General features: G+C 40.0%; 1 protein-coding gene across 1 annotated transcript; it reads right to left on the bottom strand.

Moving 5' to 3' along the window:
* Positions 1-14388: 14388 nt before the first annotated feature.
* On the bottom strand, positions 14389-47512 carry LOC142098702 (ectonucleotide pyrophosphatase/phosphodiesterase family member 7-like). The gene is made up of 6 exons (XM_075181519.1): positions 47437-47512; positions 47086-47231; positions 29469-30095; positions 28567-28837; positions 17297-17399; positions 14389-16176 (listed from the first exon to the last, which is right to left on the bottom strand). Coding segments are annotated over exons 2-6 (1110 nt in total). The 5' UTR covers positions 47194-47231; positions 47437-47512; the 3' UTR covers positions 14389-16175.
* Positions 47513-72089: the final 24577 nt, after the last annotated feature.

Below are 72089 nucleotides of genomic sequence, written 5' to 3'. Positions count from 1 at the left end.
TAGGAAAGAAAACACACAGCTACCTGCGCATGTTATAGCAGCAAATATTGCGCAGGAAAACAATAGTCAGCGCTAGGGGTCAGGTCATACCTGTAATCTACAGCCAGTGAGGTTAACTGAGAGTCAGAGAGAAGAACCAACAATGATAGTTGACATAGCTGGTATGAAACAAACTTTTCTTGTAGATACAGGGGCGGACAGATCTGTGATAACCTCTCCTTTTAATCTACAGGTGACCAGTAAAACTATTCCAGCTATGGGGTAACGGGAAGAGTATTACATTATCCTCTAACTAAACCCGCTGAAGTTACTATCGGGCCTCTGCATACTAAGCATTCGTTTCTTTTAGCTGCAGCGGCTCCTACTAACTTGCTAGGGAGAGACTTGTTATGTAAAATGGGATGTGTCATATACTGTATTTCAGATGGTGTCTTCTTAGATATACCAGAGAAGGTCGCTCATGAGGTACAGGGCATGTTGGACACCCCTCAAAGGTTAATGTTACACTCTACTGTTATAGAACAAAGTCCATCTCAAGTAAAGGGGATGTTGCTAGAAATACCAGGTTCACTATGGACCAGAGATGGACAGGACACTGGATTGATGGCAAACGTAGCCCCTGTCATGGTAAATCTAAAAAGTGGTAGGATAGCTCCAAAAATCCCATAGTATCCATTAAAACCGGAGGTGGAATTAGGGGTATATCCTGTTATTGAGAGACTGTTGCAACAAGGGATTTTAATTCGTACATTCAGCGCAGCAAATAGTCCCATTTTCCCTGTGAAGAAGAGTGGGGGGAGGGGCTATAGATTAGTCCAGGACTTAAGAGGAATTAATAAAGTTGTTGAGAGCCAATTCCCCGTAGTGCCCAATCCAGCTGTCATTCTCATGCAGATTCCACCGTCTGCTAGTCTGCTTTACTGTCATTGTCTTCTTCTCAGTCCCTCTTCACCCTGGCTGCCAATACCTCTTTGCATTCTCCTACAGGGGGGTGCAATACACATGGACTAGACTTTCCCAGGGGTTCATTGACAGCCCCAGTATTTTCTCCCAAGTCTTACATGACTGTTTACAATCCTTTCAACCAAGCAATGGGTCTGTTCTAATTCAATATGTGAACGATTTGTTGTTGTGCTCTGATTCTTTTATGTCATGTTTACATGATACTAAATTGTTGTTACTCCATCTCTCACAAACAGGGCACAAGGTTGCAAAGGACAAGTTACAGCCATGTCAGACTAAGGTTAAATACCTGGGACACTGTCTCACCCAGGGGCTAAGACACTTGACAACGGACAGAATTGAGGCCATACAACACATGACTCTGCCGCAGAGCCAGAAGCAAATCCGTACCTTCTTGGGGATGTGTGGATACTGTAGATCCTGGATCCCAGGTTTTTCTATTCTGGCATTACCATAGCAGGAGCTAGTCTCTTCCTCAAAACCAGAACGTGTCGTAAACAAAGAGGAGTCAGAGCAAGCGTTCTTTAATCTTAAAGATAATCTGACTAGAGCACCTGCATTGGGAATACCTGATTATGAAAAGCCCTTTGAGCTATACTGTACGGAAGCTGATGGTTGTGCAGCAGGTGTCCTCACTCAGAAACATGGTGACGCTAACAGACCGGTAGCATACTACAGTGCACAATTGGACACTGTGGCAAGATCACTCTCAACATATCTTAAGAAGTGTAGCAGCAACTGCTCTTCTGGTAAGTAAGAGCGATGACGTAGTATTAGGACATGATTCAACTGTCTATACACCCCATGCAGTATTAGCTCTGTTGAATTCAGCTCAAACCAGACATGTCTCTTCAGCTAGGTTCACAAAATGGGAAATAGCTCTGATGGCTCCCTCAAACATCACCATCAAACGATGTAGCATCTTAAATCCAGCTACATACCTCCACAGAAAGGGTGGGAGGTAAGGAGACCCTGGTTGGTGATGAGTTTTGCAAGAGTACTGATACGCATGATTGTATGGAATATCTGAACCAGACCTTTACTGCAAGGCACAACATACGTGACACCCACTTAGAAAATGTAGATTCTACGTTTTATAGAGACGGGAGTTGTCATAGACAGACAGAGATGGGAGAACTATGTACTGGTTATGCTTTTGTAGACGATCAGGACGTTGTAGAAGTTGGACCCCTTGGCCCACCTCACTCAGCTCAAGTGGCAGAACTAGTAGCATTAAGGAGAGCGTGTGAGTTGGTAAAGGGTAAGTCAACTAAAATATATACTGATTCTAGGTACGCCTTCGGGGTAGTGCACGATTTCGGGGCTCTTTGGCATCTTAGAAACGTTACGACAGCAGCAGGCATGCCAGTGGCACAGTTACCCAAGACAGTAGCGTCATAAAATGTAAAGCCCACACTTCTGAAGAAGACCCGTGTCATTGGGCAAGAACAGGGCGGACGTAGCTGCTAAATGGGCAGCACGGCAACCTATAACTGTATCGGACGAGACTGTGATGGTTTTTCAGACATTAGACACACAGAAATGAATTGAAATGTAAGATTTGTGTTCCCTACAGGAAAAGGTGGTCTGGAAGGCGAAGGGATGTGGTCAAGAATCCTCAAGACTCTGGAGAGATGGACAAGGTAAGCCTGTGGCTCCCAGAACATATTACCCAAGCCTGGCTGAGGCAGCACACGGTCTGACTCATCTGGGTAAAGAAGGTATGTGTAAACTGGTGAGAGCATACTGGTGTGCACCTGGATTTTCCTCTCAGGCTGTTAAGAAGGCAATGTCATGTCTTACTTGTTTGAGGAAAAATGTCGGGAAAACTATACCATCTGAGCCATCCCATATCCCTCCTACAGACAGACCTTTTCAGGTAATACAAATTGACTATATCCAATTTCAAATATGTGTTAGTATGTATTGATTTGTTTTCTGGTTGGGTAGAAGCATATCCGGCAGCCACTAATACTGTTGTATTCACTGCAAAAAAAATTGTTCAGGAGTTTGTGTGTAGATACGGTATCCCTAGAAACTTTGGGATATGGGAGAGTGCCACCTCCACTGAGACAAAGGCTGGACAAACCGCCCCTCTCATCGGCCAGTTATAGTCTGGGGATTGCCAACAGGTCGCATGATGTTGGCCGGCAGTTGTTGACCATTGGTGTCCATAGCATTCTGTTAGGATGCTGCCAACTTCGTCAATTGTGAAGGGAGCCTGTGGAGAAAGACAACACTACCCATTAATCCCTTCCCTACATCCCAGGTTTTTACCCAATCCTGAGGAACTACTATGGAAAACATTGCACACTCCTCACTACAAACCCTGTGTTCCCACCACATCACATTGACACCTCAGCACTTGGTCTAGTAGAGAAACCAGACAGGTTACTGAAAGGCAGGAATTCCATGTTGAGAGAGAAGGGGTGTCCGAGGTGATGGCAGGTAGTAGAGCCACTTCACTTCACCTCGATTGCCGACACTTTACTTTGTTCTGGGCCTGAGAGTGGAACTTTGGATATTTTAGACAGGGAAGAATACCGCCCGAATATCCTACTCACCGTGATATGGGTGAGTCCCCCTACCAAGACAGAAGACATTCAAAACACAGTACTCACTTGGAACTGGTCACTTCCTCTTGATAACCGTCTGCAACTCTGCAAGATGAACAAATAGGCACTGGGGCGACAAAACATCACCCACAGAGCTATCTAGCCTCTTAAATGTGCCTCTCACATTAGCATTATCTACAAAAACAACAAAGCAATGCCCTGATGCTAACAGTGAACTATGTGATCAGACACTGCACAACTTTAACGCTACTTCCACCAGGTGTGGTGCACTGTCCTAGCTCACCCTCCACAGTTCAAAGACACATATCACAATATGCAGATGGAATAATGGATACCAGAAGTGTTTCCTTTTAAAAGGGGCCTGATTCCTCGATCCTGAAAGGGAGAATTCCTTAACTAGATACTAAACCCACATATAACCAAGTGAGACCATGTCCTACTCCCTGGGGCTTAATGTGTAAGTTACCTTTCCACTGACTATGAGGTGTTCACTCTCTCCACAGAGCCAATAGCCATCACTATTTAAGAATGCAGTGATTACTCCCATTTTAAATAAGCAAAATTCTGACCCAAACTCTCTCGCAAATTACCACCCCATGTCGCAGCTCCCATGCCCCTTCAAGCTTTCTTTCACGCTTTCTTACAGCAAACAACTTATTGGATCCTCTTCAGTCAGGCTTTCGCTCTCAACACAGAGAATGCGCTGACCAAGGTTGTCAATGATTTGATCACAGCAAAAAGGAAAAACCATTACTCTCTTCTAATTCTCCTGGATCTCTCTGCTGCATTTGACACTGTTGACCACACTCTCCTCATACAAAACGCTACAATCCCTAGGTCTTGAAGGCACTGTCCTATCCTGGTTCTCATCCTACCTATCTAATCGCTCTTTCAGTGTTAATTTCTCTGTATCCACCTCTGCTCCGCTTTCTTTATCAGTCTTAGTCCTAGGTCCTCTGCTATTCTCTATCTACACCACTTCTCTTGGAAAACTAATAAGCTCCTTTGGATTTCAGTATCATCTCTATGCGGATGATACACAAATCTATCTATCCACCTGATCTTTCACCATCTGTGTTGTCTCGCATTACTGACTGTCTTTCTGCCATTTCATCTTGGATGTCTTCTCACCAACTCAAACTCAATCTTTCAAAAACTGAATTAATAATACTCCCCCGCAAAAACAGAAGCTTCCTGCCTGACATTTCTATTTCTGTTGATAACATGACCATAAATCCCACCCCGCAAGCTCATTGCCTAGATGTAATCCTTGACTCACAACTGTCGTTTATTCCCCACATCAACTCTATATCTAAATCATGTTACATACACCTAAAGAACATTTCCAGAATACGCACATATCTCACACAAGACACCGCAAAAACCTTAATTCATGCACTCATCATCTCCTGCATCGACTATTGCAATTCCCTTCTTACTGGTCTTCCCAAAGTCAGACTTGAACCTCTACAAACTATTATGCATGCAGTGGCTAGATTGATTTTCCTTGCAAACCATTCTTCCTCTGCTGAGCCACTCTGTCAGTTTCTACATTGGTTGCCTGTATTTCAACGAATCCAATATAAAATTCTTCTACAAACATACAAGGCCGTCAACAAAATTGCACCGACATACATTTCCTCACTTGTCTCAAAATATCTCCCAACTCGACACCTCTGTTCTGCACAAGATCTGCATCTCTTTTCCACTCTGATCACATTTTCCCATTCTCGGTTACAGGACTTTTTTCAGGTTGCACCCACTTTGTGGAATTCCCTCCCTCACACAGTAAGACTTTCCTCTACTCTCCAAACCTTCAAGTGTTCTCTGAAAACCCACTTCTTCAGACAAGCTTATGATATTCCTCAACCACCATCTTAATCTCCCCTATTACCACCCTCTACACAGCTAACACAAGACAACAACCCTCTGACCAACATTGGAACACACACAGCCCACTCAGTACTTTTACCTTTGCATTGTAGTGGTCCAGTGTGCAATATGATGTAGCACATGCCCCTGTGTTTCAAACTCCCATTGTCCCATAGATTGTAAGCTTGCAAGCAGGGTTCTCTTACCTCTCTGTCTGTACGTATTTCCCAGTATTGTTTTATTAATGTTTGTTCCCAATTGTAAAGCGCTACAGAATTTACTGGCGCTATATAAATAAATGTTGATGATGATGATTGCCTCCCAAACTCCATGGAGGAAACTGCCTAAATTGTAACCGTCTGATTCTTAGCTGAATCTCAAAAGTAGGCACCCCAATTGGAACCAACAGCAATAGCCACTGGAATTCAAAAGAAGATGTGCTGCACTGCCAACTGGGAGTCTGTATGACAAGGTCAGCCCACTAACTCCCTCCAGATACTTGAAACACCCTGTGACACTAGCAGGTTGCAAGGGTTTAACATCGGCTTGTGGGATAATTAGGACGGAGGCACTAACACTACTCTTACATGGACCGACACAGGGATGAAGAATCAGTTCTACTCTCTCCACTACTGTCCATCCACCAAATGTCTGCAAGGGAAATACATCCACTACACTACCGCACTATGCTATTAAATGTAATGCAATACCTTAAAGTGACCACCACACAAATGGCCACTTACTGTTCCCCCACAGAGGAACAGATCAGGCGCAGTCTCACTAAAGGAATTACCACCTATGGTTGTCTGCCTAATGCCACTTCCTACTCACAGGCCTAGAGCCTGACTTTAATTGTCTCAAAGACCTAACCTGACTTAATCAATGCAGCAAGCTAACCCTATTTCAATTATTGGGACAACAGGCCTGCAGCCTGAACTGACTTGGTCACCACAGGCCTAAAGCCTGGCTTATTTGTCACCACACTCTTAAAGCCTGAATTAACTACTTTCACAGGCCTAAATCCTAAATTATTTGACTCCACAGTCCAAACGCCTGAATGAATTGTCTCCACAGGCCTAAAGCCTGAATTTATATGTGCCCACAGACCTAAAGCCTGAATTTATATGTACCTACAGGCCTAGAGCCTGAACTAAATATGCAGCCATAAGCCTAATGCTTGATGAAAATTGTTCACTGAAATCCACTCCAGACGTAGCTTCTCTTGATTTAAGCTCTCCGGCACTGTCCTTCTTTTGACTCAAACTGAAAATGGTGCTGGGCGCAACGGCTTTTATGTAAGCTATGCGTTATGTGGCGAGCCCTGATTTGCTCACTGCGGTGTCAAAACTTAAAGCAGCTGTAGGTGAGCCCTGATTGTCTCACTTTGCTGGCTGCTGATTGGCTAACAGTAAGTCATTGCTGATTAATCATCGCTAGCACCAGAGCCTGCCAGGGAAGAACATAAGAACTTACCATGACTGGATCCTGGGACAGGTGAGTCTTCTTTGCTCCTTTCTTCTCTCTATTTTCCGTTGCCCTCTTCACGGGCTCTAGGGAACACCGCAACACTCCTGTACAACACAGAAGATTGATCTCTGCTGAATAAACACACAGTAGCAGGAATTGCATACACCACAACTGGGTTGTTCCCTATAGTGGATGTGACTCCTCATTTTACCTCAAGGAAGGGTATGGTTAGTTAGTGATGGGATCAGATGATTTAAAATGCCCTCATTCAATCCTGTGAGAGGGAGAGAGTTGTTCTCTAGAATAGAGAGAGCAAAGACAAATGTAACTAGACATTTGGTGGCCTCAAAGTACAATTTTGGGCCCACCAATGCTCAGGGATACAAAAAGCACAATGGCAATGGAGGCGCCCTCCCCAGCTGCATCCTCTACTACTATAATAGGTCTGCATTTGGGTGAAGATACAAACTGCTGCAGGGCAGAACTCTTCTGATTTGAAATCCTGCAGTGTGTAATGAAAAATTCACATGTAACACTCAAGAATTTGCAAGTCATCACAGTAAAAATTAAATATGTGGTGTACTTTGTGGTAAAAAAAAATAAAAAGTATATATTGCAGTGTAAAAGTGAGTATGGTGAGTAATGAGTGTGCACTATTGTACAAGAGTATCTCTTTATCTATCTATCTATCTATCTATCTATCTATCTATCTATCTATCTATCTCTACATCTATATAATTTTCCAAGAGGGGATGCACTCAAATCACATCATTTAAACCGTGCACATTCCATAAAAATAAAAATAAATCCATGAATGTTCAGTGTATATGAACAGAACAGCACAGGCTTAGAAAAAAATATCAAAACATTTAATGAAGTATAAAATTTATTACAGAGTAATGCCCAGCAATAGTTTCTGTGTTCCACACTTTCCTCAGGTCCCTGAGAAAGTGTGGAACACTGAACTGAACACTGAACACTGAATATATATATAGTGGTGCTTACCGAATCAGATTTCAACTAATGACAGTGGATGCTATTTATTCTCCAATTTGTAATCTCTACAGTCATGGCCAAAAGTTTTGAGAATGACACAAATATTATTTTTTTATATATATTATTTTGCATATACTCCAGAATGTGACGAAGAGTGATCAGATGAATTGCAATTCATTTCAAAGTCCCTCTTTGTCATGACAATGAACTTTATCCCAAAAACAACATTTCCACTGCATTTCAGTCCTGCCACAAAAAAACAAGCTGACAAGCTTCTCTCGTTAATACAGGTGACAGTGTTGACGAGGACAAGGCTGGAGATTACTCTTTCATACTGATTGAGTTAGAATAACAGACTGGAAGCTTGAAAAGAAGGGTGGTGCTTGAAATCAATGTTCTTTCACTGTTAACCATGGTTATCTGCAAGGAAACACGTGCAGTCATCATTGCTTTGTACAAAAAGGGCTTCACAGGCAAGGACATTGCTTCTAGTAAGATTGCACCTTAATCAACCATTTATCGGATCATCAAGAACTTCAAGGAGAGAGGTTCAATAGTTGGGAAGAAGGCTTCAGGGTGCCCAAGAACATCCAGCAAGCACCAGGACCATCTCCTAAAGTTGATTCAGCTGCAGGATAGGGCACCACCAGTGCAGAGCTTGCTCAGGAATGGCAGCAGGCAGGTGTGAGTGCCACTGAACGCACAGTGAGGTGAAGACTTTTGGAGGATAGCTTGGTGTCAAGAAGGCAATACCACTTCTCTCCAGGAAGAACATCAGGGACAGACTAATATTCTTCAAAAGGTACAGGGATTGGACTGCTGAGGACTGGAACAAAGTCATTTTCTCTGATGAATCCCCTTTCAGATTGTTTGGGGCATGTGGAAAAATGCTTGTCTGGAGAAGGAAAGGTGAGCGCCACAATCAGTCCTGTGTCACGCCAACAGTAAAGCATCCTGAGACCATTCATGTGTGGGGTTGCTTCTCATACAAGGGAGTGGGCTCACTCACAATTTTACCTAAGAACACAGCCATGTCTACCAAAACATCATCCAAGATCAACTTCTCCCAACCATTCAAGAACAGTTTGGTGATGAACAATGCATTTTACAGCACGATGGAGCACTAAGGCCAAAGTGATAACTAAGTGGCTCAGGGATCAAACATCAAAATTTTGGGTCCATGAACATGAAACTCCCCAGACATAATTCCCATTGAGAACTTGTGGTCAGTCCTCAAGAGGTGGGTGAACAAATAAAAACTCACAAGTTCTGACAAACTCTAAGCATTGATTAGGCAAGAATGGGCAGCCACCAGTCAGTATGTGGCCTAGAAGTTGATTGACAGTATGCCAGGATGAATTGCAGAAGTCTTCAAAAAGAAGGGTCAACACTGTAAATATTGACTCTGCATAAACTTAATGTATTTGTTAATACAAGCCTTTGACACTTGCTTGCAATTTTACTTCAGTTTACCATAGCAACATCTGACAAAAAGGTCTAAAAACAGTGAAGCAGAAAACTTTGCGAAAACCAATATTTGTGTCATTCTCAAAACTTTTGGCCATGACTGTAGTGCTCTATGTTACTGTTCTCTTATGTTTGTATCCACTTCTTTAATAAAATTGTTTGTTTGAATCTTGTATTCTTTACTTTCAGTAACCAAATCTAAAAATTCTAAACTACTATCATTCATATTTCACGTGAATCAGAAGTTAAAATCATTCACATCTACATATCTTAAAAAATCCTCCAAAAGCTGTGAGGAGCCATCCCAAATCAATATAATATTGTCTATGTATCTATGATAAAATACAATATATGTTAAAAATGGATTATTCTCACTAAAGAGCCAATCTCTTTCCCATTTTCCAATAAAAAGATTTGGGTGCAAATATTGTTCCCATCGCCGTCCCACATACTTACAGAAAAAACTCATCCATAAATTTAAAATAGTTACGAGAATGGATGAACAAGACCAACTTACTTGGGCCTGATTCATTAAGGAACTTAAATTAAGAAGTTTCTTATTTAAGTCTCCTGGACAAAACCATGTTACAATGCAAGGGGTGAAAATTAGTTTTCTGTTTTGCACATAAGTTAAATACTGACTGTTTTTTCATGTTGGATCTTTTATGCCCCATAGTTATATCTGAATTAGAATTCTACCTACATAAATATATATTTTGTGTAGTCAGACTGTTCTTTGTATTAGATAGTTCATTTAGATGTGCCTATATGTCCCATGATTTTTAGTGTTTATTTGTATTAGGAACTGGTGTTATTTATAGAATATTGTTCCCGCTGTAAGCTATGGATGTAACTTCTACCCATTGTTTCCTATTGTTTCTCATTGTGAATTATTTTATGTATGTTGCGGAACTTCACTCCGGAAGTGAGGTATTATGCCTCCTTAGGGTATTGCCATTGATAAGTTCCAATTGTTCTCACACCGAAAGTGAGGTATCATCTTGTCCGGAAATATGCCACTGATGCGTTCCAATGATCTTCATGAGGACGGAAGTGCCTGATCATGAATGGTTCTAGTAAGTGGACTTAACAATTTAAATCGGTAAGCTTATGGAGTTCGGATATGACTCCTTGAGAAAGTCTAATCTAGGACGAAACACGTCAGGTTTTTTCTTTGCCACACCTTCTGGAGTCTGGAGTGCTATGTGTATCATTTGGCCTGGATTGTCGCGTGCACCCTGGACATTCCATTTCATTTGTGGAGGAGGACAGATAAGCTGATTGTATTTTACCTTGATGGTGTCACGGCTAGGGATATTTATGCATCCCCAACCTCTACTTAGGTGGTAAAGCAGAGGTGGTGGAGACAGAACACGCTGGGATAAATTCAGATGGAGAATCATAATGAAGAAATACACAGACGATAAAGTAGTGTTGCAACTTTAGTATATTGTCCATTGGTGCAACAGCAGTGATGATAAACATGTACAACTCAGCTGTGCTGAATACACGATAGTTGAAATATAAAAACAGTCACATTAGTACTTCAAATGGTAACCATGAGCAACAGCATGAAATCAAGCAATACAGTTCAACGCTGAGATGATGATCCAGAACACTTGTAACCTTGTAGTACAGACAGCAAATAAAGGAGAATCACTGACACAGCTTAGAAGTCCGATGAGGATAGTAAATAGACTTGGCTGATCCAGATGGAATGTGATTCACTTTAGCGAATGATTATAGGTAATGTAACGGTTCTTGTCAGCGGAACAACAGATGTATATATATAGTCCAAGAGTTTGGAGAACTAGAAACATGCGATAGAATGTTGCTAGAAGTACAGCATGACAATAGAAATCCAAATCACAGAGAAACGTAAGTTCATCACTTTGACAGAAAGCAGCTGATATCGCACAGAACTTGATTATAGGAACTGGCTCCTAGCTCGGCAATAGTTCTTAGAAATAGTCCAGCAAATCACAAACAGCAGAATGGTAATAATAGCCGTGCCGGACCTAGAACCACAGATGACCAGAACTTGATTGTAGTTCACCAGAATTATAAACAGCCGAGCAGAGCAGTAATAGAGCCAATCAATATGAGCACAGTTTGTAACAAGCAACTCACGACAGTTCAATGTGCAGATGAAAGTTCAATGAATAGTTGCAGCTTAGAGATAACCCATGAGATGGTATTCAGCAGGGCCAAATGGAGATCAGCGATGACAGGCAATCTCGGCAACCGAATAACATCCAGGAGACACTCAGGGAGTAAGATATGCAGCCAGAACCCACAGTAGTGTGAGTAACACGAAGATCAGGCAATGAATCCCTGATCACAAGAGGTTGATATAGTCTTCAGTAACCAATAAGCTTCAGCAGGAGGTTTCCAATTAAGATAACTGAAAACAGCCATGAAAAGGTAGACACAGGAGACAAGCACCAACATAGTTCCTTAAAGGGCAAGTCACACAGCAGCACCTAGTTATGAGAGCGGTGTGTGACAGATGTACGGGCATGAATTTGCTCTAAGCTGATTTTATATCAATAAATCAATTTGAATTGTTTCAGCTTTTTTGCTCTAGTACCTATGCCAGAATGTACTATACCATTGTGGTTGTTTTTGAGTTGCAGTATCTGTGAGATGCACTATCTGGATGATAAGAAGCAAACATGATAGAATTCTATTCATCTACATCTCTGATAAGCTGTCTTAATATATTAATGTGGTATGGGCATTTCCTAGCACTTTATTTATTTTGCCTATTGGAATGAACTACACTGTGTGGCACTCCTTTTTCTTTGTGTTTTGGATATATATATATATATATATATATATATATATATATATACATATAAATCAAGATATTTTTATGGCGCTTATTCTAATATTTGGATCTCACGAAAGCCTTATTAGTAGTCTTAACTTTAAAACACCTCCACAATTATGTGTGGCAGCCAACCTTCAAAGCCCGAATAGTAGATCTGGAAAAACAATGATGGATAGTAAAGAAGGAGAAGGACGGCGCCTTCTGGTGTTAAAACATATCAACAAATATATATATAAACAGGGGAGTCTATCATGCCTATGGGTTCCCAGTGCATACATTTCAGAGACACGGTGCTCCAGAGGATAAATAATGGATGTGAACAACCCAGAGGATATGGTTCTTATTGGTGTCACCAAGGGTCACCCGACGTGTGTTCATAATATATGTGTACCAAAAGATATATAGAAATACGCCTATCTGTGCAAACAGCTATAGGTGATCTCCCTTTTAGTCAGCACAGGACCCAGCATACACCGGTGTACAAGGTAAATACAGCAAGAGGTAAAATAAACAGATGATATCCTTCACCCGGTCTTCTAGTAATAAATGCATACCAGATACAAGGAAATAAATAGCTTATCTGTGTATCTGTACCACTATATATATATATATATATATATATATATATATATATATATATATACTGTTCTGAAAACCCAATTTGTATATAGCCACTCTATCCCTTACAGAAAACATTCACTCATTCATGTAGGCAGTTTTGTGGGTAGTAAGAAATAAAATGGCTAGTGTACTCTGTGTCATTTGTTCAAGGTTTCAAATTAAGTCTCAAAAGTGTTTGTGTTGGTCAGTGCAAAGCGATACTTCTCCGCCCTCTGGTTGAGGGCAATTAATCCATACTGTCATATTTATGCAGCTGTTATAGGGCCTTCTTTCTTCTCCAGGATCAAGCAATGTAGGCTACATTTTCATCAGTTGGTATATGTAACAGTTTACTGCAATCTATCTGAGCACTTGTTGGATCAATGCAATCCCTTCAACTTCAATTTGCTGGAAAATATCTTCAGCTTCTCCGTGGCTTAACAGTTCTTGCACCAAACTTCTTAGCACTATCAGTGCTATTTTCACGATGTCTTGCATACCATCCTTTATAAACAGTTCAGTTGGTTGCACACCATTGAAGGTATAGGTGTGTATATCAGCATGTCCCATATTGTTCTTCTGGACAGCAGTCCATATAGACTTCTTGTCAGATGTTCTATTTGCAATGCAGAAATTTACAGGCCTTCAGTCTGTTCAGCAACTTGACAAACAGCCTTGGGTTCAATCAATTAGCTAGCTCCTTCTCAGACTGCCTGATGTCTGATAGTCTGTAAATATGGCTGCATTTCTGTAGCAAATGTCCACAAAAATTCTTTCAATTTAACACCTCCTGCAATTAGCTGCGGTACACCACGTATAACAAAGGGGTCTTCTCCTTTACTACGTCCCCTCTCCTGTAAGTACCATCTGCTATGTATCAAAGTCTGTGTCTGTGGCACTTTGCTGTGCACAGATTGCATTTCTTCTTTGATTTCTTCCGCAATACATATGACAGGTTGTGGGGTTGTCGTTGGTAACGGTGCATCTTTCAGCTGTTTTAAAAGCATTGACTGATTTGGTTTTATCAGAAAATACACTGGGGTGTGAGTTTCATTATTAATGACAAATTCTGCAATGTTGTTACTAAATAATCCCCCAGCTAATGTGTCTATAATTGTCTGTTGCTCTCTGTTATCAGACAATTCCCCAGTCATTGTGTGTGTTGTTGCATGTTCATTGTGCTTTGATGTGTGCGACACTCTATCCAATATCAGTGTGTTAACCCCCAACCTGCACACCATTATTAGGTAACTATTTTGTGCAGTGAATAGCTGCTCATAAGACACTTGTTTACTTGTTTCTTTGTTAAATTCAATAGTAGCGTTATGCGGTGTGTGCCATTTGAATGTAATTTCCTCATAGGGACAGTCCCCAGTCTCACAACCAAGGAATGTCAGAGTGAAGTGATCTGGGTGGGTGTTCGTAGTTACTCCTATTTCATCATCTCCAAGTACAGCCGCTTTGAAAGACTCTAATTCCCCTTCCTGATTTTAAATAGTTTCACCAAAAACAGCCCCCTGAACACTTACCCTACTCCTGGTACCAAAATGTTTCTGGTGGAAAATAATGGACTGTCAAACAAGTATATTGTTTATTATGTGAAAATTAGTAGAATAGTAGAAAGAAATTGTAGAAAGAGTAAATATAATACAAGATAGAAAGTGAAATTAGTACAAAGAATAAAAGTGATATTTAGTCAATAATCTCCAGCAATATGTAAATCGTAAATTATCCTAGGATCCCATTTTTCTCTGTGTCTCTGACGGCACGTTATCTTGAATACTAGGAAAAACAAACTGGTAACAAACAGGTGCTTTGTATCTCTTCAGTGACCCAAGCTGAGGTAGGGTTTATGTTGCAGTTACTGTAGCTTTTATTGAGTAGGAAAGAAGGGGTCTTTGAATCATTTGCATTTAAGGTATAAACATGATTTTCGGACTTTCTATTGGTATAATACTGATAAAAAGTTATACATATTCAGTAAGTACAGAGGCAACTCCATAAATATGTGGAGACATTACTGAAAGGGCCTTGATTATAAACATTGCAAAATCACTGGTTATGTAAGCTTTTAAAGCTTTTAAAGTAATACATGCACATGAAAGTTTAAAGTGTCAAAATGGGGTTTCAGCAGTCATCCTGCCAGACTTGCCACAGGTGGGAAATAAATAGGGGCCTTTATGTTATATTACAGACAATAAAGCCCCTATAATTTTCTCTGCTTCAGATGGTTTAACTTTAATATAGAAGGGAACCATGTTTTTATGTCTATCCACTCCCCCTCAGTACTATTTATTACTTACATCAATCTATAAAAAACATCATTGGTCATGCCATATTAACCTTACTCATTCAATAAATAGCATATTGCAGTCAATCCTAGGAGAGAATGGTACAATTAACATACCATGCGATAGCTCAAGCATGCCATTGTATTCTAAACAACTGTACTCAATCTATATGTGTCTACATTTGCCTGATTAAGCCTAGCATTTTACTTAAGCTGGGTACACACTACACTGTTTTCAGCCAACAATCGGGCCAATCAGACGATAAATGACTGATTGGTCCGATATCACAGTAGTGTGTACCCTGGAACGATGAGCGATCATCGTTCCAAAGCACAGACCATCGTTTGAACAGATTGGTCGTACTGCTTAAAAGATCTCGTTCAGTTAGGAACAATGTCGGTCCAATTCTGCAGTGTGTATGCAGAATTGGACAGACATTGCTTGAAACAGCACTTACCTGTCACTGAAAGTGTCCGGGGCTCCGCTGTCATCTTCCCTCTGTATCCTCCTGCAGACGCTGCTAGTGCTTCTAGCTTTTACTTTAAGAACGCAGAGGCTGCAGGGAGGGGAGGGGGAAGGTGACCTTTGTGCTGATGGTGACCTTTGAGCTGTGTGTGTGCCCAGCCAGACTTCCAGGCAGCAGCAGAGTTCCTTGCAGGCTGAGCGTGTCCAAAGTGCAGTGAAAGTGACAGCCCGATTTACATGACAGATGAACAGCAGACATTTGAAGGTAACCACTATAGTGTGTATACACATATCAGCATGCTTATCGGGTCTTTTTTTTTTTTTCTGTCATTTAGTGAATCGCTAATCGTCACCTCTTCCTGCAGTGTGTACCCAGCTTTACATAGCTGCAGTTCTCCTTTTTATCATATGGACCTATGAAAACCTTTAACAAGTAATAATTATGGAACATAACTACAGAGAGAATTTATATTACAATCCACACATCTGTTAATACATGTCTCATGCATCTGATTTGTGGTATATATGATTCAGCTTTACAAGTATAAAGGAATATCCAATTAATTAAAGTATAAAATAATGTCTTTGGTTGCTTTTCTTCTTTAATATTGTCGTCTTTTCTTCATAATTTTGTCCTTTGTTCCTTCTGCAGCAAGAAAAATTATAAGATAAAAATGGTATTAGGCTTTTGTCACACAAGCATTTCTGAATGCTGCATTTTTTTCACCCTGTGAAAATTGTGTATTAGAAATTAGTTATTACATGTGATAGTTTTGCCTTTACAAGCCATCGTCGCTTTAAATTTCCCCTGCAAATTCGCCAATTTCCGCCAACTTGCAAAAATCGGAGCTTCATACATTTACCCCCAGGTGTTATCCAAGTTCTGTAAAGACAACTGCTAATGGTAAAAATCTTCCTGCGCCATAGGCTCTGTATAGGGGTTATCAGTCGCTGATTGTGGGGTTCATAACAGTATATTCAACATGGACTGGCATTATTAAAAAATGCCAATCAGCAATCATAGATGATGCATTTGTGTGGCAGGGAAAGCTCTCTCCCTCAAAAAGGGAGGCTCATTGTTAGCAACACTTCCTATCTGTGGGGGTTATGAGGCACCTTCTGTGCGGGTGGGCCCCAGCTATTTAGCCAAATAAGGGAGAGAGGGACTTCATGGCCTAGAAACATCAGGAGCGTTTTGGCCACCCCATTTGAGCGTTAGTAATGGCTGATAGCTGGTTGGCTTATGTTTTTCTTCGCCAGCACTAAAATTGATTTAATTCAATACATTTTTGGCCTTTCTCACCAAAGTAAGGCTCCTGTGTTATTATAATTAAGAGAATAGTTTTCAAGGAGCATAATGTAAAGGGTACTTTGGATCAACCACTAGGAATCTTATAGTTTCAGTAGTGGTAATATCAGACACCATGCTGCTAGTATATTGACTGTAGGAGGAACTATAGGTGATTGGTGTTGCATTGTGTTCGCTGTAATCAATGAGAAAGATGAGCTACAGATAAGCAGAAGAATGGAATTTTAGAGTGGGCTGTGCTACAAATGCCACCTCGGTGGCAGTGAGGTAAATAACTCATAGCCTTACAGTAGGACTATCCATAATACATAAGAGTGCATAGAAATAATGCTTACATTATGTCTGAAAGGTGCTTATATGTTTGTCGATGTTACTAGTAGTCACATAAAGTACATTAAATGTTTGGTTTAACAGTTTAACAGTGTGGTGGTTTATTCATTTATCGTCCAATACTTACTATTTCTTTCTTTTCACAGCTGTGTATGGTACATAGATGAGGAAAATTAGCACCACAACTCCACCTACTGCGGACATTGCAATTACCGCCACAAATATTGCATCTGCAATAAAAAGATCATTGTTATTTAGAATATGACATTATATATCTCAGTTATTGAATGAACTATCATAAAAATGCACATCTTCAACAATACTTATAGGTGGGGATATGCTACAAGGAGTGAACTGAATACATTTCTTATTAAATAAACAAAACTACACCCACACAGTAAATATATATTTGATAGGGTTATAAAAGGCTGCTGTGTAGTACTGCTAATCCTGCCATCAGATGCAGAGATTCCTCCAAGGGCTATAGGAATTGCATTAGGAAAACGATTTTATTTTTTCACCTTTCCAAATGAAATGATATATCTAGAGATGGGCCGGTTCGGTTCCCCGAGAACCGAACCCGCCCGAACTTGAGGTATCTGAGTACCGAGCAGAGCAGGCTCGGTACTCTCCCGCCTATTTGGAATCGAGGCAAAACGTCATTGTGACGTCGTCGGTTCTCGGAGCTCGCGATGTTTAAAATGCATAAATATCGGCCTCCACAGCAATCCAGCGCCATTTGACAGAGGGAGAGAGAAGGGTTAGGTCGCAGCATTAGAGCAGGGAGAGAACAGTTATTACAGCACTTATTACAGCACTTATTACAGCAGGAAGAGAGGAGGATAGAGGAGCCATTTTTAAAAACATTACCAACTGTTTGGAGTGTCATATTTCCTCCTCAAGAAACTATTTTCTGCCTGCAGAAATAGTATTATACCAGCAGTGTATATTTTGGAATTTGCACTACAAGTGCTTGGGGTGTGACATATTGCCCTGTTTCCAAAAATCTATTTTCTGGTACTGAAATTATTAGATACCAGCATTATATTTTTCTGAATTTGCACTACAAGTGTGTTGTCAGATATTCCCCAGTTCTAAAAAAGCCATTTTCTGGTGTTGAAATTATTATATACCAGCAGTATATATTTCTGAATTTGCAGTACAAGTGTTTGGGATGTCAGGTATTCCCCAGGTCTAAAAAAGCAAATTTCTGGTGTTGAAATTACTATATACCAACAGTATATATTTCTGAATTTGCACTACAAGTGTTTGAGGGTGTCAGATATTCACTTTTTTGAAAAAAAAAACTATTTTTCTGGTATTGAAATTACTATATACAAGCAGTATATATTTCTGATTTTCCACTACAAGTGCTTAGGGTGTCAGATATTCCCCTCTTTGAAAAAATAAATTTTTCTGGTGCTGAAATTATTATCTAGCAGCACTATATATTTCTGAATTTGCACTACAAGTGCTTGGGGTGTCAGATATTCCCCTCTTTGAAAAAAACAATTTTTCTGGTGCTGAAATTATTATATAGCAGCAGTATATCTTTCTGAATTTGCACTACAAGTGCTTTGGGTGTCATTAAAATGGATTCACAGCAGTCCACATATGAGCAGGATCAGCAAGCAGGTGCTGGCACCAGTCCTGATGGCATTCTTCCCTGTACGTCATCTGGTAAAGCCTATGTAAAAGTACATAGTCTTTTTAAGTCAGGGAAAAAAACACAAAAAAAACAACATTTTACCGTGTTGAAGAGAAAAAGAGGTGTAACTGATGAAAAGTTAACTGCCGAGAAAAAAAATTGCCACCATGCCATTTTACACACTCAGTGGCAAAGAAAGAATGAGGCCTTCGGCTTTCTCTATTAGTGCGAGATCTAAAAATGTTACTGAGCCTTCTTGTAAGGTCACTCGTGACCAAGCAAGACCAAGTAATTTGGAGTCCAAAATTGGTGCACAACTACTGTTACGTGTGAAAGCCGAGCTGCAAGAAAACAGTAAGGCATTAGAGGAAAATGTATGCTCTGAATCAGAAATGACACCAATCCCTAAGGAGAGTCCATCCACGAGTGGCATGTGTAATCGTGACCATTCTGATAGTGTACCCATAAATAAGGGCCCTTTCAGCATTTCTGCTGATGTGTGCCTGAACAGCCCCAGTGTAGACGGTGATACACCAATTGAGGATGCCACTTTTGAATTAGAAGAGGATGAGGTGGAGATTTGTGTAGGTGACGAGGGAGCTAATGAGGATGTTGATGAGGTTGTTTGTGTAAGTCCTGCACCAGTGGCAGCAGTTCTGGCACGTGACAAGAAAAAGGCCATTGTCATGCCTAGGCAAAAAACAAAAGAAGCCACTTCTTATGTGTGGAATTATTTCTACCCAAATCCTGGCAACAGTTGTATAGCCATTTATAGTGTATGTCAAGTCACAGGCAGTCGAGGGAGGGACCTTAACCATCTTGGAACCTCATCCATGTTACGACATTTGACGAAAGTTCATGGCAAGGTTTTGGTAAAAGCTGAAAGTTATCGCAAAAAAATAACAAGCACTCCATCATCAGCTAGGACCCTTTGGTTACCTACATCCCGACGGCTGCAATCTACACCCACAACACCGTCCTCATCACTATCCTCAGTAGCACTCGGAGTTAGCCCTGCATCCCACTTAGTAAGGCTGGATGACTCCTGCCCTATAATTGATTCCTCTGTAGAATGTTTAAGCGTTAGTCCCACTGCTGCTGCTGTTGATGCTGCTGGGGGTGAATCGTTCTCCCATAAGAAGGGTAAAAAAAGAGCACTACTACATTACAACAATTAACTGGTAAACAATATTTTGCTAGAGGAAGCAAATATGACAGCAGTCACCCAGTCGCCAAGCGGATCACAGATTCCATGGCTACTATGCTAGTGTTAGATCTGCGTCCAATATCCACAATAAACGCAGCTGATTTTTCACAGTTAATTGATGTTTTGTGTCCCCATTACAAAATTCCATTGCGAAACCATTTTTCCCGTAAAGCTATTCCGCAGCTATAGCAAAAAGTTTGTAAAAATGTAGTAATTGGGCTCAAAAATGCCATTCTGCCCACTGTATACTTACCCACAGATATGTGGACAAGTGGAAGTGGGCAAACCAAAGACTATATGACTGTGACAGCCCACTAGGTTGGTCATTCGCCTTCATCAGCAGGAACAGCAGCAGCATGTACACCACTACGTAACATTTGTCACCGGCAGGCTACTCTTTGTATCACCGGCTTCACAAAGAGGCATACAGCTGATAATTTGTTCCGAAAACTAAGGGATGTCATTGATATATGGCTTATACCACTTGGACTCTCGCGAGGATAGGTTATTTCTGATAACGCCAACAATATAGTGCGAGCATTACGATGGGCAAATTCCATCACATTCCCTGTTTTGCTCACACAATAAACTTGGTGGTGCAGAACTTCTTGAGAAATAACTGTGAGTTGCAGGAGATGCTTTTGGTGGCCCGTAAAATTTCGGGACATTTCCTGCATTCTGCCACAGCATGTAGGAGATTGCAGCAGCTGCAAGAACAATTTAACTTGCCCTGCCACCAACTTAATCAAGAGGTGGTAACAAGGTGGAATTCCACCCTGTACATGCTTCAGAGGATGGAGGAACAGCGCAAAGCCATCCAAGCGTATTGCACAAGCCATGACATTGGGAAAGGAGGGGGAATGTATTTCACTCTTGCACAGTGGGGAATCCTTTCTGTGCTGTGCAAGGTGCTGAAACTATTTGAAGTTGTGACATGTGAAGTGAGTTCAGACTCTGCTAGCTTGAGCCAAGTAATTCCCTTAATTCGACTTTTGGAAAAGCAGCTTGACAAACTGAAGGAGGAGATGAAAGAAAGCAATTCAGCAAAGTATGTGGGCCTTGTAGATCAAGTACTTAATTCGCTTCGCAATGATCCAAGAGTAATTAAAATCTTGAACTCGGATCACTACGTTTTGACGACTGTGCTTGATCTGAGGTTTAAGATCTACGTTGATTCTTTGCTTCAAAATGAGTGAGATGTGAACCATTGCAAGGAGCTATTGCTCAGCAAGTTGTCCTCTGAACTGGGCCTTGACTTGATGACGTCTCCTTCTTCAGTTTCTCAGGCAGCTGCTGCTCGGAAAAAATTAAACTTTCCAAAGCGAAGCAGGTATGACGCAGGGGGCAGACCACAACAGTTTGACATCTGGGCTGGTTTGAAAGATTTTACCAAAAAATGTGTGACCTTGCCCATAACTCTATCCAATCCGACTATTAACATGCAAAGGATGGTGGAGGATTATTTTCAAGAGGTAATTGATATGAAAATGTCAGACAGTCCCTTTCCTTACTGGGAAGAAAAACAAGCCATTTGGAAACCCATGTACAAACCTGCTTTGCAATACCTAAGCTGTCCACCCTCCAGTGTGTACTCTAAAAGAGTATTCAGCACAGCGGGGAACCTTGTCAGTGATTGATGTAGGAGGTTACTTCCCAAAAATGTGGAAAAGATGATGTTCATCAAAATGAACTACATCTTCCACGAGGAAGGCCTTTACCATCAAAGACATCTAAGTACTGACAGTTCTCTAATGGCGGATTCAAGTGGTTATGAATTAATAGTCTGTGATGATGATGTACACACTGATGAGGGTGAGGATGATGCTGAAGATGATGACGACAACAATGTAATCTACCCCCAAACAGGAAAAGGACTTGGGGCATTTCTATTTAATGTATAGTCTTTAAAGGCTGCTGTTTTCACAATTTCACTATAAGTGTAGGGTGTCATATACAGACAGACACCAAACTGCCTTTGTCCATTCCTATTTTATTGTACAGTCTATGCAGGCTGGGTTTGTTTCTATTTAACTACAAGTGGAGGGTGTCAGATACAGACAAACACCAAACTGCCTTTGTCCATTTCTATTTTATTGTACAGTCTATGCAGGCTGTCTTTTTTCTATTTAACTATAAGTGTAGGGTGTAATATACACCCAAAGACGATGGCTACATTTGCCAATCAGGGCTCATTGACATTTATTAGCTGTAAAATTAACTCACTTACTGGTGGAGTACTAAATTAGGTTATTTTAGACCAGGGTTTCCCAAACCCAGTCCTCAGGGCTCCCCAACAGTGCAGGTTTTCCATATCTCCTTGCTGGACCACAGGTGTAATCATTACTGACTGACACATTGTAACAGATCACCAGGTGGTCCTAATTATGTCACATGTGATCCAGAAAACCTGCACTGTTGGGGAGCCCTGAGGACTGGGTTTGGGAAACCCTGTTTGGTTGTATTTTTTAACAAATTGCAAAACAAATCCAAACAAAACCAAAACACGATGGTAATCCAGATCCAAAACCAAAACATGGGGTCAGTGACCATCTCTAGATATATCTAATAAATTCATAGTGTGCATTTGATCTTTTAAAGGTGTGCCATATACAGTGTAGAGTACCACCAAAATGAATTAGCCACACAAAGCGTACTAAGCATCCTCATGTGCAAAGCATGAAATGATTCCTCAAACACAATGAATCAGAGATTATACATATACAGACTGTACATAATTGTTTGCCTGTATTCATTCTTGGGTACACTAATGATTTATTATTATTAATATTTATTTATAAGGCGCCACAAGGCATCCGCAGCGCCGTACAGAGACAAACAAAATCACAATACAATGGGAGACAGCACAGTACAGTAAACACAGCAACTCAGTACGCTCAATGCACAGCTAGAGAGGGCGGGGAAGGGGGAGGGAGGATCCGCAATCGACGGGGCCCAAGAAGGAGGGCGCGGAAGACAGGGAGACCCCCAGGGGGGAGGAGGGAGCAAGAGTGGACGTGGGGTGGAGGACCCTCGAGGAGGAGGGCTAAGTAGCTGGAGAGCAGAGTTAGAAGTGGTGGAAACAGGAGGAGAGATGGCCCTGCTCAGAGGAGCGTACAATCTAAGGGGAGGGGTGGACAGACAGAGAGACGCAGGGGAGAGAGGGAGAGTAGGGGGACAGAGGCAGAAGATAAGGTAGGAAGTTAAGTGGGAGACAGAAAGGCTTTAAGAAAAAGGTGGGTTTTTAGGGCCCGTTTGAAGCTGGACAGATTAGGGGAAGTTCTGATGGAGGGAGGGAGCTTGTTCCAGTGGAGGGGGGCAGCGCGGGCGAAGTTTTGGATACGCGCGTGGGAGGAGGTTATAAGGGGGGAAGAGAGGCGACGGTCAGAGGCAGAACGGAGAGGGCGGGATGGAGCATGAATAGAGAGGAGGGTGGAGATGTAGGGCGCAGTGGAGTTGGCGAGGGCCTTGTAGGTGAGTGTGAGGAGCTTAAAGAGGATTCTGAAGGGGAATGGGAGCCAGTGAAGGGCTAGGTAGAGGGGGGAGACAAAAGAGGAGCGGTGAGAGAGGAATATAAGCCTAGCTGCAGCGTTAAGGACGGATCGAAGGGGATCGAGATGAGAGTGGGGGAGGCCAGTGAGGAGGAGGTTGCAGTAGTCCAGGCGGGAGATGATCAGAGAGTGGATAAGGCATTTGGTGGCATCTTGGGAGAGGAAGGGCCGGATGCGAGCGATGTTGCGCAGCTGGAAGCGGCAGGATTTAGCAAGAGAGAGGATGTGGGGGCCAAAGGAGAGAGAGGAGTCGAGGATGACACCAAGGCAGCGAAGTTGGGGGACAGGGGAGATAGAGGTGTTGTCGACAGTGATGGAGAGGTCAGAAGGGGATGGGGTATGAGAGGGAGGAAAAACTATGAGCTCAGTTTTGGCAAGGTTAAGTTTGAGGAATCGAGAGGACATCCAGGAGGAGATGGCAGAGAGGCAGGCGGACACCCTAGAGAGGAGGGAGGGAGAGAGATCAGGAGAGGAGAGGTATAGTTGAGTGTCGTCAGCGTAAAGGTGGTAGCTGAAGCCGAAGGAGCTGATGAGTTCACCCAGGGAGGAGGTGTATAGAGAGAAGAGTAAGGGTCCCAGAACAGAGCCCTGAGGGACCCCGACTGGAAGGGAGGATGGGGGGGAGAGAGACCCAGAGGTGGTGACAGAGAAGGAACGGTGAGTAAGGTAAGAGGTGAACCAGGACAGGACTGGGCCGGAGAGGCCGAAAGACTGGAGGGTGTGAAGGAGGAGGGGGTGGTCAACGGTGTCAAAGGCTGCAGAGAGGTCAAGGAGGATGAGAAGGGAGAAGTGGCCCCTGGCTTTTGCAGAGAGGAGGTCATTGGTGACTTTAGCCAGGGCAGTTTCAGTGGAGTGGAGGGGGCGGAAACCAGACTGGAGAGGATCAAGGAGGGAGTATTCAGAAAGGTAGGAGGTGAGACGGCTGCAGACGAGCCTCTCGAGAATTTTGGAGGCAAAAGGGAGAAGAGATATGGGGCGATAGTTCGAGAGAGAAGTGGGGTCGAGATTAGGTTTCTTAAGAATGGGGGATACGAGAGCATGTTTGAAGGAGGAGGGGAAGATGCCAGTGGAGAGGGAGAGATTAAAGAGGTGAGCGAGGTGGGAGCAGGTGGTGGGGGAAAGGGAGCGAAGAAGGTGGGAGGGGATGGGATCCAGGGGGCAGGTAGTGGGGGGGAGGATAAAATGAGAGAGTGGACTTCCTCGCCGGTGGTGGGACGGAAGGAGTGGAGGGGAAGGTGGTTGGGGGGAGGACAGAAGAGTGGGAGGGGTGGAAGAGAGAGTGGAGGAGGAGATTTCAAGTCGGATGGCCTCGATTTTAGAGGAGAAGAAGGAGGCGAAATCAGAGGCAGTCAGGGAGGAGGGGGTGGGGGGAGGGGAGGGGGCCAAGAGAGTGCTGAAGGTGGCAAAGAGGCGGCGGGGGTTAGAGGACTGGGAAGAGATGAGGGATTTAAAGAAAGATTGTTTAGCGAGTGAGAGGGCAGAGCTGTAGGATGAAAGGATGAATTTAAAGTGGAGGAAGTCGGCCAGGGAGCGGGATTTTCTCCAGTGACGTTCAACGGAACGGGAGCATTTTTGGAGGAAGCGGGTAAATTTGGAGTGCCAGGGTTGGGGCTTGGAGCAGCGGGGGTGGACGGAGTGGGCAGGGGCGACCGCGTCCAGACCGGAGGTGAGGGTGTGATTGTAGAGGGAGACCGCCTGGTTGGGGCAGGCCTGGGAGGAAAGGGGAGAAAGGAGGGTATCGAGAGAGGAGGACAGAGAGGCAGGGTCAAGAGCATTGAGGTTGCGTATGGACAGAGTAGGTTTGGGCAGGGGGAGGGGAGCAGGAGAAGAGGAGAGAGAGAAGGAGAGAAGATGGTGGTCGGATAGAGGAAAGGGAGAGATGGAGAAGTCAGAGAGATAACATAGGTAGGAGAAGACAAGATCAAGGGAGTGACCAAGGCAGTGGGTAGAGGAGGAGGTCCATTGGGTGAGACCAAGGGAGGAAGAGAGGGTGAGCAGTTTGCTGGAAGCAGGTTAGGTGGGGTTGTTGATGGGGATATTAAAGTCACCGAGAATGATCATGGGAAGATCGGAGGAGAGGTAGTGAGGAAGTCAGCTAGCAAAGTTGTCAAGGAAGAGGGAGGTGGGGCCAGGGGGGCGGTAGATGACAGTGACGCGGAGATGGATGGGGTAGAAGAGGCGGATGGAGTGAGCTTCAAAAGAGGAGAAGGAGAGGGAGGGTTCAGGGGGAATGACATGAAAAGTACAGGTGGAGGAGAGGAGGAGGCCAACTCCACCGCCTGGGCGGGCACCAGGCCTGGCGGAGTGGGTGAAGGAGAGGCCACCATAGGAGAGGGCAGCGGGGGAAGTAGTATCAGAATCGGAGAGCCAGGTTTCAGTAACGGCAAGAAGGTTAAAGGAGTTGGATAGAAAGAGGTCGTGGATAGCAGTCAACTTGTTGCGGACGGATCTGGCATTCCAGAGGGCACAGAAGAAAGGGGGAGAGGAGAGGGGGGAAATGGGGATGAGGTTAGCAAGATGAGCAGCGCGCGGGGGATGGCAGGGAGGAACGGGAGAGGTAGGGCGGGGGGAGAGTATGGGTATGGAGTGAGAGCGGGGAGGCATAGTAGGGAAAGAGAGTAACAGAACAGTGAGATAGTGGGGACAGTGAAAAACAGGTAAGAACAAAGGCAGGAAGACAATGAAAAGGTGGAAGATAATAACGAATTAGGGCGTGGAGGGCATGGAACAACAGTACAGTGAGATAATAAGGACAATGAAGACAGGTAAGAATGATAGCAGAACAGTAAGATAGTAAGGACAGCGGATAACAGGTAAGAATAAGCAGGGAGACAATAGCAAGATGGAGGACAATAACCAATTAGGGCATGGAAGGCAAAGAATAATAGAAGGAGAGGTAATAAGGACAATGGAAATAGGCAAGAATAATAACAGGTAAAACTAGTTGCTGGTAAATATAAAATCAGGAAAAACAAGATAAAGGCATATAAATAGTAGAAGAATAATAACAGGTAAAAAGTAGAAACTTGTAAATGTACAATCAGGAAAAACAAAATAATGGCATATAAAATAATGTTTTAAATGCAGTCGATGCAGTTAAGCCAGGGATTCAGCAAGAGAAGGGCCAACTGACAAGTCGGGTCGATACACAGCAGACCAGTCAATGCAGGTAAGCCAGGGACTCAGCAGGAGAAGGGCCAACCGACAAGCCGGGTCGGTACACAGCAGATCAGCCGACGCAGACAAGCCAGAGACCCAGCAGGAGAAGGGCCAACCGACAAGCCGGGTCGGTACACAGTAGATCAGTTGATGCAGATAAGCCAGGGATTCAGCAGGAGAAGGGTTAACTGACAAGCCGGGTCGGTACACAATAGATCAGTTGGTGCAGATAAGCCAGGGATTCAGCAGGAGAAGGGTTAATTGACAAGCCGGGTCGGTACACAGTAGATCAGTTGATACAGATAAGCCAGGGACTCAGCAGGAGAAGGGTTAATTGACAAGCCGGGTCGGCACACAGTAGATCAGCCGATGCAGACAAGCCAGGGATTCAGCAGGAGAAGGGTTAACTGACAAGCCGGGTCGGTACACAATAGATCAGCTGGTGCAGACAAGCCAGGGACCCAGCAGGAGAAGGGCCAACCGACAAGCCGGGTCGGTACACAGTAGATCAGCCGATACAGACAAGCCAGGGACTCAGCAGGAGAAGGGCATATTGACAAGCCGGGTCGGTACACAGCAGATCAGCCGCTGCAGACAAGCCAGAGATACAGCAGGAGAAGGGTTAACTGACAAGCCGGGTCGGTATACAGTAGATCAGTTGGTGCAGATAAGCCAGGGATTCAGCAGGAGAAAGGTTAATTGACAAGCCGGGTCGGTACACAGTAGATCAGTTGATACAGATAAGCCAGGGACTCAGCAGGAGAAGGGTTAATTGACAAGCCGGGTCGGTACACAGTAGATCAGTTGATGTAGATAAGCCAGGGATTCAGCAGGAGAAGGGTTAACTGACAAGCCGGGTCGGTACACAATAGATCAGTTGGTGCAGATAAGCCAGGGATTCAGCAGGAGAAGGGTTAATTGACAAGCCGGGTCGGTACACAGTAGATCAGTTGATACAGATAAGCCAGGGACTCAGCAGGAGAAGGGTTAATTGACAAGCCGGGTCGGTACACAGTAGATCAGTTGATGTAGATAAGCCAGGGATTCAGCAGGAGAAGGGTTAACTGAAAAGCCGGGTCGGTACACAGTAGATCAGTTGATGTAGATAAGCCAGGGATTCAGCAGGAGAAGGGTTAACTGACAAGCCGGGTCGGTACACAGTAGATCAGTTGATGCAGATAAGCCAGTGATTCAGCAGGAGAAGGGTTAACTGACAAGCCGGGTCGGTACACAGTAGATCAGTTGATGCAGATAAGCCAGGGATTCAGCAGGAGAAGGACCAATTGACAAGCCGGGTCGGTACACAGTAGATCAGTTGATGCAGATAAACCAGGGATTCAGCAGGAGAAGGGCCAACTGACAAACCGGGGTTCGGTACACAGTAGGTCAGTAGGTCAGTTGATGCAGATAAGCCAGGGATAGATGGTATGGCCTTGACTTTGGAGTGATGATGACACTCCTTTGTACCCCCACAATAATTTCCCACTGTCTTCACAAGTTTTTAGATGTTTTATAATTGTGGACAGATAATTGTGTGGGAGGAAAGACACAGAGCTGATCTAACGTGCAGTCTTCTCAATGATGAATAATGAGCAAGTGTTTTGGAAATGCCCTTGATGAAAACTCTTAATTATTGTAGGTGTGAGGAACACATGGCACAAAAAGAAAGAGAAGATTAATTCACTACCTGAATTAATACAGACACTTAGCTTTAGTAGATGGCATGTTAATTTGTTGACTAAAGCTGATAATAAACTTAAACACAGTTAATTTGCTTGCAATAACTAATAAGTTATAAATAATACTGCTCAGAAAAAATGGAATTTGCTACTTACCCTTTTGGCTATCGGACTTGTCATTGTCTGGTTTTTCGTAGTCGCCACCAGAGCTTGCAATCATATCTTGAGTAAATGCAATAGAGCCGTTGTTGGGCTCAGGAATGACACCCAAAAGTTTACACATGAGTGGGTATATGTGTATGCTATCAAATGGTTCAGAAGTATAATTACTTCTAAAATCTGGCCCAAAGGCTCGAAATATCATCTTCATGTCCATTTCATTGTTGTCAAATCCATGATCCCCCTTATTAATGTATAAAATGAATCTCTGCAAAAAATAAAGAGTTATGTTATTACAGCAAAGTATATATTAGAAGTGGAATGCACATTGTGGCAGGGGTAAATTGTGCAAGCATGATATGGAAAACCAAATTTTCGTTATTTATCTCCTTCAAAGCAGTTTTATGCCAATTACTAAGTGCTACTTAAGATCTACTGTGTTCTTTAGATTAATCTCACTTCTTCTCCAAACACAGCAACACCTGGTGTGCAGTGTGCATTCATTGCGGCCCTGCTATGTAGAGCAGTTGTGAACAGAAGATACCCCCCAACATTCTCACTCACAGGACAAACATGTCCCTGGGTAGGACAGCGGGACAGAGCCATAAAATCAGGACTGGTCTGCCAAAATATGGACAGTTATGAGGTATGCTGGAGAGGGAGGGTTGCTATTACATTAATGAAATGCATATGTGCATCTGCCACCTACTGTCTGCATGTTATTGGAAGGAATGGGGGTTAGATGTGGTCATGAAGTGGGTAGGTGACCAGTGGACCACTCTTAAACCCTGCCTATTGTGCACAGACCTAAATCTGGGCCTGAAAGCATGCATAAAAAATGTAATTTAGTTTTAAATGTGCTACATGCACAACAATAAATGGCACTATACTATACTTACTCCATTTACACTGTAGCCAAGATCTCCATATAGCAATATTGGTAATATCCTATTGTGTGTGGAATAATGGAGACGTTCAGGAAATTCTTCTTTCTTATACACATTTAAATGAGGATGTGCATCCTTAAGCTTCTGATATAATTCTTCTTCCTTTCCTTCTTTGGGTACAATCATTCCAAAACCACCATAATCCAATATGTCAAACTTAACTAGTTCTTTAAAGTCAATGTAATTGGACAGCTTAATCTCTTCTACAGCGGGTTCTTTCTTAACTGTGGTCATTCCATGATCGGACGTAATGATTACATTTAATTTATCCTTTAGTTTGTTGTTTTCGATTGCATCCAAGAGATATCCAAAGGTTCGATCAATTTGTTTAATGATAGTTTTTCTGTTTTCAGTTTCTGGCCCTGAAAGGTGTCCTGTTTTATCAGGCTCTCCATAGTAAAGGGTTACAAAGTCCAAATTATCTTCATTGAACCATTTCATGACTATATCTATGTTGTCTCTCCACTCCATCTCATCACTATCAGGGTGATCAGGTAACTCTGCCAGAGCTTTATATACTGTTTTCCCACTGTAGTTAGCATTTCCTCCTGGAAAGTGAAGAGAACCAGCCTTCAAACCCTAGAAAGACAAAGAAGCCAATAAAATTGAGGGAGACAAATCTCTCTCTCTCTCTCTCTCTCTCTCTCTCTCTCTCTATGAGACAGAGCGACAGAAGTAAATGCAATTGATTTTGCATGTAGGGAAAATACTGCCTGCATTTGCTTCTAGCATACAGTTAAGTGACGTGTTATTATGTTTGTTGGCAGAAAGCTAAGATGCAAGGACTACTAATCCATTATGCAGATTTTTAATTATCACCATTATTGTCATAATTTAGTAAATGCATAATATCCCCAAAACAGCCCTGTTTTTCATGGTCAGCCCAGTATTGACATAACCTAATGGGCAAGGCTAAGAAAAATTGGGATCACAACTGAGTGGATCAGGAATATAGTCTCCCAACCCTGGGCACAGTCACGACTTCTTACCTTGTACGGAGCAGGGACTGGGTGGGATCTTCTTTTCATGGGAGTGTGGTGCTGGGCTGTGACCTCATATTATTATTATTATTTTCGTTTATTTGTTAGGCGCCACAAACAGTAGACTATACAGGGAGAGACAGTACAGAAAAATAAACAAAAAAATACCAATACTTCAGAAACTCTGGCAGGTTAATGCAGTAGAGGCGGAGCAAAAGAACAGGAGTGGAGACAAGAGGGAAGAGGGCCCTACTCATATGAGCTTAAATCCTAAAGGAGGGTAAACAAACAGGCACAAGGGGAGGCAGTTGACGTATGGGGAAGGAAAGTGGAGGCCGGGAGGAGAGAGGGGAGAACGAGTAGAGAAGATGAGGGGGTTAAGTGGAAGGTTGGCAGGCTTTGAGGAACAGGTGAGTTTTGAGTGCTCGTTTGAAGGAGCACAGTTTAGGAGAGAGAGACAGATGGAACGAGGGAGGTGGTTCCAGTGAAGGGCGGCCGCGCGGGAAAAGTCTTGAATTCTGGAGTGGGAAGTGGTGATGAGAGTGGAGGAGCCCAGAACCACACTCATTTCCAATTATCAACATGCAGGAATAGTAGCTGACAGCTTCACAGCAATAACCTGCAAGCTGCTGCTGCCCCTGTCAACAGCCGATGCTCACTCGTTCAGTTTTTTAGGTGCCCCCTAAACCCTGACACCAAAGGCAAATGCCTAAAATCTATACTGGTAGCATCGGCCCTGGGTAAGAGACATATCACAAACTATAAACAATTGGAAAAAAGTAAAAACAGATATATTCTGATTAGAAACCATCAGAAACAGAGAGGGCTCAACTTGTGAAAGCATACAATCATAGAGTCTTACTGTGCAGAGAGTTCAGTGATGAAGGTAATCTCTGCTGTTAACTTTGTTTTTAAGTTACATTATTTAAAAATAAGAATAAATAGAGCCAAAGGTAAAACCAGATGCCATTTATGTACCTTCAACCTCACGTGTGATTAGGCAAACAGATCTTCAGGCTATTCTTGAGGTCCTGAGGTAGTACTATTCTATTGGCACATGGGGATACTACATTTCCCAGCGACCCCAGCCAATAAAACTGATGTCAGAGATAGGCCAGGGACCACATTGGAGCAAGGCACAATGTGGGATGCAAGTCTAGCGTGTGTTGTTACAAGTGTGTCCTATAATTTAGTATAATTGGAGTTATACAATTCATTTTAGCTATTTCTACATCAGGCTAATGGGTAAGCAAAATGGACTAATCTCTTCATCCACATGTAATTATCTTTGCACCAGTTAAACCATATTTATACCAATATATTAGCCAGCAATCAGATGTGCAATTTGTATCAAATCATTAGTTATTATCTTTGCACTAGTTATACTAGCTCTTTGCCAGTACATTATCCAGTATTCAGCGGTGCAAGTTGTATTAGATCAATGATATGATGATTTTTATGTACTGTTTGTTTGTTTATAAATTTTATTGCTGGCCTTTTAGCGTGAAATTATTTTGGGATTGAATATAGACACTTTTAACATGTCTCTGCAACCTGTACAATTTCAGTGTGTGTAGTTTTCAAGCCTAGTGTAGGATGCATGCCTATTATTTTATATGTGTTTATTATAAGTGTGTGTTAGAATTTAGTATAGTTAGAGATATACAGGAGTTAAACAGCAGTTGAAAGGAGTGGTACATTCTACTTGAAAACAATTCTAATTGAAAGGAAAAGGACAGAAGTTTCTTTTAATTAGGTGCACTCAATCCTCTGAACTTAACCATTTAATTGAACAAGTATTAGTACCATCTTTAAAACATAACTTTTATTAACATGTGTTTAAAAGAGAAATAAAAGGTAAAATTGTGCTCATAGATAAAAATGTGATTAAAATGATCTGGATGCACAATAATATTATACCTATATGGTCTTAATACATAGACCATATGGTGTGGAGGTTTAAATTTGGCAAACCTGCAGATATATTCAAGGAGTAATTGTAAAAATGACCTGCAGTCACATAGATCTATTATAACGATTCTATGATATCTGTTAAATTAAACTTAAGATGGTCTAATTGCCACTTGACTCGTTGGTGATTATAACGTGCAGCAGAAAATTCACACCACTTCTGTACTCCTATATAGTTTGGAGTTCTATTTACACTCTCGCAATTCGTATCCTATATATCTAGCCTGAAATAACGGCACCCTGCTATCCTGGATACAATAGTTTATGGCGCGTTTCGCTGTCTTGCTTAATCGAGGCAAGCAGACAGGATACACTGACACTTCTTATATACTGTCAGTTCTGTATAGACTGGCTTACGTCACTGCAGTAAAATCTATTTACTATTGGATATTCATCTTGAGTGGCAGTGATATTTTCCAATGGGGGAGTATTATAGCTCCTCCCATCGATTCTCATTGGTCAGTTATCGGTCCGGGTTTGAATGGGAATGAATAAAACTTATTAACCTAAATGTTATATTGTATTTTGTTTTAAATAAAATAGTAAACATGATTTTGGATATTGCATTTCCCCACTTGCTCAATCACGATGCTATTCGGTAGTAATGTAATCTATTAAAAAATATATATTTTATCTCCGCCCAGCACTTCCTTATTGGTACAATGTTGGACCAAAATAGAATGGAAATAAATAGGACTTAATGACCTTGGTGTTGTTTTATGTTAAGTCTCTAGTATGGTGCTATTCATAACCCAAATATGACGCTTTCCACTTTACCAATTAAGCCTACCTGATCGGACCTCTTTACTCCGATTTATGATGAATTAAAATTAACTGAAGGCTTTGATATTTGAGTCCATTATCATTCAATTAGACCATACTTATTTTTTAGATTGCCTTAACTATCATGCGTCAATAATAAGTATTGTATACCTCTTTAATATTTCTCCATAATTATTAATTTGTCTCAGCTTCTTTTATACCATTCACTATTTGTAATCAGTAAAATGTATATATTTGGATCACCTGGAATATTCAAATACCTAACTTATTTTAGCTAAGTTTATAGATGGGGAAACTTCTTTTTAATCAAAAATCTCTTTTAACTGACAATGTTTTGCCCAATAAGGAGTACAGAAAATCCGCCCCAGATGACCTATCAGCTGACCATCAACCGCATACCACATCAGAGGTCTTAGCCTCTGGCCATCCCGAAGTCCCTAACTATAAGGTAATTTAATAGTGTCACTCTTGTTCAGAACTTTGGACTCGGGGCGCACTGTATATCATAAATATTTATAATTCCAAGGATACTAACCCTCCTTTCCCTAAATATATACCTGATGTGTTGTGATACTATTGCTGTAATATTGATACTATCATTATTTAAAAATGTATTTGACTAACTCAAATTCTCTTCTTTCATTATATTTATAGTGATAATTGTGATTATTGATATTATTATCAATAATATATTTTTTTATTATTAATGTGAACTTACTTTAATAATTACTTTTAATTTCTAATGTGAATTTAGGGAAGTTAATCTAAACTTCATTATTATGTGATAAATTAAAACGTGATAAAAGTGAAACCTGAAGTGTTTAATAAAATAAAAAATCATTTTTTAAAGGTATTTTAAATATTTGTGTATATATTGAAATAGTGAATATTTTGAGAATTAAATTATATTGTAAATATGCTTGATTATTAATACCCGTCTTTTACTTCCTTATTAATCTAAATGGTTTTTCTAATTATAGGTCAACTCTCTCCAGGAGCAAACTCTCATCCCAGCCTGCGCCAGTAAGTATAGTGTTTCCCAGATGGTAACCCTAATGTGCTGGTTTATAAAAAGATGGTATAATTGTTGTTTTCAAGTCCATAGGGATGTATAGTCCACATTAGGAAAATCAGACGTGCTTCTCTTTTCAGTAATTCAGTTCTAATATTATCTCCTCTGACTCCCAATTGTATTTTTTCCATTTCGAATGCTGAAAGATGTTGTGGATTACTATTGTGGAATTTCAAAAAGTGTTTTGCCACTGTTGTGATGATTTTCATTCTTGATGTGTCTTGGATCGCATTCCTGATATTTCCTACATGTTCTAATATACGTTGTTTTAATGGTCTATTGGTCATGCCAATATATTGCATGTTGCAGGTGCAGGTCAAACAATAAATCACCCCTTGTGAGTCACAATTTATAAAAGATTTGATCTTGTAAGACCTGTTGAATTTATCACTAAATTGTTTGGTTTTCCTAGTAAATTTACAGGCCTTACATTTGCCACATGGAAAAAAGCCAAATACTGAATTACCTATAGTGTTTATCTTTTGGGTATCTTGATAGTGGCTATGTACAAATGAGTCACGTAGATTTCTAGATCTTCTCCAACTAGTCAAGATCTTATCACCTATCAGTTCATTCAAATCAGGATACAATTTTAGAACATGGCTGTGTTTTTGTAGACTTTGTTGGATTTTGTGCCATTGATTTTTAAAGGTACTTGTAAATTGTACTACATTATTTTGAGATTTATCACGTCGTTGTGGAAATATCAATTCTTCCCGATCGATTTTCTTAACTTGGTTATAGGCTTTTTTAATTTGTTTACGACTATAGCCTCTTGTGCATAATCTTTCTCGTAGTTCTTGTGCACGTTTTTGGAAGATAGGTAATTTTCCACAATTTCTTCTAGTACGTAAAAGTTCCCCTTTCGGTATGTTCTTTATTGTTGTGGGGAGATGGAAACTAGAGGCATGTAATATACTGTTGGTTGCCGTTGTTTTTCAAAACATGTCTGTACTTAGTTCTTTTTCTTCTGTAATAAATATGGTTAAATCCAGAAAATACATTTTCTCTGCATTCACATCTTAGGTAAGTCTCAGATTCATTCGATTGTTGTTAAGTTGGCTCATAAATTCTGTTAGGAGTTTTCTCTCTCCCTCCCATATAATTAGTATATTGTCTATGAATCTCAACCATAATGTGACATGTTCAGTGTATTTTTCATTTTCTGTAGTAATAAATACATTTTCTCTTTCCCACCATCCTAAGTATAAATTTGCATATGTGGGGGCACATGTGGTGCCCATCGCTGTGCCCCTAATTTGTAAATAATATTTGTTGTCAAATATAAAATAATTTTTTGTTAGCACAAATTCCAATAATTGCAAAATAAAGTTATTATGATCATTTTGTACTCTATTACCAAGAAATTATTTAACAGCCCCTAGGCCCAGCTCATGTTCTATGCTGGTATACAGTGTTTCAATATCGCAGGTGCAAAGCCAGGTGTTATCACTAACTGTAATATTTTGTATCTTGCCAAGAACATCTGTTGTATCTTTTATAAATGAAGGTAATGTGAATATAAATTCTTTCAGATGTTTATCAGCATACATGCTGGCTTGCTCTGTTAAATTGCCTAACCCTGAGACTATCGGTCTCCCAGGGGGTCGTTTTTTATTTTTATGCACTTTGGGAAGTACATAAAAGGTAGGAGTTACAGGATTTTCTGTCCATAAGAAATCGGAATCATTTTTATTAATTATTCCTTCCTCAACAGCATTTTTAATTAGATCTTGATATAAATTTGTAAATTGATTAGCGGGATTAGAGGGTAATCTTAAATAACACTTTGAGTCATTCAATTGTCTCATTATTTCTGATCTGTAGTCATGGATAGGCCAAATTACAATATTGCCACCTTTATCAGATGGCTTTATGACTACATCTTTACAGAGATTTATCTCTTTAATTGCAGTTCTTTCTTCTTGTGTTATATTACTTTTTTGTGCATGTTGTTCCAATTCCATTCGGTCTAGATCTTTAGAGACTAGTTCAATGTAAATAGGGACTTTTGGGCATATCATTGGATTGGGGCTGAAGGTAGATTTTTTCTTCAATATAGTTGTATTGTCTAATCACGATAGAGGAACATAGGCAGATTCTGATTGTAGTTCTTCCAACATTCTTATCGCGTCCTGTTCCTGTGAATCAAAATTATCACTTCTCGGGTTTGGAGTAGTGTTTTGTTGTTTAAAAAATTTATGTAGTAGTAATTTTCTACCAAAGAGATGTAGATCTTTCTCTATTGTGAATCTATCCATATTGTTAGTTGGTGAGAATGAAAGGCCTTTACCTAATATGGATTTCTGTGCTGATGTTAATTCTTTGTCTGATAAATTAATAATCCTCATTGGGCTATCTTGTTCTTCTAGTACCTTTTTTTCCGGTATTGCCCCTGAGGTTTCCTTTCCCAATCTCATAGTTCTCTTTTGCGTGTATTTCTGCCCCCCCGTCTCTTTTTCTGATATCTCTTTCTGATTCTCCATGTTCTGAACTTATCCCTAAAAAATCTTGTTGATGTGATGTTGTTTGTCTAGTTCTAGTTGGACTCTCAAATATTTCTCCATCTGATGTTTCCACCTCCGAAGTGGTATAATCTGTATAGGGTTTTTGTTATTATTGCCAAATCTTTCTCTTTTTAAATTCCATTTTATTTTCAAAATCAGTTTTATCTCTAATAAACGTTTTCCTTTTTTTGTCCTTAATCATTTGTTCATTGTCAAATACTTCCTTTTTATATTTTTCATAAGTTTTTTGAAACTTTTCCAGATTTTCGTGTTCTTTCAATTTTTCTCCTAATTTGGTAATATCAGAGGTGTACTGTTCTAACCTGATTTGATCATGTTTTATTAATACTTTCATGAGTTCATGTGAGCATTGTAACAGTATTTTTTCCTATTCCTCTCTCAAAGTATCTGTTGCCAATTCATACGCGGGGAATATTTTTGGTCTAAGACCTCTTGGTACCAGCTTTTGTTTAATATAGTTGTCAAATGTCAATCTATTCCAATAAGTCTTAGTCTCTTTAATTAGTAAGTGCTTGAGATCTAATAGATCCTCTGACCAGTGTAGATTGTTTGACTCTTTAAGTTGTATTTCATTAAATAAGCATTCACTTGTTCCCCATTTATCTTGTCTTGAGATCAAATCTTGTCTTATATTAAGAGATGTCATCTCTCTAAATAACAAAGATAGGTATTATATCTTGTTCTTATTTTTGAATTGGTATAGTAAGTTTTATATCTCTGTATATTACATTTTATTATTAGTTGTGCTGGTAGAAAGAAGATTGAATTGAATCAAAAATCTTATATGTACAGGAGAAGGGGTTATTCTACAGCACCAACTGGAGGATTCGATCCCAGCATTAATGCATATATATTATAATAATAATGAGATAACTAAATAAACTTGTTTCGCTGGGGGGGGGGCAGAAATACACGCAAAAGAGAACTAAGAGATTGGGAAAGAAACCTCAGGGGCAATATCGGAAAAAAAGGTACTAGAAGAACAAGATAGCTCAATGAGGATTATTAATTTATCAGACAAAGAATTATCATCAGCACAGGAATCCATATTAGCTAAATGCCTTTCATTCTCACCAACTAACAATATGGATAGATTCACAATAGAGAAAGATCTACATCTCTTTGGTAGAAAGTTACTATTACATAAATTTTTTAAACAACAAAACACTACTCCAAACCCGAGAAGTGATCATTTTGATTGACAGGAATAGGAGGCGATAAGAATGTTGGAAGAACTACAATCAGAATCTGCCTATGTTCCTCTATCGTGATTAGACAATACAACTATATTGAAGAAAAAAATCTACCTTCAGCCCCAATCCAATGATATGCCCAAAAGTCCCTATTTACATTGAACTAGTCTCTAAAGATCTAGACCGAATGGTATTGGAACAACATGCACAAAAAAGTAATATAACACAAGAAGAAAGAACTGCAATTAAAGAGATAAATCTCTGGAAAGATGTAGTCATAAAGCCATCTGATAAAGGTGGCAATATTGTAATTTGGCCTATCCATGACTACAGATCAGAAATAATGAGACAATTGAATGACGCAAAGTGTTATTTAAGATTACCCTCTAATCCCGCTAATCAATTTACAAATTTATATCAAGATCTAATTAAAAATGCTGTTGAGGAAGGAATAATTAATAAAAATGATTTTGATTTCTTATGGACAGAAAATCCTGTAACTCCTACCTTTTATGAACTTCCCAAAGTTCATAAAAATTAAAAACGACCCCCTGGGAGACCGATAGTCTCAGGGATAGGCAATTTAACAGAGAAAGCCAGCATGTATGCTTATAAACATCTGAAAGAATTTATATTCACATTACCTTCATTTATAAAAGATACAACAGATGTTCTTGGCAAGATACAAAATATTACAGTTAGTGATAACACCTGGCTTTGCACCTGCGATATCAAAACACTGTATACCAGCATAGAACATGAGCTGGGCCTAGGGGCTGTTAAACAATTTCTTGGTAATAGAGTACAAAATGATCATAATAACTTTATTTTGCAATTATTGGAATTTGTGCTAACAAAAAATTATTTTATATTTGACAACAAATATTATTTACAAATTAGGGGCACAGCGATGGGCACCACATGTGCCCCCACATATGCAAATTTATATTTAGGATGGTGGGAAAGAGAAAATGTAATTATTACTGAAAATGAAGAATACACTGAACATGTCACATTATGGTTGAGATTCATAGATGATATACTAATTATATGGGAGGGAGAGAGAAAACTCCTAACAGAATTTATGAACCAACTTAACAACAATCGAATGAATCTGAGACTTACCTATGATGTAAATGCAGAGAAAATTAATTTTCTGGATTTAACCATATTTATTACAGAAGAAAAAGAACTAAGTACAGACATGTTCAGAAAAACAACGGCAACGAACAGTATATTACATGCCTCTAGTTTTCATTCCTGAAAACAATAAAGAACATACCGAAAGGGGAACTTTTACGTACTAGAAGAAATAGTGGAAAATTACCTATCTTCCAAAAACGGGAAAAAGAACTACGAGGAGGATTATGCACAAGAGGCTATAGTCGTTAACAAATTTAAAAAGCCTATAACCAAGTTAAGAAAATCAATCGGGAAGAATTGATATTTCCACAACTACATGATAAATCTCAAAATAATGTAGTACGATTTACAAGTACCTTTAAAAATCAATGGCACAAAATCCAACAAAGTCTACAAAAACACAGCCATGTTCTAAAATTGGATCCTGATTTGAATGAACTGATAGGTGATAAGATCTTGACTAGTTGGAGAAGATCTAGAAATCATATGAGACTCATTTGTACGTAGCCACTATCAAGATACCCAAAAGACAAACACTATAGGTAATCCAGTATTTGGCTTTTTTCCATGTGGCAAATGTAAGGCCTGTAAATTTACTAGGAAAACCAAACAATTTAGTGATAAATTCAACAGGTCTTACAAGATCAAATCTTTTATAAATTGTGACTCACAAGGGATGATTTATTGTTTGACCTGCACCTGCAACATGCAATATATTGGCATGACCAATAGACCATTAAAACAACGTATATTAGAACATGTAGGAAATATCAGGAATGCGATCCAAGACACATCAAGAATGAAAACCATCACAACAGTGGCAAAACACTTTTTGAAATTCCACAATAGTAATCCAGAACATCTTTCAGCATTCGGAATGGAAAAAATACAATTGGGAGTCAGAGGAGATAATATTAGAACTGAATTACTGAAAAGAGGAGCACGTCTGATTTTCCTAATGGGGACTATACATCCCTATGGACTTAATGAAAACAACAATTATACCATCTTTTTATAAACCAGCACATTAGGGTTACCATCTGGAAAACACTATACTTACTGACGCAGGCTGGGATGAGAGTTTGCTCCTGGAGAGAGTTGACCTATAATTAGAAAAACCATTTAGATTAATAAGGAAGTAAAAGACGGGTATTAATAATCAAGCATATTTACAATATAACTTAATTCTCAAAATATTCACTATTTCAAGATATACACAAATATTTAAAATACCTTTAAAAAATGATTTTTAATTTTATTAAACACATCAGGTTTCACTTTTATCACGTTTTAATTTATCACATAATAATGAAGTTTAGATTAACTTCCCTAAATTCACATTAGAAATTAAAAGTAATTATTAAAGTAAGTTCACATTAATAATAAAAAAATATATTATTGATAATAATATCAATAATCACAATTATCACTATAAATATAATGAAAGAAGAAAATTTGAGTTAGTCAAATACATGTTTAAATGATGATAGTATCAATATTACAGCAATAGTATCACAACACATCAGGTATATATTTAGGGAAAGGAGGGTTAGTATCCTTGGAATTATAAATATTTATGATATACAGTGCGCCCCGAGTCCAAAGTTCTGAACAAGAGTGACACTATTAAATTACCTTATAGTTAGGGACGTCGGGATGGCCAAAGGCTAAGACCTCTGATGTGGTATGTGGTTGATGGTCAGCTGATAGGTCACCTGGGGACGGATTTTCTGTACTCCTTATTAGGCAAAACATTGTCAGTTAAAAGAGATACTTGATTAAAAAGAAGTTTCCCCATCTATAAACTTAGCTAAAATAAGTTAGGTATTTGAATATTCCAGGTGATCCAAATATATAAATTTTACTGATTACAAATAGTGATTGGTATAAAAGAAGCTGAGAAAAATTAATAATTATGGAGAAAGATTAAAGAGTACTTTGTACTTGGATCGAAAACTGGTTAGAGAATAGGGAACAGAGAGTTCTGATAAATGTAACATTTTCTAATTGGTCAAAAGTCTTAAGTGGAGTGCCTCAAGGTTCCGTGCTGGGACCACTCCTTTTTAATATATTTATTAATGACCTTGGTGATGGTTTAGAGAGTAAAGTTTCTATTTTTGCAGATGACACTAAACTCTGTAAGGTAATAAAATCAGAGCAAGATGTAGCTTCTCTACAGAGGGACTTAAATAAACTGGAGGTGTGGGCGGCCAAATGGAATATGAGGTTTAAAACAGATAAATGTAAGGTTATGCATTCAGGGATCAAAAACAAGAACGCAATCTATGAATTAAATGGAATTAATTTTGGAGAATTTATATTGGAAAAGGATTTGGGAGTGCTCGTAGACAGTAGACTTAGCAATAGTGCTCAATGTCAAGCAGCAGCTGCAAGGGCAAACAAATTATTGGCATGCATAAAAAGGGGCATAGATGCAAGGGAAGACAGTGTAATTTTGCCACTGTATAAATCGTTGGTAAGACCTCATCTTGAATATGCAGTACAGTTCTGGGCACCACTCTATAAAAAAGATCATTTGGAACTAGAAAGGGTTCAGAGAAGGGCGACAAAATTGATAAAGGGTATGGAGTCATTAAGTTATGAGGAAAGGTTAGCCAGTTTAGGCATGTTTACTTTAGAAAAGAGGCGTCTAAGGGGAGATATGATTACTATGTACAAATACATTAGGGGTCAATACAAAGAGCTTTCATGGGAACTTTTTACCCCAAGGACCATACACAGGACATGTGGTCATTCCCTAAGGTTAGAGGTGAGGAAATTTCACAACCAGCAAAGGAAGGGGTTCTTTACAGTAAGGGCAGTCAAGATATGGAATTCATTGCAGGGAAGGTTGTGATGGCAGATTCAATAGATATGTTTAAGAAAGGGACACATTTTTAGCGGAAAGGTGTATCCAGGGATACGACTGTTAATTTAAAATAAAGGATAGTAGTGGATATAGGGTAAAAATAGGACTGCAATATTTAGTCTTGGGGGGATTTTCACATTTGAAACAGATTGGCGGTTGCTTACTCTGGATCAATTTCAAATATAAGTGCAGGATCGCAGGAGATCCAAAATAGGTTGAACTTGATGGACTGGTGTCTTTTTTCACCCTCATCAACTATGTTACTATGTTACTCTGTAAAGAGGTATACAATACTTATTATTGACGCATGATAGTTAAGGCAATCAAAAATATAAGTATGGTTTAATTGAATGATAATGGACTCAAATATCGAAGCCTTCAGTTAATTTTAATTCATCATAAATCAGAGTAAAAAGGTCAGATCAGGTAGGCTTAATTGGTAAAGTGGAAAGCGTCATATTTGGGTTATGAATAGCACCATACTAGAGACTTAATATAAAACAACACCAAGGTCATTAAGTCCTATTTATTTCAATTCTATTTTGGTCCGACATTGGACCAATAAGGAAGTGCTGGGCGGAGATATAATATTTATTTTTTAATGAATTACATTACTACCGAATAGCGTCGTGATTGACCAAGCCTAGTGGCAAGTGGGGAAATGCAATATCCAAAATCATGTTTACTATTTTATTTGAGACAAAATACGATATAACATTTAGGTTAATAAGTTTTATTCATTCCCATTCAAACCCGGACCGATAACTGACCAATGAGAATCGATGGGAGGAGCTATAATACTCCCCCATTGGAAAATATCACTGCCACTCAAGATGAATATCCAATAGTAAATAGATCTTACTGCAGTGACGTAAGCCAGTCTATACAGAACTGACAGTATATAAGAAGTGTCAGTGTATCCTGTCTGCTTGCCTCAATTAAGCAAGACAGCGAAACGCGCGTCGGCATTACAGCTGGATGCACATGATATAATTTATACTTGGAGGAATTGGCAAATGCAGCTTATACCCCTATATACCCAGAGTTAGAAGGGGATCATTAGGCAGTTAGCAATTCACACCCCATAAACTATTGTATCCAGGATAGCAGGGTGCCGTTATTTCAGGCTAGATATATAGGATACGAATTGCGAGAGTGTAAATAGAACTCCAAACTATATAGGAGTACGGAAGTGGTGTGAATTTTCTGCTGCACGTTATAATCACCAAGGAGTCAAGTGGCAATTAGACCACCTTAAGTTTAATTTAACAGATATCATAGAATCGTTATAATAGATCTATGTGACTGCAGGTCATTTATACAATTACTCCTTGAATATATCTGCAGGATTGCCAAATTTAAACCTCCACACCATATCGTCTATGTATTAAGACCATATAGGTATAATATTAATGTGCATCCAGATCATTTAATCACATTTTTATCTATGAGCACAATTTTACCTTATATTTCGCTTTTAAACATATGTTTAACTTGTTCAATTAAATGGTTAAGTTCAGAGGATTGAGTGCACCTAATTAAAAGAAACTTCTGTCCTTTTCCTTTCAATTTTGATACGATTATGTTTCTAGGTAGCACCCCAGCAAAACAAGTTTATTTACTTATCACATTATTATTATAATATATGTGCATTAATGCTGGGATCGAATCCTCCAGTTGGCGCGGTAGAATAACCCCTTTTCCTGTACATTGAAAACAATTCTACAAGAGCACAAAATCCAACACCCTCACCTTCAAAATATTTCTATTTCTTACCTCAAACTCCTATCCCAGGTGCACATTCTCTGCTATTCACCATGCCTTGATAACAACATTTACACCTTTTTAACCACTTTCATTCCCTGTAATTCCAGCAATCTCCCAATTTACACTCACTTTCTTCTACTGTCCTATACTGGTTGATTCTGTTACTATCCAATACATCTACTGATTTTCCACATATTATTTTCCTTCTCACAACCCCTCCATGCAAACATTAATTCACCTTCCTCCTGTTTATTACCACCTCTACTTTCTCAAAATAATCTTGGCTCAACACTTCCCTTCATTACTTACCACTCTTGCCCCTTGCTCACCTGACTATCCTTTTAAATGCTTTGCTCCCTACATCCTCCTCATTTCGCAGCCAACACAAAGAGAAACTACTATCACACCCACATACCGCCATCTCTGGTCCTCTTTCTCACATACCACCTCCTCTTGTCTGCTGGTGCCATTTCCCACAACTCCTGGCCCAATTTAACCCTCACTATCTGCCCATGTTCCTTCTTCTAGCCCACAATTTACCACCCACCAAGACCCACCATCCTTCAACCTCATTCTTATCTCTCCATTTAACTACTTCCCCTTTCCTGTGCACTCTGAAATGCTAGAACTGTCTGTAATAAACTTCATGACCTATTATTTTTTAATATCCTTGTCATTGCTGAAACTTGTCACCACCATGTTTCCCCTGCTGATTTCTTCTACGGGGAGTATCACCTTTATCAACACCCCTCGTTCTGCTAATGGAGTAGGCTTCCTACTGTCCCCTGACTGCACCTTCTGAGTCACCCTGCCCCAGAACCCTCACTCTCCTTCTACTCATTTAAAGTCCATAACATCTGTCCCTTCTCTCCAATCTACCTCAACATATCAGTCATCTATTGTCCCCAATACATTGTGGTGGTTCTTGTATATCATCCTCCTCCTCCTCCACCTCTTCCTCCTCATCATCATTATGTTAGATTATTTATAAGGAACCATAGAATTAGCAGCACCACACATTCTTGGTATACTTAATAGGATGAGGAGCCTTTGCTGTCGTTAGCCCCATTAAAATATAGCGCAAAGTGAAAGCAAAGCCTAATCACCATCTATTATTGCCAGCAATAGACCTTTTCGTCCTTTGGTAAATCGGCCTCTTAGTGTCAGTCTATATTTAAAAGGTAAAATGTGTATTTTCAATGGAACAACTCATTTATCTCAACTGACACATATGGGTCTGTACTGGTACTTCAAGTATCATGTGCTATAAGCACAGACATTTATCATTAATTAGCAGCAGCAGCTCCTGGTGTTTAAACACCATAGCAGTGGCCCATTTACTCATTATAAATAGGCAGCTCTGTAAAGCCACTCGTAGCTAAGTTCTTCATCAGTATGTACTCTGTATAAGCCTGGCCCTTCTTCCCACTATATTGTTTTTTCTTGTCAAAGAAAACACTGAGGAAGTCAATGTTGTTGTTGTTGTTGTTGTTATTATTATTTATAATGTTTTATTTGTAAATCTTATTATTCTTTGTAATTCTTATAGTTATTTGCATTATTATTGTTTCAAATTTAGTATTATTTATCTATGCATCTTATATTCACCATTCATTTGAACTTGGTTAATTATGGCTTTAATTTTACTATTAATTTGTCACTTTCTCTGCAACTACCTTTACCATTTTTTCTGCATTAATTTTTCTTTAATATTAGTATATTTTCTCTCATACTTTGCAGTACCCATTTTTAACATTGTATTTCGTACTGCCTTTCTCCTATTGAGCCAACTTACTAACTCTTCTGTCTCTCTTCCATCTACTCCCTAAGTTCTCAATCTCCTACTTTCCTACTTTCCCTTTCTTACATTATTCCATTTCTTCCATTAAACCATCCCAACAGAAATCATACTAGATACCCATTTATACATCCCAGCTTCCATGTACATAATCTGCATTCTCTAACCACCTCTCTATGCACTATTCATAGTACATGGCAGCACATACAACTTTCTATCCCACTATGTATCTTTATCCTATTTACTACGCATATTTACCTATCCCCCCATCTTCAAGTTTTATATAATATTCTATCACTATATTTATTTTATGACCTCTTATTGATAATGTATTGATTATAATTACTAGAATATTAAGCTTTCTCTTCTTGCTCCTATATTCATCCATCACCATCAGCCCCCAAAGTCCCAAAGCACACCATTCTGGACATCTAAACCTAGGACTTCCACTTGTGCCACTCTGCAGTCTTGAGGAGTTTCCTGCTCAGGCAGGAATTCTTCAGCAGCCTCTGCTTTGCTCTGATTGACAGAGTAGCATCACACAGTCCCTCAGTCAATCATAGCATAGACACGGCCACTACCTGCTCTGTTTGATCTATAGAAGAAGAACAGCAGGAAGAGGTCAGTATGTGGGAATTTATGTGTGTATGAAAGAGAGTATGAGACCGTATATAAGAGATGCTAAGCTTCCTGCAACACTTTCAGAGCTTGAGAGAGAGAGAGAGAGAAATTACTTTAACTCTGATATAAATAAGTGCATGTACAGTTTTCTTTTAGAATTTGCTAATTATACAGACAACATTGCCAGCGCAATGCTGCTACTTCCACTTGAGTAGATTTTTTGTCCAACTGACTGATGTGATGACCTATTCATTGACTTGAGGCCAGCAGCAAAGAATTTGAAAGTGGAAGTAGTTACATTAAGAAGCTAAATTGTCAGTCATAAAATTAACAAGTACCAAAATAATAAAAAAATATATATATTTTGTGGGCTGGCCACGCCCCCTCTAGTGGCTGGCATCGACTGCCTGTTTGCTGGTCACACCTCATTTGGTGGCTGTCTGCTCCCCTGCCACAATAGTTCATGGGTCCCAACCACTGGTGGTCCAGCCCCAGTCCGACACTAATTTTCACAGCATATTGAGTCCACCTAGCTCTCTGTGGCAACTAATGGCTACCTCTTGCATTTGTGGATACTGTGATGTCTATAATTATGCCATTGGCTACAATGACAGGGACAATATTTTTCACAATTTACCATTACATCTGAACCTGTTTACTATCTCCTTTGTATGGCATGCTACAGACAGCAAGGACAGGTGGTGCCAGCTGAATAAGTATAGACTTTTGTAATCATTTTTGGAAAAAGCTAGCAAAGTACTGCATGAAGACATTTTGTAAACATATTTATTCAGCATATTTTAATTTTGTTCTTAGCATGTAAAAATATTGTTTTGTATTTCACCTGATTTTGTGCAGTGATCCACAGGGGTAATGGTCCATTGTCCCACCATTCTGACATATTTTGTGTTTTCTTAAAAGAAATCTTCTGAAGAGTTTCCGTATTAAACATGAGATTGTGGATGACACCATGATCTTCAATCCAGCGACCTATAATTCACAAACAAAACTTATGTCATATGATGATTAAAGCAACTTTCAAAAGTAGTAAAAAATCTGGCAAACCAAGTTAGTTGCTGAACAGATTTACAACCATAGAACATAATTAAATAGTATTATATTTTTAAGGCTTGGAAATTACATTGTGATAGAATTTAATGTAATGGAAATGTGTAATTTGCTTTGAGGGAATTACCAATTATGAATCTCTCGAATAACACATTCCACAAAAGAAATTATCTGCAGTCTGATCTGCAGATTTAATGTGGAAGAAGCTGTATGCTTTTGCCCGAAGTTATTTGCTAGCAGCAGGAAACTGAAATGAATAGCAGTGAGACAGATATGGGAAAATGTGGTCTGATTTGTTTTGATTGTGAAACACTGTTTTTTGAGATGTTCTGCTTAGCGCTTGAGTTTAACATTCAGTCTATTGTTGCCATGGCATCTCCATAAACTCTACACTACTGATTCATGTTCATATATCAATGTTTCATGACATTTCATCTTTGTTGCTGTAGTGGCTGGCTTTGTTTGTCTGGCTGTCTGTTTTTTCCTGGACTGATAACCTATTTTCTTTGTTAGAAGTAGCATAATCCAAAATATTCCACAGCAATTTGGGGATGTGGCAATGTCCCCAATTTAGCGAGACCATGTCCCTTTCAGATGTCCCGATTATCTCCAAGCCAATGTTTGGAAGTATGCAATCTAATATAATTGCAGTTTTTCACCTTCATCATCTCTATTTGCTACACATGTTAAGAAGGGTGACTGTGAATTCTAGATGTCATTCAGGGCCCTAGACAGTGTTATTTACAAACTTAAAAATAATATGTATGAGCGCAACACACCTTAGTTTGTGCAAAATCGCTTAATTGGCTGCTTTCCTCATAGAGATGTGTGCTGACCCCTGTGTTTTGGTTTTGGATGTGATTTTTGTTGTAAAATGACTTTGTGATTTAGTTTTGTTGCAGGTTTTGCCCAAAAATCATGAAAGGTTTCGATTTTTAATCTGGATTTAATAAAAAAAAAATTTAAAAATTGGTATAATTATGTGTTTTTGCACTAATATTATTATTTATAGCATTAACAGACATTTGCAGTCATTTACAGTCTATATTCTAATGATCTCTTCACAACTGTCCAAATTTTCACTAATTATGGCATAAGTCTGCAGTAAGCTGGCTGGCTAAAATTAGTGACAGAGTGGCAGCAAATATACATGTCAGGTTGCTAAAAGATACAATCACCATATCTACCTCTCATTATAAGTCGATGTTCCGGTTTTACATATGGACCTTTGTCAAGACAAACACAAAGATCAACAGAAAAGACAGGTATTAAAACAAACATGTAGTTACAATCCCAGATTGTATTCAGCTAGAGCTCATGATTTAGCAAAAGGCGATAGTCTGCATATCATTGCAAACCATATGAGGAAATGACTCCATTGTATTCTCATTGAGGCACTCCAACGAATATGCATTCCACCCTGGAACGCATAAACCGGAAATGCCAAAACCGTAAGTGCACAGGTTTTCACTATAACAACCAAGCACATCTAGTAGGTGTGTATTCCCCATGAATACCTAAGACATGTATCAAGGAGGTGCAATAACTCATGTCCACTATCAAATGCACACTCCGGCGCTATGCATTCCAGTTTAAAATGCATTAACTAGTAGTGAAATTACACACTTCCTGTGTAACAAGTGTTTTAGTTACATGTTTTCCTGTAATTTACATTTTGCCTTGTTTTCAGAACCGATGGTGGCACAAAGGATCAAGTGGAGTTTTGTATCTACTCGGAACCCCAAATCTAGGATCTGTCGAATTTCTCAGATTCCAAACTGCTCATCTCTACTTCCTCACAACAAGGAGTTTGTCCACAGTTCAGGTTTTGGAAATGTGCCAGTAATAACATTTGTGCAACATTTTTTGGTCCAGCTAAAAATGCACAAGGAAGAAAAAACATAACTTCACAGTCCAGTCTACAATCATCAGTTTATACACCCCCTTCATCAATGTTAACTGTTACACTATTCCTCTACATTTCTTCTAGGATAAGCCTCAGTTGTGTCTTGAATAAATCATGGGGGTGAGAACACATTGTGACTGTATTTTTTTTTTTAATTCTTTATTTTGAATGGTCAAGCAATACAAGACATGCAAAATACAAAGTCTGAAAGTCACAGTGTGTACATAAAAAGACATTCACATTGTAATAAAATTCAGGAAATACGTCCACAGGAAACTTGGGATATAAATTGACCAATTTGTTTATGTTATTTCTTGCTTTACCTTAGATAAAACAGAAAATAATCCAAAAATAGATTGGTGGGTAAAGGGGGATATGAAGGGGGAGGGAAGAAGAGGGTAGGCCACAAAAGCTAGGCAAGAGTGCGGTCAGAAAGAAGATAATGTGAAAGTGTTAGAAGGCCAAAGGCTGGTACAGCAGGAGCAGGGTCCCACTCGCCACACATGGGCCACCAGGAGGATATTAAGTGTCAGAGGGGAACGAGCTCTCCGCCACCTGCTATGGAGCCCAGACTTGGTTGAAAGCGTAACCTCTGTCGTGTAAGTGGTAAGTGGTAAATAATCTCTTCCATGGCTGCCACATGCCAGATTTGTTTTTTAAGAGAGCAGAAAGAGATGGGGAACTGGGCAAGTCCAACAGATATGTAGCATAGATTCCCTGTAGCCACAACCCCACCAGCAGTCAGGCGATGAGGAGGGGAACATTGTATGAAGTCGGGTGGGGGTATAGTACCAGCGATAGTAAATTTTATAGGATGTTTCTTTTAGTCTGGTCGATATGGAGCTTTGGCAATCCCCAGTCTCATGTCCTCCCAGGCTTCCTCATCTGGAGGAGGGCCAAGATCTCTCTCCCATTCAAACTCATGGGGGAGCTGAGGGTGAAGTGTGGAATCAAGAAAGATACCATAAAGTTGTGATATCATACCTTTAGACATGGGGTGGAGTTTACAAAGGTTCTCGAATGGAGTGAGGGGATGCAGTATATATTTAGGTGGCAGGGATCACAACAAATGGGTGATTTGGAAGAACTCGAAAGGGCTAAGCATCTGGTCTGGGAAGTGAGACTGGAGCTCAGCCAGTAGAAGCCACTGACCTTGTTTTGAGAAGTCTGATGGGAATTTAAGGCCAACCTGAGTCCAGAGGCGGTATCTCAGCCTAGAGAGGTCAGGAGGAAATATAGGTTTAACCAGATGGGGGTCAGGGGGGAGAGGGCAGATGTGAGTTTTAATTTGAAGGAGTAAGAGTCCCAAACCTTAATGTCAAATTTAATGGTGGGAAGAAGTTTAGAAGAAGAGGGGCGATGCATGAGGGTTAGGCCCCAAAGTGGAGTAAGATCAGGAAGGGCGATATGCGCTGCCTCCAGGTCAAGCCATGAGGTGGAACCTGAGGGGGCATATGATGCAACAATTTGGGAGAAGTGTGAAGCCAGGTAGTAAAGCTTAATATTGGGTAGACCCCTACCACCACCAGAGATGGGTTTTTTTCAAGACAGTAATCGAGACCCTTGGAGGCCTATGATTCCAGATAAACCGTGTAAGGGCTTTCTGGATATTAGATAGGAGGGTAGCAGGGACAGCAACTGATAGGGTTTGGAAGAGGTACAGCCATTTGGGTATGATATTAATTTTAACTGCAATGATCCTGCCCAGCCACAAGATAATAAGCTGGTTCCAAGAAGCCAAATCAGATTGAGTTTTGGAAAAGAGGGGAAGGTTTCTTGGTAGAGGAGATCGTATCGGGATGTGAGATAGACTCCCAGATATTTTATTTGCCTAGTCTGCCATTTAAATTTGAATGAGGACTGTAACACATCAGCCTCCTGTGGGGAGACATGGAGCAATAAGGCCTTTGATTTCGTATCATTTATTTTAGAGCTAGATACGTCACCATAGGCCTGGAGGACATTATAGAGGTTGGGGAGGGAGATCGCTGGTTGGGAAAGTGAGAGCAGGACATCGTCTGCAAAAAGCGAACATTTAGAGTCGATGTCCCCCACCTGCATGCCACAAATATTAGCGTTAGAAGGGATCTGAAAGGACAATGGCTCAATCACCAGAGCGAAAATAAGGGGAGAGAGGGGGCAGCCTTGCCTCGTGCCGTTTTGGATAGATAGTGAATTTGAGGGTATGCCGTTGATCAAAACTTTAGCTGACGGCGAGGAATACAATGCCAGGACGCCAGTGAGAAAGTCACCAGCGAAGCCAAAGGACTCAAGAGCCGCTCTCATAAAGCCCCAGGAGATCCTATCAAACGCTTTTTCAGCGTCCAGAGAAAGCATTATAGTGGGAGACCTCCTGTTGTTTGCAATGTGTATAATATCAATGGCTCTTCTGGTGTTGTCCCTCGCCTGGCGCCCCGGGATAAATCCCACCTGATCGTAGTGGATCAACGAGGGGAGGAATATGTTTAGGCGATTTGCCAAAATTTTAGCGAAAATCTTTAGGTCCAGGAGGGAGATGGGTCTGTAGCTGGCACAATGAAGTGGTTCCTTTCCATCTTTTGGGATCACTACAATTCTAGCTTTGAGCATTTCGGGTGGGAAGGGGACTCCTTGATGGGCACCATTGTACAGGAAGAGCAGGTGGGGGGCAAGCAAACTCGATTTTTTTTTTATAATAAGCTGCCGTAAATCCATTTGGGCCTGGGGATTTACCATTTTTCTGTGATTTAATAGTAAGTTGAATTTCATCTAATGAAATTTCTTCATTGAGGAATTGGAGGGCCTTAGGGGACAGGTTAGGGAGTTTAGATTTAGCAATGAAGTCTGATATCAGCATGGCATTAGACTGATGTGAGATAGAGACAGGGGGAGATGGAAAATTGTAAAGGGCGGAGTAGTATTGCTGAAAAGCCTCTTTGATAGCAGCAGGGTCGTGGAGGAGCTGGTTATTAGAATTACGAATCAATATAATATTTTTGTGGGTCCTGTCTGATCGAAGCCATGCAGCGAGAATTTTGTCCACCTTATACCCCTTTTCATAAAAGAATTGTCAGAGCCATTTAAGGCGTTTGGCAACCTGCTTGGGGAGAAGAAGATCTAATTGGGCCTTGGTCTCGCGGAGGGCTAGCAGAATGGATGGGTCAGGAGTAGCCTGATTGTAGTTTAAGAGATAATTTGTTGGTCATGGTAAGAGTTTCTTTATTCTTCCAGGAGGCGATGCTAAGCAGGTGTCCCCTCAGGACCGCCTTGTGTGCTGTCCATAAAGTGGTCCTAGAAATATCTGGGTGGTGGTTGAGTTTGAAAAACTCTTCGAGGTGTGCCCCGAGCTCGGAAAGTATTATTATTATTATTATTATTATTATTATTATCGTTTATTTGTAAGGCGCCACAAGGTTTCCGCAGCGCCGTACATGGTACAAACAGTAGACTATACAGTGTAAGACAGTACAGAACAATAAACACAAAGTACCAGTACTTAAGAAACTCCAGACAGACAGATACAGTAGAGACGGAGTGGAAGAACAGGTATGGAGACAGGAGGGAAGATGGGCCCTGCTCAGACGAGCTTACATCCTAAGGGAGGGTAAACAGAATCAGGTACATAAGGGAGCCAGTGAAGCCACGGGGAGAGAGAAAGGGGGCAGGGGAGAACCAGAAGAGGTGAGAGGTTAAGTGGATGGTTGGTAGGCCTTAAGGAACAGGTGAGTTTTAAGAGCCCGCTTGAAGGAGCACAGATTGGGTGAGAGACGAATGGAGCGAGGGAGGTCGTTCCAGTGAAGGGGGGCAGCACGGAAGAAGTCTTGGATTCTAGAGTGGGAAGAGGTGATCAGAGTGGAGGAGAGGCGGCGATCATTGGCTGAGCGCAGGGAGCGGGTGGGAGTGTGAATGGAGAGGAGGTTAGAGATGTAAGGGACAGTAGACTGAGAGAGAGCCTTGTAAGTGGTGGTGAGGAGTTTGAAAAGGATTCTGTAGGGGAAGGGGAGCCAGTGTAAGAAAAGACAGAGAGGGGAGGCAGAGGAGGAGCGGCGTGAGAGGAAGATGAGTCTCGCAGCCGCATTGAGTATAGAGCGGAGGGGGGCAAGACGGGAGCAGGGGAGGCCAGTAAGGAGGAGGTTGCAGTAGTCGAGACGGGAGATGATGAGAGCATGGATGATAGTTTTGGTGGCATCTTGAGAGAGGAAGGGACGGATGCGGGCAATGTTGCGGAGTTGGAAGCGACAGGCTTGGGCAAGGGATTGAATGTGGGGGGCAAAAGAGAGAGAGGAGTCGAGAGTGACACCTAGGCAGCGGAGTTGGGTGACAGAGGAGATAGTGGAGTTGTTAACAACAATAGAGAGGTCATGGTGGGAAGGGAGCCTGGGTGGGGGAAAGACAATGAGTTCGGTTTTGGAGATGTTAATTTTAAGAAAGCGAGAGGACATCCAGGATGAGATGGCTGAGAGGCAGTCAGTTACACGAGAGAGGAGGGAGGAGGAAAGATCAGGAGAAGAGATGTAGAGTTTAATATCATCAGCATATAGGTGATACTGAAGACCGAAAGAGGAGATGAGAGCCCCAAGGGAGGAAGTATAGAGCGAAAAGAGTAAAGGGCCAAGAACAGAGCCCTGAGGGACTCCAACAGGGAGAGGGGAGGGGGTGGAGGAATAACCAGACGTGGATACGGAGAAGGAGCGATTAGCAAGGTATGAGGTGAACCAGGCATGGACAGAGCCAGAGAGGCAGAGTGAGAGAAGAGTTTGCAGTAGGAGGGGGTGGTCCACGGTGTCGAAGGCGAAGTATATCCACATTATGAAGCAGAGAGTCGTAGAGACGCCACGACATGCGGCGGGGCGGTCTGAGAGGCCACAGAGGTTTATAGAAATAGGAGAGTGATCAGATCAAATTATTGGGTGAATTTGGGCCACCTGGAGGTTTAATGCAAAGTTATGGCTGAGCAGGATCATGTCAATGCGCAAGTATGAATGGTGTGGTGGGGAGTAATATGTATAGTCACGAGAGGTCGGTTCATTCACTCGCCAGGAATCATAGAGAAGCTGGGATTTCATGAGACTGAGGAGCGATTTAGAGGATAATGGCTCAGAAGCAGTAGGGGGTGCGGCCACAGAGGAGTAATGATCCAAGTAATGATTCAAGACAGTATTGAAATCTCCCGCTACGATAAGGTCCCCCTGGCCAATACAGCACAATAAAACATCTAACTTGGAATAAAAGCGATTCTGATGCTGGTTGGGAGCATAAACATTAATCAAAGTGCAGAGTTTATTATTAAGTTTACCTACCAAGATGAGGTATCATCCGTCTCTGGGCCTGAGTCATTAAGGAGAGTAAAGCATAAAAAAGGAGTAACATTTGCACCTGGGCAAAACCATGTTGTATTGGAGGGGGAGGTAAATTTAAAATGTGAGGCAGATTTATAGTTTGGGTAGGGCATGTCCTAGATCAACTTTTTATTTCAATGTAATAATAAAGCTAGCAAGTATTTGTGTGCTAGATGAAAAAATAGCCAGTATTTAACTTATGTACAAAATAATAAACTGATTTGCACCCCTTACATTGTAACATGGTTTGTCCCAGGGAACATTTACTCCTTTGCTTGCCTTAATGACTCAGGCCCTCTGTCTGCAAGGGAATCAATGGGTTCATAAGTAATATGGCGGGCAAATAAAATCGCTACCCCTCGTTATTTGGTTGAGTGTTCACAAGCATGGTATGTGTCAGGTTATGCTTTGAAGCGGACCTCTGGATGGGGTTATGTTGGAAATGTGTCTCTTGTAGAAAAATTCAATCGCCCGTGTGGAGTTTTACGTTAGTGAAAAGCTTACCTCTTATCTGGGGGCTATTTAGCCCTTTAACATTAAAGGAGAGTACTCTAAGACCCATGTGCGGCGAGGAGGAGAGAGATCAGGAGAAGACCTAACACAGGGTGGTCAGTTAAGAAAGGGGGAGGGGAGATGGTCACTTGTCAGGATAGGCCGGGACCTGTGGTGCCGACAATGGGAATGAAAACAATGTGCTGGGAAGACACATAGGTCAACAAAAAAGCCATAAGCCCTAGGGAGGGGCGGCGAGCCTGATGCAAACTTGATGAGAAGGAGCTGTAGTCTGAGCCTATGAGCTATTGAAGAGACACTGTATGACAGGTGTTATGCCTTGGGGCAGGAGGCACAGGGTCTCAAGCCACAGGGCCAGCCGTGGGCTTATTGCGGTTCAGGTGCCAGGAAAGCAGACCCCCAGCGATTCAGCCCCACAGGGAGCCTAGTAGTAGCTACTGGTGGACTATGCAGCTACAGAGTGCAGATAGAAAAGTCTGCACTAGCGGCTGGAAGTGGACTCGCCACTGCTCGGGCGCCCGGCAGGCCCTCTGTGTTCCAGGCTCACAGGTACCCTGCTAACTGCCGCCTAAGTGGTATGCGGCTTCAGGGGTCCCTACAGGAAACGGGCAGCTCCTGAGGGTAGAGGCAGAAGTCCGGGGAGGAACACGGGAAGATGGCAACCCGCCGGTACCCGAACAGGCACGGTGTCCAAAACGTCCCGTTTTTTACACAGAACTCCCCGGCCAGGAGGAGCCCCTCTCGCCAGTTGTGGTGCAACAGTTTCGGGTCAAATAGGAACCCAAAGAGGATCTGGAACAGAGACTATGGGCACACGGAGCTCCTTAAAATAGCTTGCGGCCATCTCGGGTGCCAGGCCACACCCCAGTATAGTTATTTTTATTGGTCCACTCTTATTAAAACTGTTTTGACAAATCTTTTACTGTGATATTTGTTAAGTGCTGTGAAAAAGGTACTAGTTTGCTCTTTTCTATTGCCTTACATTTCCTATTCCCTACAACACACCTTTTTTGGCGAGATCGGGGCGCAGGTATGTTGTAAATAAGGGTTAAGTGCTCACGAGGAGGCTCACTGGCACAGGTCCCTCAAGCTGGATATTCTCAACAACTCTGACTTATGGCTCACCAAGTCTCTCCAAACTCACTGGCTGGACTCAGACCAGCCTCCCCTGCATCTGTGACTGTATTTTTAACATGTGTCACTATTGTACATTTCATTAATTTTTATTATATTGAAAATTGTATCTAAAAGCTATTAAGGGTATACTGTTGAAAGCATAGGCCTTGACCTTGCTTCCTACACCTCCTAGAAGATGTGAAAAACAGTCCTTTTGTGGGGTTAAACATTTATAGCCTCCCTTAAGCTAGGTAATGTCTTTGTATATGTGTTCTCTCTACCCATCTAATTTAAATATTTCATCATGAAAAATAAATATTTTTTGCATGTGAGAGTAAAATAAGGTGCATTAGAGTGCTTAATCCACATTTAGTTATGAACGCCCCCCGATCCAATCTGATACCTCATCCAACATACAAAATGTTGAAAACCAACTGGTCCTGATTTCTGCCTTTTGTCACTCTTAAATTTCCCCATATCGACCGTCTTCAACATCCTAATAATGCAGTCAAATCACTGATTCCGGTACCCTGGAGGTCTTTCTCTCCTCCTACCATGAGTGAATTATTTGGACGTATTGACTTCTATATGTCTATGGATTACATTATCCTCTTCGCTTCTGACTGAACCTCTAAATTCATAGCTACCTGGTTGAGTTGGCTGCAATTTAAAGAATCTGACAATTATTGTGCCAAATTTACAACTCCTTCTACATAAACAATCCTGCTCACATACTATTATACCTCAATGACCAAAAAATTCCCCTTTCCACCTACACTTAAATTGTAGCGTAGTCCTCTATTTACATGCAGACTAGTTTTATCTCTTCTCTCCCAAGTCCTCCCTCACTCCCTTCCTCTCTTCTCTTCCTATTTCCCCAAACTGTTTGTCTTTCCCCCAGTTATTTGTTTGTTCCATAGAAATTTTAAAAATCTAATACGTTGGATTTAATATATTTGACTCTTTATGGTTTGCTGTTGTGCATTGTTTTTTCGGTGTGTTACATAAATAAAGAATATATAAATTAAAATGTTGAAACCCTGCAGAAGTTGCCATTTTGACATGGAAATTCCAAGTGATAGGCATGCAAAAAAAACAGGTGTGGACTGCATTTCCATCCTGGGATTGCAGTTCAGGATGGTTGCCAAATTGTAACTGCAGTGTTGAGAGGGTGCCCACTTTTTAGAATAGTAGGATTATTTATTAACAAAGTGGAAAGTTTTAAATTTGCAAAAACGATTAGCAACCAATTTCCAATTAAATTGGGACCTTTAAATTATTTAATGCAAATTAAACAATGAAAGAAACTGTTCGGTTGTAGTTACTGATTTTTGCACTATTTTCATTTTGAAATTGTTAGATAATAAATACCAATATCTCATAACCGCCTAATATAAAAACAAGATACTGTCCACTTATGTATAGTGTAAGAGCAGAAACTTCTGAAATGTTCTTAATATATTTTCTCAGTTTACACTTTCTATTTATAAGTACTAATAAATTGTTGGTTTTTTTTTACAAATGAAAGTTTTTTTACTTCAATTTCCTTTTTATTGAGCACTAGTAATGAGCTTGTTGTTTCCAATCTCTACAGAAAATGTCCACAAGGAATAAGTCATATACTTTAGCTTCACTAGCTTCTAAGTAGGGACAGGCTAACATAGAGGACTTCAATTGTGTTTCTGACGGCTGCTATGTGTTCCTGTATACAGGATTACGGTGGCAGCTTGTTTACTGTTTATTCCTCCTCCTTGCATCAGACTTTGTTTCTGGAATATAGCTGCCTGAGTGATGGACTTTAGTTTAAAGATTAGTAGCTACTTATTTGGTTCTGGTGCAGCTACATATTTACACATGCATTGGTTCTGGGTGATCTCTTTGCTATTACTTCGTTATGTACATAGTTGGATCTGGCCTGTGTTTTAACATTCTACAGGTTGTACCAGTGTCAGTTACCTATTAACAGAATTTGTATACTGCTGAATTCCACTGTTGCAGAACACTGGACTGTAGAACTGATCCTTGTTTAAAGAGTGTTATTGTGTGGTGCACAGACAGAACAAATATAATAATTTCAAGTATTTAATATGAATTCAATATTGCATAAAAATACAACTTTATTTAAATTGACATTTTAATGAATTATAAATAAAGTTGTGTTTTTATGCAGTACTGAAGTCGCATTAAATACTTGAAACTATTATGCTTTACTTCCATTTGTGCACCACACAATAACACTTGGTTTCTTTTCTTTATGAATTTGTATTAGTATGGTTATACCACCTCTATGACTATCATATATTAGTCCATACTTGCCATCTTCCTGAAGTCGGCATCCTGGAGCTGCAGAGGTGGGAGTGCGGGGGGATGAGGCTCAGCAAATCATGACATTTTGGCTCCTACCCCACGGCGTAATGAAGTAAACGCGTCATCTTACAGTGGGGGCTGTTGCCAAATGCTGCTATTCCCTGAGAATTGCTGCATTTTGGATCTAATTCTGCCCACTTCACCAGGAAGTGGGCAGATGCGGGAGACTGCCCTACTCTCCCGGGAGACCTACCCGGAATTTGGGAGTCTCCCTGACATTTGGGGAGAGTTAGCAAGTATGTATTTGTCTTAAGTTTAAGAAATATAAATGTAACTATTTTTACAAAACAGAATACTGGGAATGATGAGCTAATAATGAATATAGATTTTACTGCAACATTAAAAAATCCGATAAGGTGGTCTAATTGTTTTGCGAGTGAGTGATCTGTTCCTTTTTGTTTGCCTGGTTTTCCATCTACCCTAATAGTGAACATCCAGGGTTATAGGTCTAAGATCCTAGGAGCACCTGAGTACTGGTAAATCTGCTTGTTTCAAGGAAAAACATGACTAATGTCCTTTATCAGACCACTTTCACATGCAGAGTTAGCTATGACTCCACTGTCTCTTATTACTCTCTCCATCTAGAATGTAAGCTGTCACCAGCAGGCTACCCTGTGTCTCATATCTGGACACTCTCTGTCTTCCCATATGTCCTCTTTATGCCTCATGCTGAATGTTTTGTGTGAGCCATATGCTGTTAGTTTCACTCACAGGCATTGCATTGATACTTGTATTTGTGCAACTTGTAATTGCCTGTGCATGACTTGATTCCTTTGTACAGCACATTGCTATTAACCGCAATTGCATTTATGCATTAAATCTTAATTGTACTCATGTGTTTATATTACTTATTGTGTTCTTGTATCTGTAATCATGTATTTTCATTTCTATGATGACTATCCGACACTATGGAATATTGTCAGCTTATAAATTAACGATGAAGATAATGATGGTGGTGCACATAATAAAGCATACTATTGCTGGGATAAAATGAAACATGCACAACAATGACTGTAGCCTCATACAGGCCAACCCTTAAAAATATTATTATTAGAATAATATCAAACATATTGACAACTAGTTTACTGACACATTATTATTTTTTTATCCAGAATTGTCCAGAGTAAAAAGTAGAAGCAGCATTTTTGGTGCAGGCATTGCAAGTAAAAATTATACAACGCGTCACTATCTCAAAATCATCACTGTGACATTTGTGTTTATTATTGCAATGTCAAGAGGACGTCTGATGTTTGCTGACTTTTTACTGATAGCTGAATCCCAGTAAATCTACTGACAAGCTGGCAACTCTGTCAAGATGAACAAACAACCTTCGGGGTGCTTTCTGCTACAGCAGCTGGTAAAACTACGTTTTCTTTGCACTATTGAGATCCATAGGTATAAATGAAGTAACATTATCTTTACAAACCTCTATTGGAACACTATTTTTTATAAACAAATGTATATTTATGGTATTCCTATTTACCATAGCTAACATGTTCTGATTGCAGTACATAGTTAAACCACTTGAGGGTGCTAAAGTAATCACTTCTATGGGCTCAGCAACTTTTGACTCTACCGCCGGAATTAAATTCCCCCCAGAGTATCGCCGTGCTAAACTTATTACCGTAATTACCGGCAGTTTCAACACCGAGGTGTTGAAACTGCCGTAATAACGATATTTAAGAGCACTATTAACGTAATAACGGTAATAGTGCTCAGGCTGACTTAGTTTTTACAGTAATGTGGCCAATTGAATTCCCCCCTATGTATATTTTAAAACTACAAATACAAGCATACTCTTGCCTACCATTGCACTTTTATTATGTTGCTAGTTTCCCCCCTGAATAATTGTATGATCAAATATGTCAGAAACACTGCTAGTAATATTGAGGTTGTTATTTATTTTATTTTTTACTGTTTAATAATTTTTTCAACATTGCCTTTGCAATAAGTAAAAACTAGTTACAGTGTGCACTATTTTATCCCACTGTTACTCCTGTGATATTGCAGGTTTACAATTTTGAGCCAAAACAAACAAAACTAAATTAAGCCAAATTAAGCCTTTATGTAGTCCAGCTGTGTACTAATTAAATGTAAATCATATTTGCAATTCCTTTTATTGTGAGAAAGGTGTTATTGTTGTCTATGAATGTTGCTTAAATTTTCCTTTACATGGCAAGTAAAAGTATACACTCACAATCATAAGTGTTAATTTTTTAAGATTAATTAATTTCTCTATATTATGCTGACCATTAGAAATGTATAAAGTTATCCTAGACATTGTGAGTAAATACACCATAAAATAGTATTTGTAGAAGTGCACCATACATGCTAATTTTTTTCAAACATAGAGGAGAAATCCCCTGTTTGGCTATTGAGACTTACCAGTGATGGTAGTGAAGTGAGAGGGGGAGGTCATTGTTACAAAAGGTGGGCTAACATATTTTGCCTTCACACCGATCTCTGCCAGGTAGTCCATTTGTGGAGTATCAACATCTTGGTCATAATTCCAGCGAAATCCATCAAACGAGATGACAAGCAGTTTATTAGCTGTTTCTTTTCCATTCCTGAAAGTAGGCTTGCAGAAGATTATTGTGAAAAAAATGAAAAATAATACAATAGAGCTTTTGGCTTTCATGGTGATATGGAATGGGAAGCTTTGTTAGGATCTGTTGACTGTGTCACTGAAAAGTCTGTATGTCCATGTCTTATCAATTGCTTATCAGGCCAAAGCTCACTCAAGATAGCATTATGGGAATACATTTTATTTCCCTGTTATTTTCTTGTGTTACTTATCTAATTGAGGCTGAGACAAGAAATGATTGTATAAATCTTTGCTAATTATGCAAAATAAATTGGGTTTGTTTCATAGTAATATTGAGGAAAATTTAGGCTAAGTGAACTTACAGTATGTTATTATTAAGCATGTTGTTTTTTATTGAAAATAACATACATAGTATAATAAAAAAAATAAAAATAACAAGCGTAATGCCCAAAATTCAGGGATAAGATCATCATAGAGCATGTTGGAAAATGTGATTGAGGTGTATTTACTAAACTGCAAGTTTAAAAAAGTGGAGATTTTGCCAAAAATCAGACAAAGGTGAACCACACAAAGATAAAGAAAACCAATATAATGCATTTTGTTTAAATGTGGTTATGCAACATCCTGTATTTAGGGAACTCACATAGTAAAGGTGTTTTAAAATATTTTCAATAAATGTGCTTCCTCCAATGAGCAATTTTTAATTGATTCACAAAAATATCACATTATCCCACAAAGTGTACTATTGAGTTTTATATTATCTTTCCCATATCATATTAGTAGAGAAATTACACCAATCATTAGAGGAAAAACACATTTATAGAAACACCTTTAACAACTGAGTTCCCTGAATACAGTGTTTTGTTTGACCACGTTTAAACTGTAAAGACTATGGGCCTGATTCATTAAGGAAAGTAAAGAAACGCGCGTTACCGCAGAAAATGCGCAGTACTGCCGGTTATATGGTACCGCAATAACGCGGATTTTCGTACGCAGCCCTATCCACATTATTGCGGTACCTCGGATTAGGTTCGCGGCCGTTCCGTCGCGATCCCGCGGATCGGGATCGGAATTGAATATGCCCCTTATAGTTTAATTGTCAAATAATCACCTACAATTAAAACTACATGGAGAATAATACAGTTGAGGAGCTATCCTTTGTCTAGTCTGTGGTAGAGATTGAAGTGGTCTTGTAAGTAATGGAAAGCAGAGGGTCTCTACACAGGAAAGCTAGCAATTATGGCCATAATTGTAATACATTCACAACTCACATACAATCATTTGTGAAAAAAATAATCTTATACTAGATTAATAAGAAAATGATGACATAAAATCCATTTAGTATGGGTGGGTGGCAAAACCTTGGAGTGGACAGTGTCTGAATGTGGACAGTACCTTAAAGAATGGAATTTCTACTTTAGATCAAGAAGCAGCAGAATAATATGAGATAGTCATTTTTCACTTTAGAGCAAAGGTAAAAAAAAAAACCTACTGTTAACCAAGACCAGAAAAATGTATACTCTTACTGTACTGATGTTTTTGCTTGTAATAACTTTTTTATTTCTTACGCCATGCAAGTTTATTGTTTTGTTTTTTGAGAGATATGGCTGCAATTTTTTTAACATATCAACTACGGTTGATAAGCATGTTTGCAAAAGTGAACAGGTAGTACTTCTGCGAATGTGTCTACCTGTCAGGATTGTGGACAGAGAATGGGATAGAAACAGTGGTAGACTCAGGTTATCCTGTCTGCTGCCCGTACTGACCTCAGCTTTTCACTGCTTTTCCTATCTGCTGCCAATACTGACCTCTGCTTGTTACTATTTACCCATGTTTGTCACTCACCCAGACCCCTGTTTATGACTCTTACGATTCTGTTGCCAGTTTATGTTATTATTATTACCAGTGGTTCAAGTTGGCTAGTATACAGTGGTATGAAATACCACCTCTTCTCCAACTGCTTTATTTGTAAAACTGTCAAATTCCATTCATTTATATTTTCCATACCAGTATTTCTAAAGTTCCATGCTGCCACTTCAAAATATCCACTTCAACCACTGGTTCTTATTCCTAGTAAGCCTAATCATTTACATTATTTTAAGTTTTTAGGGGTTAGTCTCTTAAACTTTCTGTTTACATCTGTCCATATATAAACCTATACTATTGCACACAAGTCCTGGGGGCAACTGTGTACCAGTGAGCACATAGTGCTCTATGGGAAATAGGGGTTGCTATAGATGAAGATATTGGGCCTGATTCATCAAGGAACACAAAATGAATTTAACTTGCATTTTTTTTTAAAAAAACAAAAACGCAATTGCATATGCGTGTCCGTATTCAAGGATGAGTGCACATAGTCAATACATTCCTTGTTGAATACGGTAGTAACTCATCTGGTGTACTATTAAAAATGTATCATTAAGTTTTCATTTGCTCCTCTATGTGATTTATGAGCAAAGGCACCTTATTGCACTACTTCTTTACTTCTGATTGACAGAGGTACACACAGTCATGCAATTCCTTCACCAACCTCATTTATCTTATTACTCCTAAACATTCATATATCATGGCATAATTGTCATATTAACCCTGTATAGTAACCCTTTGTATTTTGCATGACCACATCATACTGTACTTTGCAAATGTAATTGCATGATGTCAAAAAACCCTTTAGAACATAAATAAAGCACATAAACCCACAATGATAGACAGGGTGCGTCCAAAGAGGGTATAAAAATATTTATTACATAAAATATATAAAAATATATATAGCCAATTTTATATGTGTGTCATACAGATGATATAACGGGTAATACCCAATACGATGTTACAATAAACACATTCCCAATGAGAGGGTAAAAATGAGTAATAATAAGTGTCTGGCCAGTACACTATATCATAAAAACAATATATATGGATCAGGTCCTGGTTATCAACAGGTAATAACATGACTTTAAGTCAAATTTTTAATAAATCAATATAATTGTATCTTTAATCGTCAGTTCATTAACTATAACAATATATTTGCCCTTAATAAATAGGATAAAAAGCAGCATGTGCAAATACAATACTGAATAGATTTCCATATTCAGCTAACACCCACAAGTAAGCAGTACTGTTCAGGCCCTGATAACATTCTCAGATAGACAGGAATGTTCAATAACCTAATAATAAGATAAGTATTAAATAAAAGTTTTAGAGTCTAGGAATATATCATTATCAAATCAGTTGTGAAATACTTATTAATTTAAGACTAAATATGACTTCTCTAATTGTAATATTTCTAGTTAAGATTTACCTGTAATTAATTGGCCAAGATCTAGATGTCAACATTGCCGGAGGGACCAAAAGCAAAGACACCATTCCATTAGCCCAGAGAGGAACATAACTTGCCTTTTATAATTAACTTCATTTTGGAATATTGTATAACTCTATAATAATTTATGTATATTTGTGAACTGTATCCATTGTTCAAATGGTATAAAATCTTCCCTCTGCTGACCATGGGCAGAGGGTTCAGTAATGAAACTCCATGTTGTCTAATGTTTTATTAAATAAATGTATTTATTTTTTCTTTAATCACCTAGATAGCACAATCAATTATTTTCCACTTTTATAGTACCCTCATGTCCCTTGCACCATTGTGCCCTCCTGCCCCTGTGGCATCTTTGTACACTCCTTCCCCTGTGTACATGTTTACACTTCTGCCCCTGTGCCACATGTTTACACACCTTCCCCTGTGCTACATGTTTACCCTCCTTCCCTTGTGCCACATGTTTTTCCCTTCTTCCCATCTACCACATGTTTACCCTCCTTACCATGTGCCACAAGTTTACCCTCCTGCTCATGTTTCATATGCTGCCCCTCCTGTTCTTGTTTCATCTGCAGTCTGTCCTGCCCCTGTGGCATCTGCTGCTCAGGTGACCCAAAAACAACTAAAATCTAGCAGCACAGGGAATATTGGGCTAGGGGGCATATGAAGGCGCAATGTAAATAATATTTTTTTCATGTATGTTTGTGTGTGTCACTATATTTGCTCCAGTAAATGCACATTTGTTTTAAAAAAAAATAGTTTCCTTGGTTATAGGTCCATTTATTTTAAGCATTACATTTTATTCCAACCCAAAAGGTACTTACATGTAAAGTAAGAAAGAAAAAAATCACACATGAAGGCAGAATAATCTTCTTAATCTGGAGGACTAGTATGAATGTTATCTTCCTCCTGGCCAACAACCAGAGTCTTCCTCTCATGGAACCACACTCCAGATGGCAATATTGTGAAAACATTCCTTATGCGTTGTAGATATTTGGGTCCCCTTTGAAATTACACATTATAGACAACACATACTTCCAGCTAGCAAAGCTTGGTCCATACAAATATGTAAACTATAAAAAAATAAATGTAAAAAGGCAGTATAAAAAAATATTGAAATGTCAACATGATTTTTTTGTAGAATGTATTCAACTATGTATAAACTGTCACATAGACAAAATAGTATTAACATTTTAAAACATAAAACCACATTGTCTAATGTGTGCAACTATCTCTAAACATTAGAAACAATATACTGCAATGCAAATTGTCAGGTTTTAGATAAATTCTCACTATGAACAACATTTTAAAAAAGGGTCAGTAAGACAATTTAAAACATATGCCATGCTTTCAAAATAAAATACTTTTGTTGCTACTTTTGTTGCACATATGAAAGTTTTACCTAAATCTTTGAAGTAAGCTGTCAGCAGTTTTTTTTTATTTTCCTTTTTATTTTGAAACTAAATGGTACAATGGCACCCACCTGCCCTCATCTTACATTGATGTTTGCATTAACTTGATGTAATTGTCAATAAAAGCCTTTGACACTTATGAAATACTTGTAATTTTACTTCAGTATTATTATAGCAACATCTGACAAAAAGGTCTAAAAATACTGAAGCTGCAAACTTGTGAAAACCAATACTTGTGTCATTCTCAAAACTTTTGGCCATGACTGTAAACTCCATACTAGCAGGTACAACTTATTGCTGCTTATTAACAACCTAAGGTGCAGCATCTCATTGTAATTACTAATCTATGAATAGAACTTTATTTCGACAAAGGCATTATTGGGAACAACTAAATTTGACTTTATATTTTTTTACCAATAGTGCTATTTTTCGATTGAGACAAACTTTTGTCCTAGAAAAGAGCTTGATCTCCATTTGGAATTTTCATAGTTCAGTAATCCATATATGCACTGATTGGTTAATTTATAACCTGTTTAGATCTGCCCGATTTCACTGTGTGACACCTTTCAAGTAATGTGTGTTAATATTTAGGAGATGTAGCCTTCTGTACAGCTGCTTGACCTTGTTTGCTGAAAAAACTGATTTATTTATTTTGTCCTATTATTTTTATTTATTCTTGGCGCCATTTGCAAAGGTATCTTCCTCTTTTTGCTACCCTGACTTATGTATCACAGTATCTAACTCTGGACAGCAGGTGACAGCTATCTACTGATAACCATTATATGTCACCTCAGCTGACCCATCACTGAACCACGACTTTTGCTTCTTGTTATAATTCAGCTTTTCGAAAGGTGGCGCTTCCTTAACAGGAGAAGAATAAAGTATTGGAATGGCCACATCTTGTTGATGAAAATGACCAGTCCAGCTATCTGTTTTGCAAAGTTTCTGACATCTCCTACAGAAATTCCTATTTGCTGTAGTACTACATCCAGCGTCGGACTGGCCCAGCGGACTACCGGTTAAACCACCGATAGACCAGGCTACCGTATGGCCACACCTGCTTTTACCCGTAGGCGGAGCTTATCTGGAGACCCCTCACGAGGACCCGGCGTCCCCTTGAAAAAGTACAGACATCTCCTGTATACCTTGCTGTTATATCAATACTGACATGTAAGTCACCTTGAATTAAATCGTTGTCAGCAATTCACTATTGTTCCGAGCGCTATATTCCGCGCATGCGCGGTCACAACACAGATTGGAGCCATCAGCGGGGAACTACCCAGAACCATGCGTGATGTAAACATCCATTTTAATAAAGTATGACTTTGGGGCTCAGTAGCTTTAACAAGTAGTCTTTCATCTCTGACCCACCCAACAATAGGTAGATCAATGTGAATTGTGATGGATGGACTTCCTGTGGTGGATTCCACACGCTGTAGAGCTTTTATTAGAAGCCAGCAGTTTGTCTTTACAGGGATGTGTGGTTTCTCTGGACTCCTGTAAGATACTTGGAACAGAAGTCTGTTGGTTAGAAATCACATTTTCTTTTCTTGCTGTCAATCTTGAAAAAGTGCTACATGCACCACAATCCCTAGGCATGTCAGCATGCCGTCTTGGCTGCCATGAATGCAGTTTGTTGGTCTGGGCCCTAACTAAAGTCTCAATATTCGTCCTTGATGAGGTGCAAAAGCTCTCCAGAGCACCACCACTCCAATGTTGGGCCTCCTTTTTGATGTTGAGCATCTGTAGTCCCTGCACAGTTTGCATCACTTTTGTGCTTGGGTCCAGACATTGCATAACGAGAAATTTTAAGTCTGGCTCCCAACCATTTTATTTTGCTATTAACTATTCTCTGCTCTCCATGTAGTCAATCAGTTTTATGGCCTCTTTCACTTTGTCCTCATTCCCTTTTGTCACAAGTTTGCCACCAATTTTCCTATCTGGACAGTTGTAGTAAGAAGAGGTGCCTGCTTGTTTAGACTGATAGAGTCCACAATCAAGTACTATGAGGCATCTGGATTATTAATTGTATCCATGTTGTCAGGAAAGGGTTAAGCTACATGAAGCTCCTGCTACCACTGTGTCTATATAAAACATGAAAAATCACTCACCTGTCCTGAAGGATTATTTTTTCCTGTCTAACAATTACTTCTGTGTTGTGTGTGTTAATGGGAGCTAATGATTTTGGTGTGATATTTTTTTTAATATTTATCAAGTCTTAAACCAAGAGTCACATATGATTGTCCAATGTGGCAAAGAGTAATGTGCTTCGTTGCAAAATCAGAATGTAATTATCCAGTAAGAGTCCATAGATAATTTATTATGTTGAAAAAATATGCAAAGTAAAAGTTTTAGCAGGCACTTACAATATACTTACAGCCTCTCGATACAGGGTCCTGTCGAACGGGTTTCTCCTATCTCTCTAGATGTACAGGACATTTGGGTGAGCGATTTTGTCCCATTTGCAAGCCTATTTCCTGTTAGAGAGGTATCTATAGCAGGCTGGTGGTTCTGAGTTTGTCCCAATTGATAGGACTTCACTCCCCACACTGGGGAGGTGGATTTTTATTCAGATGATCCTTGCAACAGGCTCAGGGAAGTCAGGCCTTCTTTCCCTGAGGAAACCCTGTATTATACTGCAGGTGAAACACTCATATTCTGAACCGATATCATAACAATGATTGTCGAAGCTTGCTACTAGGATAATCTGAATAAATCTACACCTACCCAGTACAAGGAGTGAAGTTCAACCAATAGGGACAAACTACGAACAACCACCAGCCTGAGACAACTACCTGTCTATCAGGAAACTGGCAACCGATTGGGATGAAAATGCTGACCCCATCCAATACATCTGAAGATGTAGGAAAATCCTGCCTGACAGCACCCTGTATCGAGCGGCTGTAAGGATATCGTAAGTGCCTTCTAAGACTTTTACTTTATATATAGATTTTTTCAACACGATTCTTTATCGATGGACTAATATTAGGATAGTTACATTCTGATTTGGCAGCAAAGTATGTTACTCATTGGCACATTGGACAATCATATGTGACTAATTTTCTTTGATTTATTAATAACTTCATCTATATTTCACAATGAAAGTGTTTATCAGTTTCAGTGTACAGAAGTTTCTCTTTAAAATATTGTTGGATGTTTAAGTCTTTTTTCTTCTTCAGTAATTGTTCCTTTCATTTGAAACACATTAAACATTTATTAACAGTACCTCCAGCCGGAATAATGTTAAGTGTTTCCAATTACTCAAGCAAAAGAGTAACAGAAGAGTAACAGACTGGAGCATTAAAAGAACTTGAGCCTTATAACCCCTGTTCTCTGGCTTGAATATATATACCCCCACTCCATATTGATACACTATCCTAGAAAGTTTCAAGTAAAGGAGTCACCAGCATGTTGATCTTGAATGATGGTCTTATTTCTATTGCCATTTTTACCTATACTTTCCACATGAACCTGTTCTACCTTATGGGAGGATGGACAGCCTTACTATACAGTTTATTCTGCACCAGAATCTACCAATATTGTTAGGTCTTCATGACAGACATCATCATATAGTGATGGGGACATATGAGGATTAGTCCCTACAGTCACCACATCTACAAGAGTCTGCCATTCAGTCATAAGAGATGGGAAACTTCCCGATCTTTCTTAATATGTTACTCTAAGTCTTTTAGAGGATCATCATCATCATTTATTTATTTATATATATAGTACCACTAATTATGTAGCGCTGTACAGAGAGAACGCACTCACATCCCATTGGTGCTTACAGTCTAATTTCCTAACATATACAGCCCAAGAATACTAAGGTCAATTTAATAGCAGTCAATTAACCTATCAGTATGTTTTTGCAGTGTGGAAGGAAAATGGAGTACCCGGATGAAATCCATGGAAGCACAGGGAGAACATATAAACGCCACACAGATAATGCCATGGTCGGGAATTGAACTCATGACCCCAGTGCTGTAAGGCAGAAGTGTTAACCACTAAGTCACCGATAGAGACACTGGGTGTTCTGTCGGCTTTGTGGTGGAGGTTTATGATTTACATGACCCTTCTCATTACTGGCTGAACAAAGTTTGGTATCTCATCACCTTTTTCCACCTTTTCAGACAATCTGCTGTGGGGGTCTATTCCTTCCTTGGCAATATTTATTTATAGATATTTGTAATTGCTGTAGCTTTCAGCTGGGTCCTACCAGCATCTTCTATAACCTGTATGTAGGTACAAAGTATGTCAGGGTTCCCAAGACAAGAAAGTAGGTGAACAAAGTGGTTTATTAGAAACATAGGCAATACAGAATCAGGATGCAAAACTGGTAAGGCAGTAATATAACTACAGTTCTTAACAAATAATGGGAACCTTTTGCAAGCAGGCAGTAAGGGCAGCGCCCCCTTGGGAGGCAGGCAGTAAGGGCAGAGTCCAGTGGTAAGCAGACAATGTGTTTGGAATGGAGACAGTAGCTAGAGATTCAGAACTGGAGGCCATGAAAGGAGACTCAGCACTGGAGACTGAAGCTAGCAGCTGAGTACTGGAGACTGACGCTGGCAGCTGGGCACTGGAGACTGAAGCTGGCAGCTGGGTACTGTAGATTGAGGAGGGCACCTTGCAGCGGACTGGAGTCTCGGGACAGTTGGCTGGAGCTGGTACCTTAAGACAGGGAAGCGTAACTGGTGGATTTGGCTTCATTTCAGGGAGCAAAACTGGCTGTAATGAAGAAGCGGAAAGTGGAGCGCAAACAAATCCAGAAGGAGGAGTGGAGTAAGCAGAAGATGGTTCTGTAAATTGTTTAGGTCTGCAGAGGGAACAGTCTTGTAAGAAATGTACATCACTGGCACAATAAAGACATAGTTTTTTGGCCCTTCGGCGCCATCGCTCCTTCTCAGTCAGGTGGGGGTGTGGACCACCTGTGGACCAGGAATTTGCTACAGAGTTCTCAATTAACTGCGATTTTGTGGTAGGATTATTAGAAGGTGCTGCTTGCAATGAGTCAAAGGCAGACAAAGTTGTTTGGGATAAGTTAGCAGCACAATTAAACTCCTTATAGCAAGATATAGATTCAGAAGAGTGTACAGCAGTAATGAGTTTGTCCCTGGGAAAATAATTTTCAAGATCAAAGCAGGTACTCGAGCATGACATATTAGGGATGGAAACTGTAAGTTGCTTAAAAACTTTATTTAGCAAAGAAGATAATTCTAAGATTTCAGTGCGTACTTAGAGAATGTCCACTTGAAGCATCTGGAACAGGGCATTTTTGGAAGAAATAAAAGCCATGGTCGTTAGAATGTTGAATATTGAGTAAGCCAATACTCTGGGATTCTTCTACACAAGGGAAGAAAGCATGCAGCAGCAGGCTTAGTTTTATGGCCAGATCATACTGTCAGGGATCCCAAGGCAAGACCACAGAGAGAAAGTAGGTGAACAACGTGGTTTATTAGAAACACAGGTAATACAGGTTCAGGATGCAAAACTGGTATGGCAGTAATATAACCACAGTTCTTAACAATGGAATAGGCAATACTGTAAAGCGATGGAGAGATGCAGTTTTCAGCGGGTTCCAGGGTGGATACTTCTGGAAGAGGTGAAGAGAGGAGTAGCCTGTGGATTGCAGGGTTAGTTATCTCTGGAAAGGTGTTGAGATGAGTAGCCTGCGAATTGCAGGGTTAGATACCTCTGGAAGAGGTGGCGAGATGAGTAGCCTGCGGATTGCAGGTTTGGATACCTCTGGGAAGGTGGTGAGACGAGTAGCCTGCGGGTTTCAGGGTTGGATACCTTTGGAAAGGTGATAAAACGAGCAGCCTACGTGTAGCAGGGTTGGATACTTGTTTGTGTCAATTCAGTTCAAAGTAATTTTCAAACACCATGGAGAAGAACTTAATGATGTTTGCTGCAGACGGATCCATACATCAGCATCTATAATACCACACTGTACAGTATTGTAATTTCCTTATGTATAGTGTTATGTTACTTGCATGACATATTTGTTCCAGATGCATCCATACACTAGCATCTATATTACAACATAGTACAATATTCCAGTATGCTATCTACCTGAGTGTAGTGTTATATTAACTGTGTAATGCATTTTTCATACCTACTGTATCTAATCACGAAATGTCATTGAACTGAATCACAAATGATCTTCCTATGCAGCTCACTTGTGATTGGCTGATTGGTGAAGGCTTGTCCAGGTCAATTCACGTCAAAGTAATTTTCAAATAGCTTGGGGAACAAGTTGATGATGATTACATGTTCATCTTTTCTTTGTTATG

The sequence above is a fragment of the Mixophyes fleayi genome, chromosome 7 (genome assembly GCF_038048845.1).
Source record: "Mixophyes fleayi isolate aMixFle1 chromosome 7, aMixFle1.hap1, whole genome shotgun sequence".
NCBI lineage: Eukaryota > Metazoa > Chordata > Amphibia > Anura > Limnodynastidae > Mixophyes > Mixophyes fleayi.
This window is presented reverse-complemented; position numbering and strand designations above follow the sequence as displayed.

Coding starts and splice junctions, on each gene's coding strand:
- LOC142098702 (XM_075181519.1), bottom strand. CDS start 47,193: ATGTTTAATACGGAAACTCTTCAGAAGATTTCTTTTAAGAAAACACAA. Junction 30,096..47,085: donor GGATCACTGCACAAAATCAG/GTGAAATACAAA, acceptor TTGTCTTTCTAG/GGTTTGAAGGCTGGTTCTCT. Junction 28,838..29,468: donor TTGGCTACAGTGTAAATGGA/GTAAGTATAGTA, acceptor TATTTTTTGCAG/AGATTCATTTTATACATTAA.